We start from the raw sequence: 72,089 nt of genomic DNA, 5'->3' as shown, positions 1-72,089 counted from the left end.
CAAACTACCTATATACAAGATAACGGTGCTATCTCAGGTCTAAAGATTATATGCACTGATATGATTTATGACAAAACATTGACAAGAGTAAACTCCATGTGCTTGTCATAAGTGTCACTGGTTCGGCCTACTTATCATTTATAAGTGCCTATCAAGTTTGTTATATGGCATGAGACTCACCATTCCATCTTATTTATATCTCATATAAATAACTTGGGAACAAACATGAATACAATCTTTCTGGATAAGTCATGTCCTTATTATGAAGTATCCTCGATTGTGAACCTATTTATGATACTTTGTGCTAGAAATATTGTCACTCATATTCTTAACAACTTAAGAATAATATTTCTAACAAAATATCAATGGACCTTTTCTATTACTCATAAATATATTATGTAAACGGAAAAGTGGAAATGCCTTTTATTAATAAAATATGTACAAGATACATACTAAATGATATGCTCTAGGGCATACTACTAACACCTTCATCTCTTCTTCTCCTTTCATCTCTTCATCTTTGTATTCTACCAAGCACCCGAGCCCTCAACACTGTAAGTCAGCAACACCTTAGAGGCACGATGATAGAGGCACGATGATGCAGGCGCAGCATCACAGGTCATAGCCCTATAGCTCCGCAGGTCATGGCCCTATAGTGCCGCAGGCCATAGCAAGCCAGCTATAGCACAATAGACCTTTCTTCGGTCTCCACTCAGCCACCTTTCTTCTTTTATTTTTTTTAATTTATTTTTTGCCATTTTTATTATTACTCTTGTCATCTTGCTTGTTTGGATGATAGTGGTTTTGAGTTAATGGAAATTTTATTCATCATTTTTATGTTGATGAAAATATTTTGCTGTTATTCCTTTGATTTGGATGATTGTTTGAAATCAGTAAGTGAGATTTAGCATAGAAGGAAAAACATTGGAGATTTGAAAGAACTGAATTTTTGAACCAAATCAAACTGATTTATTTCAGTTTGAATTGGTTCAATTGATCGAATGCTTAGCCTTACTTGCTACCAAAATGATATTTTTTTTTTGTGTTCTTTTGGGCACATCATAATAATTGAATGATGAGTGAATAATTTCAAATAGTCTTATAATCCAACCAAAATTACTATTGTAACTTGGTATGGTATTGTTGCTTTAAGGTCTTTTAGGCAAAATTGCTAAATTTTTAGTTTTGGTGTCCCTAATTTTACTATTTCATTGGTCAGTTTACTGTTGGAATTTGGCAAAACTTTCTCCATAGAAAATGTTCCCTATTGTCTCAAGTTTATTATCCTTTTAGAATCACCCCAATTGGAGTTTTGTAGCTCAAGTTATAAGCAAATTACCTTTACTGTTCATGCTGTAGAATTTGGTTCTGCAAATTTGTTGATCTAACTTCATTTAGTAATTTGATCAAGTTAGGTCCATAATTTGGTCTAACTTTCTTCATATGAAATGTTCTAATATGCCTCCATCAGTTCAAGAATCACCTAAATCGGAGTTTTCTAGAGAGAGTTATAGCCATTGAAACTTTACTATTCAAATGGCAAATCTGCAGTCTGCAGATTCAGGTCACCAAATTTGCTTAGTAATTTGATTGGGTTAATGGCATAATTTGGGTTGGTGTTCTTCATGAAAGTTTTAGGTCTATATCTCATCTAACCATTGGTAAAATTTCAGGTCATTTTGACCTGTCTAGCTCGAGTTATGACCAAATGAACAAACACTGTTCATTTGGTCAGCTTGTGCAGAGGCAGCTTGCGATTTTCCGACTTCGGTCACTTTGTTCACTAGGTTTTAGTCACTTTTTGGGCAGGCTTCCTAAATGAAAATTGTGTCATTTAGTGCCTATTTTCATCCCCAATTGGTCCCATATCAATTGGACTTGTAAAATTTCATTTTTGGTCCCTCAAAGTTAACTTTTGGTCATGTTGCATACCCAATCCGAATTTGACTTTGATTCAAACACTTCTAACATACTTAATTAGATCACAAATGGTCATTTCTTTCCTTAAACTAAGTCAAAGACATCATTTACCAATTTCTTAAATTTTTTCCCAAAACCCTAAGGGTCAAGAACCCAAATTCCTCAATTTCCTCAATTCATGAATTCTAAGTGTACAAGTCTCACTTACTTACTCAATCAAGCATGAGTACCTCTTTAATTCTAAAAATTTCTATCAAACCCTAATTAATTTCATGCTGAACAACTTTCATAAAGCTTCATACATGAGTGATTTCTTGAGTTTCTATGTAATTTGCTACTTATTCAAGCTCATTTCTATGCATTTTACTCAAATTAAGTTAGAAAGAGGGACTTACTTGTTGAGTAGAATTTGTAATTCCAAATCTTTACTTCTTTTTGATCCTTCTTATTTCAAATCTCTCTATCAAAGCCAAAGAGCAAGACCTTACTTTGGTGAGTATGAAATTTGTGAAGAAATAATAGGGTTTAAGAAGCTTAAATGACCATTAATGGAGGAAATTGAAAAGAAAAAGAAAAAGAAAAGAATGAGAGCCGGCTGAATTTTTTTAGGGAAGAAGAAATGACTTTTCCATCTAATTATTTAGGTATTTTAAGTGAAATTTTATGTATTTGACTTGGTCAAAAAAGTTGGGAAATTAAAATTGATTTTTGACATCGCAATGATGTCATCCACATGATGCAATAAACCTTTTCTTTTCTTTTTCAATTTTCTTAAATTTTTCATTAGTTCTTTAATCTAATCTTGATTCAAAAATTTTTATTTTCTCCGATTTTATTGGACAGTTAGGTCAGGAGTCAGCTCTCGGGGTCAATTGACCAAATTACCCCTCGCCTGTTCATCCCGGTTTGCAAATAATTTAATATTTCTTCCGGCTCCCTGACCTAATTATTTGACTGACTTAACAATTCTTTTTCGTGATTCTCTTTTCCACTGTGTTCGTAATGGTCCTAAGGACCGCAGCGTCACATTTTATGGTTCGAAATTTGAGTTTAAAATGACTTCGCAGTCCTTCCCGAGAAGGTCACCCATCGCTGTGACTCTCGGCTCGTTTAACTTCTTATGTTCTATTTTTCTTGTTTATACTTAACTAATTGGACATTACTAATTATTTGTGTTTATAGCTTCTCTAGTTGTCTTAAGTGTGTTTCTAATCCCCTTAATTGTCCCTACGATATCGTCCAGAATGATGAAATCTACCAGGCTATGCAAACGGGGGTGTTACAATTCTCCCCCCCTTAAAATAAATTTCGTCTCGAAATTTTACCTGGTACTAATCTCTGAATAGTTGTGGGTGCTGTCTCCTCATGTCTTCTTCTCATTCCCAAGTAGCCTCCTGGCCTAAATGATGGTTCCACAGCACCTTTACCAACGGTATCTGCTTGTTCCGTAGATGCTTTACCTCATAAGCCAGAATCTCTATGGGTTCTTCTTCATATGTGAGGTCTGGATTCACTTCAATTTCCTCTACTGGTAGTACATGAGATGGGTCTGATCGATACCTCCTCAACATAGACACATGGAAGACATTATGTATCTTCTCTAACTCTGAAGGTAGTGCCAAATGATATGCCAAAGGACCCACTCTTTCCAAAACCTCATATGGCCCAATGAAGCGAGGACTTAGTTTCCCCTTTCTGTCGAATCTCATAATTCTCTTCCAAGGAGAAACTTTGAGGAAAACTTTCTCACCCATTGCATACTCAATATCTCTTCTCTTCAAATCAATGTAGGACTTCTGACGGTCTGATGCAGTCTTAAGTTGATCTCGGATCACCCTGATTTTCTCTTCAGTGTGCTGAACAATTTCGGGTCCAATCATCTTTCTTTCACCCACGTCATCCCAACACAATGGGGTTCTACATTTTCTGCCATACAAAGCTTCATATGGAGGCATTCCAATGCTTGATTGGTAGCTGTTGCTGTAAGCAAACTCAATCAAAGGCAAGTGTGTATCCCAACTGCCCTCAAACTCAATCACACAAGCCCGTAGCATGTCCTCCAAGATCTGAATTACCCTCTCGCATGGCCATGCATCTGTGGGTGGAATGCCGTACTGAAGTTCAATCTAGTTCCTAAGGCTTTCTGAAGACTACCCCAGAATCTAGAAGTGAACCTAGGATCTCTGTCTGATACGATGGATACTGGCACTCCATGCAGTCTCACAATCTCATCGATGTATAACTTGGCCAATCTTTCTAAACTGTAGTCCATTCGATCTAGCAAAAAATGAGCAGACTTAGTCAGTCTGTCAACAATGACCCATACTGCAACATAACTCTTCTGTGTCTTTGGAAGTCCCGTCACAAAATCCATTGTTATTCTTTCCCATTTCCATTTTGGTACTGGTAGTGGATGTAACAACCCGGCAGGTACTTGAAGCTCTGCCTTCACTTGCTGACAAGTTAGGCATTTGGAAACAAACTCTGCCACATCTCTTTTCATACCCATCCACCAGTAATGCGCCTTTAGCCCTCTATACATTTTTGTACGACCAGGGTGCATGGCAAAAGGAGACTCATGTGCTTCTTTCAAAATGATCTGCCTCAAATCAACATCATTAAGAACACACATTCTGCCCTAGTGTAGCAATAGACTATCATCTCTTATTGAGAATTCTGGTTTCTTGCCCTGCTGGACTTCTTCCAACAGTCTCTGATACTTCTGATCATTCTGAGCAGCCATTCTAATCTGATCAATCAACACTGGCTGTACATGCCATGCAACTGCTGTCTGCCCATCATCATTAATCTCTAAGCTGGCATGCAATGATCTTAACTCATGTACCAAAGACAAAGGAGTAACCCATAGACTTACCATGGTCTCGCGACTTAAGGCGTCAGCCACAACATTAGCTTTCCCTGGTTGATAGTCTATTAAACAATCATAGTCTTTTATCAACTCCAACCATCTCCTCTGTCTCAAATTCAGCTCTTTCTGGGTGCCCAAATACTTCAAACTCTTATGATCTGTGTAGATGTAGCATTTCTCCCCATACAAATAGTGTTTCCAGATCTTAAGAGTAAACACAATAGCTGCAAGCTCCAATCATGTGTTGGATAATTCCTCTCATGCGGTTTTAGCTGGCGTGATGCATAGGCAATGACATTTCGATCTTGCATCAATACACAGCCTAACCCATTGTGAGAAGCATCACTGTAAACTGTGTATTCTTTACCTGGGGTAGGTAAAGTCAGGACTGGAGCTTCAGTCAAACATCTCTTCAATTCATCAAAACTCTGCTGGCATTTGTCCGTCCACTGAAATTTCACATCTTTTCTAAGCAGCTTGGTCAATGGAGATGCCAACATGGAAAATCCCTTCACAAATCGACGGTAGTATCTAGCTAAACCCAGAAAACTGCGAATCTCTGTGACATTTCTGGGTGGCCTCCAATTAAGGACATCTTCAATTTTACTAGGATCTACCTTGATACCCTCTTCTGATACTACATGCCCCAAGAAAGATATTTCCTTCAGCCAAAATTCACACTTCGACAACTTGGCATATAGCTATTTCTCCCTCAAAGTCTGCAGTACAATCCGCAGATGTCTATCATGCTTTTCTGCATTCCTCGAATAGACCAATATATTATCTATAAATACCACAACAAACTGGTCGAGGTATGGTCTGAAGATAGTGTTCATCAGATCCATAAAAGCAGCCGGAGCATTAGTTAACCCGAATGGCATAACCAAAAACTCATAATGGTCATAGCGGGTTCTAAAGGCAGTTTTAAGAATACTCTGCTCTTGTACTTTCAGTTGATAATAACCTGATCTCAGGTCAATTTTGGAGAACACAGCTGCACCCCTCAACTGATTAAACAAGTCATCAATGCGGGGCAATGGATATCTGTTCTTTATTGTCACCTTATTCAACTGTTGATAATCAATACACAAGCGGAGAGTGCCATCTTTCTTCTTTACAAACAACACTAGCGCTCCCCAAGGTGACACACTGGGGCGGATAAAGCCCTTGTCAAGTAGTTCTTGCAACTACACTTTCAACTCTTTCAATTCTGCAGGTGCCATTCTATATGGCGTTATGGAGATTGGATCCACACCAGGCATAACATCAATCTCAAACTGCACCTCTCTTTCTGGAGGTAATCCTGGCAATTCATCAGGAAACACATCCAGAAAATCACATACAGTAGGGATGTCCCTTAGTGCTGGGCTCCCCACTTGGGTGTCCATCACATGTGCTAAGTATGCTTCACACCCCTTTCTGATCATTCTTCTAGCTAGTGCAGCCGAAATGATATTTGATGGCAGTAAATGCCTCTCCCCATGTATTACCACATCACCGTACAGAGGGAGACCAAAAGTGACTGTCTTTAGTCTACAGTCAATCATGGCGTGATGCCTGGCTAACCAATCCATGCCCAAGATAATATCATAATCTCTGAAGGGCATTTCAATCAAGTCTGACAGGAAAACATGTCCTTGGATCACCAAAGGACAGTCTCTATAAATTCTGTTGACCCGGACCTCTTGTCCTAACGGACTAGTTACTAGCACTTCAAAACCCATTTGCACACATGGAACAGCAAGTGAACAGACTATGCTAGCACTAACATATGAATGGGTTGAACCCGGATCAAACAATACAAATACTTCTTGATCAGAGATAGAGAATATACCGGCTACAACATCAGAAGTCTCAGCCTCTTCTCGCTGTCTCATTGAATAAACCCTGACTGAAGCACTCCCTTGTGCCGACTGACCAACTGTGCCCTGACTACCAGAAGCAGTGCCTCTACCTCTACCTCTTCTTCTGCCAACTGACTGTGAACCTCTGGAGCAGGACTCTGAATAGATCCCTCGGCAGTAGTAGGAGCTGGACCATATCTCGGAGACGGAGCACTAGTACAGTCTCTTGCTAAATGGCCCTTGCCTCCACAATTAAAACAGGCTCCAGTGGCCCAATAGCATTCCCCCCCATGAATCCTGCCACAAGTCTCACAGGTGCGGGCAGAATGTGAACCCCTGCTCGACTGCTGACCAGACCTAGGGGGTCTCTGTCTGGAAAATCTGCCCCTACCAAATCTTCCACCTCGACCCCTGCTGGGTCCATTAAATTTCTTCTTTTTCCCAGAAGTCCCACTAGAACTCGGCTGTACTGACTTTTCCCCTTTGTCTTTCTCTGATTTTTCAGCTTTCTCTGATTTTTCTTTCACTGGGGTTGCTTCTGATTCTATCCTTTCTAGCTCAAGAGCTAGAGACATGAGTTCTGAAAAATTGCTGTGCCTGAATCCCACTACTTACATCCTCAAACTGGGCTTCAAACCAGTCTCAAATCTCTTGCATCTTGCCTTGCTGGTAGAAAGGAGACTCCCAGCATAATGACTTAAGTGGGAGAACTCCCTCTCATACTCTGCCACTGATCGGTTCCCTTGTTTCAAACTCAAAAATTCTTGTAATTTCTGATCAACATATGCATCTGGGATGTATTTTTGTCTGAATTCTCTGATAAAGTCATCCCAGGTCAATACTGGTGGTTCAGCTAAGCTGTGGGGGATGGTCTTCCACCAATCATACGCATCCCCTTGCAGTAGAGACACAGAATATTCAAACTTCAGTTCATCTTGGCAGTGTAGCTTCTTAAATACTCTATGCATCCTTTCAAGCCATTGTTCTGCCTCTAAAGGGTCAACTGTACTCTTAAATTCTGTAGCCCCATACTTCAATAACTTATCATACTGTCTGGCTGGAGGCAGTGGTTGTGCCACAGATGTCTGGGGTGGAGCTTGAGCAGGCATACCCCCAACCATTTGTTGAAACATCGCAGCCATCTGCTGTACAAATTGTGCAGGAAACTGCAGCATTTGTGGGGCTGGTGCTGCTGACCCATTAACATTCGGTAAAGCAGGGGCTTCCCCTTGTGCCTCAGCTTCAACAGATTGCTCGACTGAGCGATCCCTTTCTTCCATTTCAGGCTGAAGTTAGGGTATCTCCTGAACAAATAACACAAGGAGATTTCCCTCCGTTAGTTCATATTCATGATGTAATGCACTGTATGTAACAATTATGGACATTGAGCAGTTGTACTTAACAAAGAAAAACACAAATTCACAAGTTAAAACATACTTCAAAAATTTGCTCTGATACCACTAAAACATGTCACACCTTACCCCTCTATAAGGCATAACATGATCCCGTAGAATACCTAATGAACCACCGAACTTCACCTACCGATAACTCATTAAGTACTCTACAAGGGATTTTAAATAATTTTCTTACTTTTGACAAGTGGTGAGCATTTTCTAATAGGTATTTAAAACATATGATTAAAAGTAAATCTAGTTAATATTTTTGGTCCATTTTGTTTTTTCGCAAATTTTATAAAAATTTTGATAGAGTTCTGTCTGTATTTTGAAAAACCAGTTCTTCAAATACCTGTAAAAAGCACTTCTAAAAATTTTTCTCAACAACTACTTCAATTTCACAATCAAACTCAATCCATTTCAATCAATTTCTCAAGTTCAAAATTCAATAATCCTCAAAATACTAGCAATACATTTCATTCAAACTAAATAAAATAGTTCCACTCATATTTCATTAAAGACAAAACAATTTATACACATCCTTACAAATTTATATCAAAAGAAACACAAACTAAACTTTATTACAAACTTCATACAAATTTTTGTACAAGCTGCTCAAGACCCATTTACATGTCCATTCATTTATATGCAATACATACATCAAAAGAAATATTTACAATTAGGGTATAAATTATACCCGATAGCTTCAAAGCAGGAAGATCCTCAATCCTTAGCAGCTCAGTCTGCTGCTCTTCTAGTCTCTGCATCTGCGACAGCAATAGAAGCTATCGCTGAGTACTAGGACTCAGTGGTGCACAACATACTAAAATAATCTTTATGCAAAAACTTAAATCACATTTATTCAAAATTTTGGCTGAACATGAGAATTAAGTACAAATCATGCATTATGAGATTTTAAATGCAAACCAAGTTCATTTCAAAGTATCAAAACACATTTCATAAAACCCACAGTGAAATCATGCCATTCGAAACAAATAAAATCTCAATAGCCAGAGGCTAAAGAGAAATCACATCACAAGGCTAGCTAGCTCAAATATATGGATATCCATTCACATCCTCTTCTACTGGCACACCTCAACACTTCTCCAGAGAAGGAATCAAAATTCGAAACTAATTACCCCCACTAGTCATGCTAGTGAGGTGTTCAAATATATGATCATAACACTGTGGTTTCAAAACTTATCTTAACAATTTGCTAAACATTGTCCTTTCAAATATACACAATAACTTTCAACAATTTAAGTCAAAACATCATAACTAATGTCACAAATAAATTTTCAACAATTCAAAGCAAATGTAAAATACATATTTCATTCACTTTATCACTACATTTTAAAGCATAGTGATGTTGTGCACAAACCTCAAGCGAGTCGCCCCTTAGCCTCGACTCGGTTCCTCGGGTTCCTTCCCGATATTCTTTTCAACTGAAACACACAATTTAACAATTTTCAGCACTAGAACTTAACATAAATCCAAAATAAATTTAGCCTTATTTTTACCTAGCTCTAACGTGCTAAACTCGACATTCTTGAAATTTTGTGCTTCGGGTTACTATTCACTACACTATTCAAGTCAATTTGTTGACTTTCTAAGGCTTAATAGGTATGGGAATTCCAACTTCACCCACATACCATATTTTGGTCACTAAACTTGTTAGTTTTGGTCATTTTCTCAAAACTTAAGTCTTTTAGGCAAAATTGCCAAATTTTTAGTTTTGGTGTCCCTAATTGTACTGTTTCATTGGTCAGTTTACTATTGGAATTTGGCAAAACTTTCTCCATAGAAAATGTTCCCTATTGTCTCAAGTTTATTCTCCTTTTTGAATCACCCCAATTGGAGTTTTGTAGCTCAAGTTATAAGCAAATTACATTTACTGTTCATGCTGCAGAATTTGGTTCTGCAGATTTGTTGATCCAACTTCATTTAGTAATTTGATCAAGTTAAGTCCATAATTTGGTCTAACTTTCTTCATATGAAATGTTCTACTATGCCTTAGGTTTCCATCGGTTCAAGAATCACCTAAATCACAGTTTTCTAGAGAGAGTTATAGCCATTGAAACTTTACTATTCAAATGGCAAATCTGCAGTCTACAAATTCAGGTCACCAATTTTGCTCAGTAATTTGATTGGGTTAATGGCATAATTTGGGTTCGTGTTCTTCATGAAAGTTTTAGGTCTATATCTCATCTAACCATTGGTAAAATTTTAGGTCATTTGACCTGCCTAGCTCGAGTTATGACCAAATGAACAAACACTGTTCATTTGGTCAGCTTGTGCAGAGGCAGCCTGCGATTTTTCGACTTCGGTCACTTTGTTCACTAGGTTTTAGTCACTTTTTGGGCAGGCTTCCTAAATGAAAATTGTGTCATTTAGTGCCTATTTTCATCCCCAATTGGTCCCATATCAATTGGACTTGTAAAATTTCATTTTTGGTCCCTCAAAGTTGACTTTTGGTTATGGTGCATACCCAATCCGAATTTGACTTTGATTCAAGTACTTCTAACACACTTAATTAGGTCACAAATGGTAATTTCTTTCCTTAAACTAAGTCAAAGACATCATTTACCAATTTCTTAAATTTTCTCCCAAAACCCTAAGGGTCAAGAACCCAAATTCCTCAATTTCCTCAATTCATGAATTCTAAGTGTACAAGTCTCACTTACTTACTCAATCAAGCATGAGTACCTCTTTAATTCTAACAATTTCTATCAAACCCTAATTAATTTCATGCTGACCAACTTTCATAAAAATTCATACATGAGTGATTTCTTGAGTTTCTATGTAATTTGCTACTTATTCAAGCTCATTTCTATGCATTTTACTCAAATTAAGTTAGAAAGAGGGACTTACTTGTTGAGCAGAATTTGTAATTCCAAATCTTCACTTCTTTTTGATCCTTCTTATTTCAAATCTCTCTATCAAAGCCAAAGAGCAAGACCTTACTTTGGTGAGTATGAAATTTGTGAAGAAATAATAGGGTTTAAGAAGCTTAAATGACTATTAATGGAGGAAATTCAAAAGAAAAAGAAAGAGAAAAGAATGGGAGCCGGCTGAATTTTTTTAGGGAAGAAGAAAAGACTTTTCCTTCTAATTTTTTAGGTATTTTAAGTGAAATTTTATGTATTTGACTTGGTCAAAAAAGTTGGGAAATTAAAATTGATTTTTGACATCACAATGATGTCATCCACATGATGCAATAAACCTTTTTCTTTTCTTTTTCAATTTTCTTAAATTTTTCATTAGTTCTTTAATCTAATCTTGATTCAAAAATTTTTATTTTCTCCGATTTTATTGGACAGTTAGGTCAGGAGTCAGCTCTCGGGGTCAATTGACCAAATTACCCCTCGCCGGTTCATCCCGGTTTGTAAATAATTCAATATTTCTTTTGGCTCCCTGACCTAATTATTCGACTAACTTAACAATTCTTTTTCATGATTTTCCCTTTTCCACTGTGTTCGTAATGGTCCTAAGGACCGCAGCATCACATTTTACGGTTCGAAATTTGAGTTTAAAATGACTTCGCAGTCCTTCCCGAGAAGGTCACCCATCGCTGTGACTCTCGGCTCGTTTAACTTCTTATGTTCTATTTTTCTTGTTTATACTTAACTAATTAGACATTACTAATTATTTGTGTTTATAACTTTTTTAGTTGTCTTAAGTGTGTTTCTAATCCCCTTAATTGTCCGGACCGACACCGGTCACCAGAATAGTGAAATCTACCAGGCTATGTAAACGGGGGTGTTACACCGCACTGGGAAGTTGCGGTGTAGACCGTTAACTAGCCCAGGACTGCGGGGAACCCTAGGAAATATTTTTAAGACTTAAATAAACATCTATTGAAGTATGAATGACATTGGAAATATCAAAGAAAAATTAATTAATTAGTATAAAGAAAAATGAAAAATCGAGAAATCGATAAAAATCAGTGTTACCGAAAAATTTGAAATGCAACCCGAAGAGGGGCATTTTGGTCATTTGACACCCCGAGTTGCCATTTGACCTAAATGTCCATTAAAAATAAATGATATCAAACTTTGAAAATGTCATAAAAAAATTAAATTGTGGTACATTATATTAATAGTGAAAGAAATGGCGATAAAATTGCAAATTTAGAAACTTGGATTAATTTAATACTTTAATCAAACTTAGTGCTCCACTAAATGAGGTTAATGGACATTAAAATACAACATCAGTGGATAGATTTCTCCACTAAGTAAGCTTCATCTTCTTCATTCTTCTTCCAAGCTGAATTGAGCTTTCTCCCAAAACTCCCATGGCCGTCCCACATGCATAACTCCCAAACCCTTCATTCTCACCATGAAATCAAAGGTTTCCTTCATTAAAAGTGATCACCACATCATGGGAAACATATAGGCAGCAAAAGGAAGAAGGAATTTTGAAGATTTATAAGCTTGGAAAAAGTTAGATTCAAGGTAAGTGCTCATTTCCTCTCCTTTTCTTCATTAATGTTTGTCTTGGTGTTGAGATAAGTTGATTTATTAAAGAAATTGAAAGTTTTGATGAATATGGACAAAGCTCCAAATCGGCAACCATGGGATCCAAGGTTAATGAATTATTTCTTCATGTACTTGGTGATTTGAGGTGTTGATTTAAATGCTTAAATGTATAGGAGAGATTTATCATGTATATAGTTTGAATTGTAAGTTGAAAATTGAAAATGGAAGCTTGATGTATATGTGCAACTTGGGCAGCCATATGGTGAAGATTGGAAGTGTTTAATTTTATGAAAAGTTTGTTAAATTATGGTACTAAAAGTTGCAGCATATGTATATGATTTAGTAGTGAATATATATGTAATTTGATGATGGAAGTTATATGTAATGGTTAGGAGTACCATGTGGATATATTGTTTAGAATTGGATATTGTGAAATGAAAGTGTAATTGGTGCATTGTCAATTGGTTATATTCTACCCAAAGTGACTATAATGTAAGTGATGAATGGTTGTGGTATGATACAAATGCAGAATTAGGTTTGGAAAGTGAAGTATAGTTAGTTGAATGTGTGATTGGTTGATGCTTCAAAAATGTGTTAAGGGCAATATGTGTTTTAGGCTATAAATGGAATTTTGTGACTCCAATTAGTATAAGGCTAATTGTAGGTAAAACTAGGAACAAAATGTGCCAACTTTCATGTTGGAAGCCTACCTAAATTCTATCCAGAAAGTGACATGAAAACTGAACAAATCCAGATTGATGACATTGCAAACCTGAAAATTGACCATTTGAACAGCAGTCAGTATTTTGGCCATAACTCACTCAAAACAGGTCTAAATGACCTGAAATTTATACCGTTGGAAAGCTTAGACATAAGGCTACATCTTTTGTCGAGATCAAAAAACTCAAAAATGACCATAAGCAAGTCAAAATGCTTACACAAGTTCAGGTATAAAAAGTGCCAAAATTAGAAGTGACCTAAAAATAACCTAAGTTTGCCATTTTAGTGCAACCTGTCCAGCATTGGTAAAATGACCATAACTTGGTCTAGTAAACTCCAAATGACCTAAAATTTTTGGCAAAAGTTCACTAAGATATAGACCTACAAGTTTGTAATTATTACCAGAACCCAGAATGTCACACCCTACCCCTTCATAAGGCATAACATGATCCCGTAGTATACCTAATAAATTATCAACTTCGTCTACTGATAACCCATTAAATACACTACAAGGGATTTTAAAATATATCTTACTTCTTTTTATAGTGGTGAGCACTATTGACAGGTGTTAAAAATTTTTTCAAAATTTCAGCAGAGTGCCGGCTGTATTTTGAGAAAACAGTTCTTCAAACTTAAAAAAGAAAACACTCCCAATATGTTTCTCAAATACAACTCCAAGAAACTTCATTTCATCTCACAATTCAATCTCAATAATCAATCATTTCATTTTCAAACCAACCTCATCATAAAAGAAACATTTCATTGAATACAAGACTCAAAACTTAATATTACAAAACTATTCAGGTAAATGAAACCTCAAATTTACATTTACAATAATTTACATTTAATTACATACCAAAATATTTTACAAGAGTTTTTATACAACTACTCAAATAATTTACATACATATTATTACATGCATACATCAAAACCTGTGTACATGGGTATACCTGGAGCTGATATGAACGTCTCTTCAAAGAAGCTTACTCAATTGCTCTATGCTCTTTTCACCTGCGACAGCATACAAAGCTATCGCTGAGTGGTGAACTCAGTGGTGCACAACTATAACTTAAAACATAGTTCAATATACCTTAGCAAAATTTTAGCAAATAATTTGGAAATCAGGATACTCATCAAATTCCAAAAATCAAATTATTCATTGCCAATAACATAAATCATTTGTATTTAATGACTTTGATCGCGAAATTCAATTTATCAAATCACAACCAAACATTTAAGGTAATTCTAACAAAATTAATTATACATAAATCATAATTGAAATCACAATTCTTTACTATTCAAAACTATTCTTTATCTCAAAAGCCATTCTTTATCTCAAAAATCATTCTTTATCTCACTAACTATGCAAGACTAATCCGAAAGGGCCATCTTCAGGGTGATTCTAACTCCCTATGGTTAGGGAGGTCGAATCGGATTCTAACTCCCTATGGTCGGGAAGGTCGAATCATCATGCACAGTACACACCATAATAATGAATCTTTCGAAAGGGCCATAACATAAAAAAACTTAGATCTAACCTCTAATAAGAGGAGAATCTAAGCCTGTGCATGTACCATGATAATCAAAACACAACTAACTCTATTGTCTTCTCAACAAATGAAAGAGATGGGTAATAACCTAGTCAAGCATCTATAGTGAGATATAAAATAATATCACAATCCTTTTAGTGAGTATAAATCACAATACAATTCGATTCAAAGTCAATTCCAATATCCAATAATTTTTATGCTCATCACAATTCAAATCATAAATTTGCATTTTTCCATGCAAATTGCCCATTATAATTCAAAACATGTTCTATCACAATTTTCCAAAACATAATTTATTCAATTCGTAACAATGCTTAAGACTTGTTGAAATACCATTTCATAAAGCTAAATTCATACATACAATAACAATTTCAATAATCATTGAATTAAATCCAATGCTTGTTAAACATAATACATAAGAAAAATATGTCATTTAATCATATGAAATATTCAGAAAAAAATCAGTTAAAAACTAGTTGTGCACAAACCTGATTTGAGTCGCTCCTAGGCCTTGACTCAATGTTCTTTATGTTTCTCAATATCCTTATCAATTGAAACACACAATTTAAAGTGTTTCAGTACTCAATGAATTTAAAATCCAATATCTAAATTTTCTTGGTACTATTCCCTTCAATTCATTTCATTAGTTAACTTATAATGTTGACTCTTGATGCACTCTAAGTGAGTCAATTCCAATGTTACCAATATGTCACATTTTAGAGCCCTTTAGCGTTGGTATATGTTACCAAATTCATTTTCAAGTGTATTGCATTTTATTGCAATTTATCGGATTTCGGTGTACTATATTGACCTAGCCGGACGACCTAGTTCCCTCGATTTTCAGGTTTCGGTCCAAAATACAAACTTGTAGGTCTATGTCTTATTGAATGTGGGGTAAAAGTTCAGGTCATTCTGAGTTGTGTAGACCAAGATATGGTCAATTTACCAATGCTAGACAGAATGCACTAAAATGGTAAGCTTAGGTCATTTTTAGGTCACTTTTGGTTTGGCCAGTTTTGGTACCTGAACTTGTGCAAGCTATTTGGCTTGGTTCTGGCTATTTCTGGGCTTTGGTGTGTTCATAAGAATTGTAGATATATGTCTAAACTATTGATGGTAAAAATTTCAGGTCAATTGGACTTACTTTGAGTGAGTTATGGTCAAAATACTAACTGCTGCCCAAATGGTCAATTTTCAGGCTTTCAAGTCACTAATCCGGATTTGGTTATTTTTCAAGTCACAATCTAGGCAGAATTTAGGTAAGCTTCCTTCATGAAAGTTGGCACATTTTATGCCTAGTTTCACCTCCAATTGGTCTCATACTAATTGGAGTCACACAATTAAGGTTCTAAGCCAAAACATACACTGCCTTACTACACACTTCTCATCACTTACCAAGTACATATTCAACACTTACCAAACTACTTCCTTCATACCAATTCTGGTTTGTACCTTACCATTAACACATTTAACAACACATTTAGGTCATTTTGGACAGCTTGTAACCATTCTCAATATGCACACTATAACACAGAATTTTTCAAAGTCTATTTACATCATTTAACCACATGAACATACCCCATTTACATACCCAATTCCAAACCATTATACACATATCAATGCTGCCATCAATAACAACATCTTAAACAACCATAACAAGTAAAAAAAAGCTACATATACTGAATTTCCATGGCTGCCAAAATGTACATCTCCATTAAAACATCAAACTTCAAAAATTCTTTCATAAATCAACTGCCCACAACCTTGTTTACACTTTTAATGAAACAAGAATTGAAAACACTCACTTACCACTTTTGAAGTTCTTCAAAACCTCACCAAAACTTAACTTTCTTGCTCCTAGTATGCTGCCCAAGGTATGGTGGTCAAGTTTAGTGAAGGAACCTAATGGAAAAAGTGGCTAGAACATGGTGAACTTGAGCTCTCACCATGGACGGCATGGAGTTTTCTCTCAATATTGATTTCAGCTGGTTCTCTTCCTAAGGCAGAAAATAAGTGCTGTGCCTCCCAAGTGTCCCTTTAGGTGTCCAAATGCTGAAGTTAGTAGAGCGCTATTAAACATTTTAAAGGTTATTTATTTAGTTTCCAATTTTTGCACATTTGGCCACCACACTTTCACTATTTACATAATGTATCTCCTTTTTAATTTTTCATGACATTTTCAAAATGTAATATTATTTATTTTTAATGGAAATTTAGGTCAAAAGGTAACTCAGAGTGTCAAATGACTATAATGCCCCTACTCAGGTTGCATTCCTGATTTTTCGGTAACACTGAGTTTCGTCATTTTCTCGATTTCTCGTTTTTCTTTGTACTAATTAATTAATTTTTCTTTGATATTTCTAATGATATTTATACTTCAATAGACGTTTATTTAAGTCCTAAAAATATTTTCTAGGGTTCCCTACTGTCCAGGGCTAGTCAACGGTCCACGCCGCAACTTCCCGGTGCGGTCACCCATCGCTATGATTCTCGGCTCGTTTAACTTGGTTACATTTCATTGCTATTATTTTTCCTTTGTTTTTCTTGTATTTTCTTTTCTTGTATTTCATTATTTTATGTCTTCTCACCCATATCTAAGTGTAGTTCTAGGCATCCTAATTGTCCGGAAAGACACTGTCACCGGAACAGTAGAACGCACTACCGAACATAGGGGTGTTACACAAAAACTGAGGGAACTAGGTCATCCGGCTAGGTCAAAACAGCATACCAAAATCCAATAAATTGCAATAAAATGCAATACACTTGAAAATGAAATTAGTAACATATACCAACACTAAAAGACTATAAAATGTGACATATTGGTAACATTAAAATTGACTCACTTAGAATACATCAAAAGTCAACATTATAGGTTGACTAATGAAAGTAATAGTATTAAATAAATTTAATTATTGAACCTTATTGTTAGAAACAATTTAAATGAGTACTGAAACACTTTATATTGTGTGTTTCAGTTAACAAAGACCCAGAGAAGGGGAAAGAACCATTAAGTCAAGGCCAAGAGGCTACTCATCAGAGGTTTGTGCACAACAGTTATTTCTTTTAAATTTCCAATTGAAATAAATTATGACAATTTGTATGTTATTGCTTAAATTGTGGAAAATTTATTTGAATGAAATTTGATGGATACTTATTGCTTGAAAAATATTCCAAATGGTTTGAAACCACAACTATCATATATATTTGATTAAATTCCTCGCTAGCTTATCTAGTGGGATGAATTGGCTTTGAATTCCCTCTCTGGCTAAAGTGTTGAGGTGTGTGCCAGTTGAAGATGAATAGTGTAGACCCTTATTTTGTGATGAGTATGTGCATTGAGGCCGTGGGAAACCCGATGATGAAAAATTATATGACTGTAAGATATAATTGGAGGCATGGAGCTGAATTATTAATTCCGCGGCATGATCTTGAAAAAATAAAAATAATAATAAAGTTTTGGGAAAATTAATTTAATTAAATTTAAATAAAATTTTGTTTTGTTTAAATTTAATATGGGTAGTTCTTAAATGGATCTAATTAAGTTTAATTGGGCTCTATGGGCCTAAGAAAGCCTAGTTAGGAATTTTAAATGGGACCCATTTAATTATTTTCTAAAAATTAAAATAACAAAATATCTCTCTCCTCCATGGCCCCACTCTCTTCCTCACTCCCTATTGGTGTCACCCCCTTTCCCTCTCTTTCTATTGGTTGGAACACCTCACCCATATTCCAGTCTCATCCAAATTCATCAATCCTAGTCATTTAAGTTATCTGAACCTTATCACCTTAAGACTCCAAATCCTACCACACCTCTTCCTCACTTCCTATTGGTGCCTTCCATTTTTTTCTGTCTTCCTATTGGTTGAAACACCTCACCCATATCCCAGTCTTATTCGAATTCTGCAATCGTAGTTATTTAAGTCATCTAAACTTTATCACCCTAAGACTCCAAACCCTATCACACCTCTCCCGCAAAAACCTATAAATACCCTACTAGAGAAGGGAAGAGGGGATGATGGGGAGGAAAGAGGAAGAGAAAATTCAGAGCTATAGGAAATTTGGAGATATTCAAGACTCTTTGAGTTATTCCTTATTTTTTCTTTTCTTTAAGAAGATTTTCATACAAGATTTCTGGAAGGTCAGTTTTTATTGTTTTCTTTTCAAGATCTATGCCACACAATATTTTAATTCTATGCTCATTGTCTTTAATTTATTTTATGTGTTCATATTGATCATGTAATCATGTTTAATTTGAGGGGATACATAACTCTGCACATGTTTAGTTTCTATCTCTCGTATTTTTATTATTTTCTTTATTTTCTGAATCTGTAAAAAATTTGTAAAAATTATACTCATATTCTACACGAAATAACATTAATTTTAGGCTCAAGAATCACTAAAAAAGCTTTAATATTTTGTAAGTTATGGCTGTTTGAAGTTAGGGTTCCTGTAAAATCTGATTTGCAGGATATCCGACTTGTGGAGCTCATATCTCCCTTGTTCCTTAATATTTTGGTGCAAATCTAGTGTCTAAAATTAACTTCAGAATCTTATGAATCTTTTCCAATTGGCTTTGCATTCATATCTGTTGTGGTTAATAAGTTATGAATTTTACAAAAAAATAGTATGATTCTGTCACTTAGAAAAGTTACGATTTATGTAGACCATTCGGCTAGGGTTTTGTTTGATTTATAAATTTTATGATCTTTTATGATATGTAGGCTGTCTTCTGTAATTTTTTTTATGATTTTTAGGCATATATAACTATTTTTAAAAAATCAGATTTCTTGCTACCATTAATCTGCCAGAATTTAGAAATTGTATATTTATGCATGTTCTTGTATTTTCTTAGGTTTTAATTGATATTTGATCTATTTTTCTGTGTTCTTTTAATTCAAGAAGTGTTATGAAGTGTTTGGATCATGTTAAAAGACTTAAACTATTAGGTAGTTGTAACTAATTAGGAGTCTTAACCCTTTAGGAGACTAGAGTTAGAATCCAATGTAAATTATTATTAATATTTTCTTTATTTCTTTTATTTTTTTTTAGTTTCTTTATTTTTTTTATTACAAACAAAATTGGTAAGTAGCCCTAAGGTAAGTACCAAAGAGGGCATTTGCGTGGAGCTTATATGGAGCTAAACGGGAGTAAGCCAGGGATATCATTGCCATACTAGAAGAGAAGACCCTTTTTTAAGGGTAGCTTGCTCCACTGGCAACTGCATTTACCAATAGGTAAGTAGCTCTAAACTTCTCAAATAACCATTGGCATAAAATTGTAGTAATAATAGAACTTTTATTTGGTAAATTAAAATTAACTTTGTTTTTAATTTAACTGACTTTTGCATATAATTAATTTAAATAAATACTTTGTAAATTAAAATTAATCTTATTTGTAAATTAAACTAACATTAGCATGTAAAATAAATTTAATTTAATACTTGGTAATTGTAAAATAAATTTGCATGTTAGAAATCTTTATTAGGTTGTGATTGTTTGGGACTTATGTGATATTAGAATAAATTACACATGTACATAATTAACTTAGTTCAATTATTCTTAGGGTAACTTGGTGAAAATTAATTAATTAAGTTAAATAGAAATGTAGGGTTATTTGAAATTGAATTTGTTTGTAAATTAAATTCCCAATAATAAATTAATTTTAGTCATTTGGTAAATATCATTTAAATAATTAGCAACCCCATAGATAGGAATTACTTGTGCATGAAAATTGTGTGTAAACAACAACCCTTTTGTGAATTACTTGTGTGTGTAAGATTAGAATTGCATTTTTTAGGATAAAGTTTAATAAAGGAATAATAAACAAGACTTCTAGAAACATTAGTAGAGGACTGGCACTCGAATTAACGAGGTTAGACCAGGCGTAAGGGGTGCCTAACACCTTCCCCTTACGTACCCACTATCCCGAACCTAGACATTGGGCTATGGTAATGACGGTTATGGAAACTCTGCAAGGAGTAATTTGCCATCCATGACCCTCGGAAGAAATACTGAATATGTCCCGGTTATTACCCGGGTGGCGACTCCTGTCTATCTATGCCTTCGTGGCATAAATCCTTAGTACCGTGGTAGTGTTATGGGAAGACGGTACTTACCAGTGGTTTGATTTTATTAGGATTGTATGAAGTGCATGTCTAGGAAATGCTGTCTAAGGAGGTGGTACTTAAGTGAGACCATTGTGACTCCACCATCTTTCCTGGGCATTACCTGGTGCATTTTATATAATTCTAATGGATGATATTTCGCCTCACGCCCCCACCCCCGCAGTTTGGCGACTCCGCTGGGGACTAAATGCATAGTTACTTCAACATGTTTCTATTAGTCTAATATTATTCCTTTGTTAAATTTTTTGCATTGCACTACACTATCACACGGATCACCCTTACCCTTTTAGCCTCATTAGTACTAGCCAAGGAAACCATGGTTCTACTTGAGCTATGACGAATTGGTGAATGCTAGCACCCCATGCCTGTACCTTCGAGTATATAAAAGAGCCACAGCTCCGGCCGTTGTGCTTAATGGACAAGCTCTCTCATGGGTGACCCTTTTCCTACCCAATGAAGCCCATGAGCCATAGATTTCAACCCTAGGTACCCCGTAGATTTTTGTTGTGCTGGATTTATAACCTTACTATTTAAACCATAAGGTCTAGTGGTAGTTGAGATGAACCTAGGCCTATGCATAAACCCAATGTATGTATAGGCCCAAGTCCATTTCAAAACCCATGTTAAGCAAGAGGATGCTTACTTATGGTTAAACTTTAAGGATATAAATCCTTTATTTGTGAGGGAAGGATTGTCCTGGACCACCCCCTGTTGGTGTGTCCAGTGTACCATAGCCTAGGATAGAATTTTTTTCTTACCCTGCACGTGAGAGTTGAAGGTATAAGGGGGCGAAGATTCAGTTCTGGAGATTTTTTTTTTTTTCAATTTTGATTCAGTCTTTGGTCCGATTTTAGTTCAATTTATATGGTCTGGTTTTGGGTTTAGTTTTGGTTCTATTGGTATGGTTCGGTTTTGGTTTTGTAAAAGTAAAGGCAAAAAAAAAAAAAAAGAAAAAAATGGTCCATTCATGCATTGCATTCATGTACATAGCATACTTAGGTTAACCCTTAAATCCTTTTTTTTTTTTTTAGCAAACATAGCATCAAAACACATCAAAGAAACTTCCAATCAGGTCACTTGGGTTAGAGAAGGGAAGAGACTAGTAAGGATTTCACCTGTACTACTTAAGATGGAAGAAACTATGGCATTGCTTGATGAAATATTGAATGCCAAGATGTTTGAGCTAGAAGAGAAAATTGTGGTCAACTTTAGAAAGAGGCCCCAAGGTACGCTAATTAAGTGGCATTAAAGTTATTGAGGTTCAAATTGTGTCTCACACCCCAAGGAGATTTTTCCAATTCAGCCAACCCTTATCTGAAGTTTTGGAGCATCTCAAAGCTCAAGACCTCCTATAGCTCTTAGCACCCAGACCACTACCAAATCCACTCCCACCTAGCTATGATATCAACTAATGTTGTCGGTTCTACCAAGCCCACAGTCATGACACCGACTGATGCTTTTAACTTAAGCATGATATCAAAGACCTAATTGATGCCAAAAGGACAATTGACCCAGAAAATCAACCAAAAAGCCCCATGCCTAATTAAAATTTCTACCTACACTAGGTCTCTACATGATCTTCATCACCCCAAATAACCCTAACAGAATTATTGACTTTATCCAACCCATCTAAAAGCCCAATGAACCTATTCAACCCATCCAAAAGCCCAATGAACCTCAGTCTATAATGGTTGTTGACATTTGTGATAATTCTAGCTATGATGAGGGTCCTTTGGATGTCTGGACTAATTCTGATGAGGAGATAGTTGCATTATAACTAGATGGTTCAATTCCACTAGTGTCTGATTTTCAAGTTGTTGGGATCTATAAAAACTTGATGGATCTAAAAATGGCTACTATGAAAAAAGGGATAAAGTTTTTTCTTAGCATAGACCTAGGAGAAAGTATAGATGGTCTGGTGACTTTTCTTGAGATGAAAGTGCAGATTACGAGTCGTGGTTTAGGTTGTAAGCTAACAGAAGAGGAAGAAGAGCCAAAGCCTCCTAAGTTCTTGAAAGAGGGGGCAATTACCTTGACATATGATTAGGGTTTACCACATGTGAAAGAATTAGAACAAAAAATCAGCACCATTGATCTAAAGACTACATGGAAGCCAAGAACCTAAAGTTACACACCGAAGTTTGAGTTTGTCTTTTGTAATGCTCACAGTAGTGATACTGATGTTTCCAATTCTGATGTACTTGATAAAGATTTTGAGCCAAAGATCAATAACATGACCAGTCCTTTTGCTTACTTGTTTGATGTTTATTCTGATGGGTGTATGCATGGCATTCATAATCATTTAGAATTTATTCTATTAATGCATTAAAATTGATCTCTATTAATTTGGATACACCAAATAATCCTAAAGACATTAAGTTAGCTGAAGATTTAACCCAAGAAGAAAGAGATAAATTTATAACCTTGTTAACAAAGTACCAAGAAGCACATGCCTCGAGCTTAAAATTAGATGGCCAATTCCCAAGCCAAGCTAGTGTCCCCATAGGAAAAGAATGATCAAAAGTTGACTTAGCTAGTTATCCTAATGAGGAGTAAAATTTCATGCTATGAAGGATTAATAGTAGCACATGTGGACCTAGAGGGAGAAGGAAAATGATGTGAAGACATAAAGAGGTCTCTGGAAGTGAGAGAATACTCACAATAAGCTTACAAAAGAGATAGAGCAACAATTCATAGATTAGCTACTCAACTTACTTTAGCTGGGGGGCAATTCTACAAACTCTTATGTGTGATAAAAAAAATAGGCTGAGCAAATAATGAAAGAAGTACATGCAGGAATGTGTGGTCCCCATATGAGTGGAAAGGTTCTAGTTGGGAAAAAAATATTCAAAACATATAAGGATTGGCCTGAAAAATTCCTTATGTTCTTTAAGGCTATCATAGTACTGCAAGGACATCCACGGGGGCAACCCATTCTCTTTAGTAAATGGGACTAAAGCAATGCTATCCATTAGTAAGAGGTCAAATCCTTGAGGGTGATGCTAGAAGCTAAGATCCTAAAAAATGAGTGGGCTTAGAAGATATATAAAGAACTAGCTTTGATTGATGAAAAGAGAATGTGAACCTTGTATCATATGCAGGCTTATTAGAGGAAGATAGCTAAGGCCTTTAATAAGAAGGTGAAGCCAAGAAAGATCAAAGAGGGATACATGGTTTTGAAACAAGCTTGGCCCATCCCTTTTTGATTTAAGAGGAAAGTTTACCCAAGCTAGGATGGTCCATACATAGTCAACAAGATCTTACCATTGTAAGAATATCAGACCTAGATGGGAATGAATTTCAAGAACCAGTCAATTTAGACAGGCTCAAATGGTACTTTGTGTGAGATAGGCCCGCTAGGTTGAAAACTTACAAAAGATGGTCTAGGAAAAAGTAAGGATCAAAGAAAAAAAGAAAGAAAAGAAAAGAAAAGAAAAAAATGCTAGATTGAAAACCTGCAAAAGGCAGTTTAAGCAAAAGGAGAGATGAGAGAAGATCTGGATGAAAAACCTGAAAAGGCCATTCGGCAGGTTATAAAGCTTATTTCTAACTTTGGAATGTTAGAAATTTGGCAAAACTAAATGTAAGAGGGAGTAATGGTGTACCTGAATAAATAAAGAAGTTTTTATTGCGTTAACCAGGAATAGGTTTTATTTAATTATGATTGTGAATGTTTGTGTCTTGAGGGATACATCAAAAGATTAAGTAATTGAACTGCATTGTTTTGATTTAACCTATTGCCTTATGAGCATGATAGAATAGGTGCTTGATATGAATATCCTGGTGATTATCTAATTTCAAAAAAAAAAAAAAAGAGAGAAAAAGAACAAGAAAAAAGAAAAGAAAAAACATAGCTTGCTAAGTGGAAAACCCGAAAGGGCCGCTTAGGCAAAAGTTAGAGCAAGCTCGCTGAAATGAAAACTCGAAAGAGCATTTTAGGTAAAAGTTAGAGCACAAAGAATTGAGTTCATGGAAGATAAGGGAGTCAAGGTAGAAAAGTTTTGAAATAGCTATAGAATAATGAAGCATGGGGGAGAGAAGAAAAAGAAAAATCAGAGGGAAATTGTATTGTGACCTTGAGGAAGTTTTTTTTGGTGAACAGTTCTTCTAAAAAATTTTTAGGTTATAAGAAAGCTTTTGCAAAAAGAGGCCCCCCAGAGGACTAAGTTTTTTTAGAATCTCTAGCAAAATCAGCATGCCCATGATAGGAAGTAGCATACAGGAAGCATAAAAATCAGAGAAAATTTTGAGACCCAGTCATCCTAATTTTTTTTTTTTTCAAATCATGAATTAGATATTTTTTGGTAAGTCCTTAGACGTTGTTTAGGACGCATGACATAGTTGTGTAAGGCATAGAAGAACATTCATCAACATGTCACCTGTAGGTGTGTAAGGCGTAGAATAACATGCATCACCACAGTTTCAATTGTCGAACTACGAGGGGGTTTGATTCTTCCTCAGGATAGCGAGGGGGATACGTAGGTAGTTTAGGACTGTGGTCCTAAATACGAACTCACAACATTTTATGACAGATGTTTTTTGGTAAATCCTTAGACATTGTTTAGGGCGCACGACAAAGTTGTGTAAGGCATAGAAGAACATGCATCAACATGTCACCTGTAGGTGTGTAAGGCGTAGAATAACATGCATCACCACAGTTTCAAGTGTCGAACTACGAGGGGGTCTGATTCTTCCTCAGGATAGCGAGGGGGATACGTAGGTAGTTTAGGACCGCGGTCCTAAATACGAACCCACAACATTTCATGACAAATATTTTTTGATAAGTCCTTAGACGTTGTTTAGGGCATATGGCATAGTTGTGTAAGGCGTAGAAGAACACGCATCAACATGTCTCCTGTAGGTGTGTAAGGCGTAGAAGAACATGCATCACCATAGTTTCAAGTGTCGAACTACGAGTGGGTCTGATTCTTTCTCAGGATAATGAGGGGGATACGTAGGTAGTTTAGGACTGCGGTCCTAAATACGAATCCACAACATTTCAAATCACACAGTTGCTATTGTCATGAGACTGTAGCTAGTCTCATGACACAGAGTATATCGACAGAGCAAGATGCACTCAATTTTCACATGACACAGTTATCACTGTTATGAGACCGTAGCTAGTCTCATGACGCAGAGTGTATCGACAGAGCAAGATACACTCATTTTTCACATGACACAGTTATTATTGTTGTGAGACCATAGCTAGTCTCATAACATAGAGTATGTCGACCGAGCAAGATATACTTGATCCTCATAGCCAATGTTTCATAGTTATTAGAAATTTGAGTTTCACTTTGACGAAACTTGAGCAATGCTTTCACATTGATTTCAACTTTCGCCAAAGTGGGGGGCAAACTGTAGACCCTTATTTTGTGATGAGTATGTGCATTGAGGCCGTGGGAAACCCGATGATGAAAAATTATATGACTGTAAGATATAATTGGAGGCATGGAGCTGAATTATTAATTCCGTGGCATGATCTTGAAAAAATAAAAATAATAATAAAGTTTTGGAAAAATTAATTTAATTAAATTTAAAGAAAATTTTGTTTTGTTTAAATTTAATATGGGTAGTTCTTAAATGGATCTAATTAAGTTTAATTGGGCTCTATGGGCCTAAGAAAGCCTAGTTAGGAATTTTAAATGGGACCCATTTAATTATTTTCTAAAAATTAAAATAACAAAATATCTCTCTCCTCCTTGGCCCCACTCTCTTCCTCACTCCCTATTGGTGTCACCCCCTTTCCCTCTCTTTCTATTGGTTGGAACACCTCACCCATATTCCAGTCTCATCCAAATTCATCAATCCTAGTCATTTAAGTTATCTGAACCTTATCACCTTAAGACTCCAAATCCTACCACACCTCTTCCTCACTTCCTATTGGTGCCTTCCATTTTTTTTTGTCTTCCTATTGGTTGAAACACCTCACCCATATCCCAGTCTTATTCGAATTCTGCAATCGTAGTTGTTTAAGTCATCTAAACTTTATCACCCTAAGACTCCAAACCCTATCACACCTCTCCCCCAAAAACCTATAAATACCCTACTAGAGAAGGGAAGAGGGGATGATGGGGAGGAAAGAGGAAGAGAAAATTCAGAGCTATAGGAAATTTGGAGATATTCAAGACTCTTTGAGTTATTCCTTATTTTTTCTTTTCTTTAAGAAGATTTTCATACAAGATTTTTGGAAGGTCAGTTTTTATTGTTTTCTTTTCAAGATCTATGCCACACAATATTTTAATTCTATGCTCCTTGTCTTTAATTTATTTTATGTGTTCATATTGATCATGTAATCATGTTTAATTTGAGGGGATACACAACTCTATAAATGTTTAGTTTCTGTCTCTCGTATTTTTATTATTTTCTTTATTCTTTGAATCTGTAAAAAATTTGTAAAAATTATATTCATATTCTACACGAAATTCCATTAATTTTAGGCTCAAGAATCACTAAAAAAGCTTTAATATTTTGTAAGTTATGGCTGTTTGAAGTTAGGGTTCCTGTAAAATCTGATTTGCAGGATATCCGACTTGTGGAGCCCATATCTCCCTTGTTCCTTAATATTTTGGTGCAAATCTAGTGTCTAAAATTAACTTCAGAATCTTATAAATCTTTTCCAATTGGCTTTGCATTCATATCTGTTGTGGTTAATAAGTTATGAATTTTACAAAAAAATAGTACGATTCTGTCACTTAGAAAAGTTACGATTTATGTAGACCATTCGGCTAGGGTTTTGTTTGATTTATAAATTTTATGATCTTTTATGATATGTAGGCTGTCTTCTGTAATTTTTTTTATGATTTTTAGGCATATATAACTATTTTTAAAAAATCAGATTTCTTGCTACCGTTAATCTGCCAGAATTTATAAATTGTATATTTATGCATGTTCTTGTATTTTCTTAGGTTTTAATTGATATTTGATCTATTTTTCTGTGTTCTTTTAATTCAAGAAGTGTTATGAAGTGTTTGGATCATGTTAGAAGACTTAAACTATTAGGTAGTTGTAACTAATTAGGAGTCTTAACCCTTTAGGAGACTAGAGTTAGAATCCAATGTAAATTATTATTAATATTTTCTTTATTTCTTTTATTTTTTTTTTAGTTTCTTTATTTTTTTTATTAAAAACAAAATTGGTAAGTAGCCCTAAGGTAAGTACCAAAGAGGGCATTTGCGTGGAGCTTATGGAGCTAAACGGGAGTAAGCCAGGGATATCATTGCCATACTAGAATAGAAGACCCTTTTTTAAGGGTAGCTTGCCCCACTGGCAACTGCATTTACCAACAGGTAAGTAGCTCTAAACTTCTCAAATAACCATTGGCATAAAATTGTAGTAATAATAGAACTTTTATTTGGTAAATTAAAATTAACTTTGTTTTTAATTTAACTGACTTTTGCATGTAATTAATTTAAATAAATACTTTGTAAATTAAAATTAATCTTATTTGTAAATTAAACTAACATTAGCATGTAAAATAAATTTAATTTAATACTTGGTAATTGTAAAATAAATTTGCATGTTAGAAATCTTTATTAGGTTGTGATTGTTTGGGACTTATGTGATATTAGAATAAATTACACATGTACATAATTAACTTAGTTCAATTATTCTTAGGGTAACTTGGTGAAAATTAATTAATTAAGTTAAATAGAAATGTAGGGTTATTTGAAATTGAATTTGTTTGTAAATTAAATTCCCAATAATAAATTAATTTTAGTCATTTGGTAAATATCATTTAAATAATTAGCAACCCCATAGATAGGAATTACTTGTGCATGAAAATTGTGTGTAAACAACAACCCTTTTGTGAATTACTTGTGTGTGTAAGATTAGAATTGCATTTTTTAGGATAAAGTTTAATAAAGGAATAATAAACAAGACTTCTAGAAACATTAGTAGAGGACTAGCACTCGAATTAACGAGGTTAGACCAGGCATAAGGGGTGCCTAACACCTTCCCCTTACGTGCCCACTATCCCGAACCTAGACATTGGGCTATGGTAATGACGGTTATGAAAACTCTGCAAGGAGTAAGTTGCCATCCATGACCCTCGGAAGAAACACTGAATATGTCCCGGTTATTACCCGGGTAGCGACTCCTGTCTATCTATGCCTTCGTGGCATAAATCCTTAGTACCGTGGTAGTGTTATGGGAAGACGGTACTTACCAGTGGTTTGATTTTATTAGGATTGTATGAAGTGCATGTCTAGGAAATGCTGTCTAAGGAGGTGGTACTTAAGTGAGATCATTGTGACTCCACCATCTTTCCTGGGCATTACCTGGTGCATTTTATATAATTCTAATGGGATATTTCGCCTCACGCCCCCACCCCCACAAATAGGATGAGTATTCATATAATTGTTAGCTAGCTATGTTATTCCTCATTAGCCATTGGCTTTTGGAATGAATTGGACTTTGGAATCATGATTAAGCTGTGTGTGTGATTATTGATATTCATTGAGACATTATGAAATGGAGTTCAATTCTTTATGACATTCTCTGTCTTTTAAATTTAACTATGATTTTAAGTATCCACAGTTTATATGATTTATGATTTATGGTTTTAAATTGCATTTTCTTAATGTTGTGCACCACTGAGACATTGGCTCAGTGATAGCTTTTTCATTGCTGTCATAGATAGATAGATAGACAGAGTAGCAGAGTAGGCTACTTATGCTACACTTTTGGGATTCTGCCGGGTATATTGAGCATACCACCTTTTTGTAATTTTTGTTATAATGTATGTGAACTATATGTATATATTGTACTTGGTCTTGAGCAATTGTAAACTAAAGTTATAAATTATTTTAGCTTGTAAAAAAATGTTGTAATATATTTCTCTTATCTTAGCTTTTGGAACTACTGGAAATTTATGTTGAATTGAGTTTGACAAATGTTGAGAAAATTGATTTGTGTTGAGCCATAGTGGAGTTTGGGATTGAACAAATATATTGGAAGAGCTTTTTACAGGTTTTTGAAGAACTGTTTTATTCAAAATACAGACGGCACTCTATCGAAATTTTTACAAAAATTTTTGATGCTTAGATTTGTTATTTGGTTTCATTTCAGTTAAAAAAAATTTTTTTTAACACCTGTCAAAAGTGCTCACCACTGTAAAAAAAGAAATAAGAAAAGGTTTAAAATCCCTTGTAGTGTATTTAATGGGTTATCAGCAGACGAAGTTTGTAATTCATTAGGTATACTACGGGATCATGTTATGCCTCACGGGGGGGTAAGGTGTTACATGTTTTAATGGTATCAGAGCTAGTTTTTAAATTCTATTTTGACCTGTAATTTGAATATTCTTTCTTCATAGTACAACTGCTCAATGTCATGGTTTGATACATACAATACATTACATTATAAATATGCACTAACGAGAGGAAATCTTCTAGTGTTATTTGTTAGGGAGGTATAATATTCTCTAATTGACTATGGAAGAAGGGGACCGTTCAGTCAATCAATCAATAGAGGCTGAGGTACAAGGGGAAGCCCCGGCCCTTCATAATGTGAGTGGATCAGTCGTAGCAGCCCCCTCAGTATCGCAGTTCTCTACTTAATTTGCTCAGCAGATGGCTGCGATATTCCAATAAATGGCTGGTAACATGCTTACTCAAGCCCAATTGCAGACACCAGTGGTACAACCACAGCCTTCAGCTAGGCAGTATGACAAGTTGATTAAATATGGGGCTACTAAGTTCAAGACAGTAGATCCACTAGAGGCAGAACAATGGTTGGAGAGAATGGATAGAGTGTTCAAGAAACTACACTGCACAGACGAGCTGAGATTTGAGTATTCAGTGTCATTATTGCAGGGGGATGCATATGATTGGTGAAAAACCATTCCCCATAGTTTGGTGAAACCTCCAATGCTAACCTGGGATGACTTTCTTCAAGAGTTCAGACAAAAATATGTCCCACATGCTTATGTGGGCCAGAAGCCATAGGAGTTCTTAAGTCTGAAACAAGGAAGTAGAACAGTGGCAGAATATGAAAGGGAGTTTTCCTTCCTGAGCCACTATGCAGAGAGTCTCCTTTCTACCAGTAGAGAAAGATGTAAAAGGTTTAAAACCGGCTTGAAGCCTATTCTCAGACTACAAGTGGTTGGATTTAAGCATAATAACTTCTCTGAGCTCATTTCTCAAGCACTTGAATTAGAAAGAATTGATTCAGAAGTGGCCCCAGAGAAAAAGAAAACAGAGAAGACAGAAAAAGAGAAAGAGGGGAAGTCAGTAGATCAGAGTTCTAGTGGTCCTCCTGGAAAGAGAAAGAACTTTAGGGGACAAAGCAGGGGTGGTAAAGAGTCTGGTAGGGGAAGATTTTCGAAACAGAAACCTCTTCTATCTAGTCAGCAGACTGCCAGAAGTTCCTACCCTCCCCGTCAATGTGAAACTTGTGGTAGAAATCATGGTGGGGTATGCTACAAGGCCATAAGAGCCTGTTATAACTGCGGAGGCATGGGACACTTTGTCAAAGACTGCACTAATGCCCATAGAGTTGGGCCACCTCCTACTACTGCAGAAGGGTCAGTTCAGAATTCTGTCACCAGAGGTTCACAACCACCTAGCAGAGGTAGAGGCAGGGGTAGAGGTAGTCCATCAAGCAGCCAAGGCACAGTAAATCAGTCAGAGCAAGGTAGTGCTTCAGCTAGAGTCTACACAATGAGACAGAGGGAAGAGGTTGAGACATCTGATATTGTGGCTGGTACCTTCTTAACTTTTAATCAAGATGTGTTTGTATTATTTAATCCGGGTTCTACCCATTCCTATGTGAGTGCTAGCATCATTGATTGCATTACTATTCCGTGTGAGAAAATGGACTTTGAGGTGCTAGTAACAAGTCCTCTAGGATAAGAGGTCAGGATTAATAGAATGTATAGGGATTGTCCTTTGGTGATCCAAGGACATACTTTTCTGTCTGATATCATTGAAATGCCCTTCAGAGATTATGATATCATCTTGGGCATGGATTGGTTAGCCAAACATCACGCTATGATTGACTGTAGACTGAAGACAGTCACTTTTGGTCTCCCTCAGTACAGTGATGTGGTAATACACAGGGAGAGGCAGTTATTGCCATCAAACATCATTTATTTGCCTTGGCGGAAAAATGATCAGAAAGGGGTGTGAAGCATACTTGGCACATGTGGTAGACACCCAAGTAGGGAGTCCAGCATTGAGGGACATCCCTACAGTATATGACTTTCCAGATGTGTTTCCTGATGAATTGCCAGGATTACCTCCAGAAAGAGAGGTGCAGTTTGAGATTAATGTTATGCCTGGTGTGGATCCAATCTCTATAACACCATATAGAATGGCACCAGCAGAATTGAAGGAGTTGAAGGTACAGTTGCAAGAACTACTTGAAAAGGGCTTCATCCGCCCTAGTGTGTCACCTTGGGGAGTTCCAGTATTGTTTGTTAAAAAGAAAGATGGCACTCTCTGCTTATGTATTGACTACCGGCAGTTGAATAAGGTGACAATAAAGAACAAATATCCATTGCCTCGCATTGATGATCTGTTTGATCAGTTGAAGGGTGCAGCTGTATTCTCCAAAATTGATTTGCGATCTGGTTATTATCAGTTGAAAGTGTAAGAGTAAAGCATTCCAAAAACTGCTTTCAAAACTCGATATGGCCACTATGAGTTTCTGGTAATGCCATTCGGGTTAACTAATGCTCCAGCTGCTTTTATGGATCTGATGAACACTATCTTCAGACCACATCTCGACTAGTTTGTGGTGGTGTTTATTGATGATATTTTGATATATTCGAGGAATGCAGAGGAGTATGATAGACATCTGCGGATTGTACTACAGACCTTAAGGGAGAAACAACTATATGCCAAATTGTTAAAATGTGAATTTTGGCTGAAAGAAATCTCTTTCTTGGGACATATTGTGTCAGCTGAAGGGATCAAAGTAGATTCCAGCAAGGTAGAAGCTATCCTTAATTGGAAGCCACCCAGGAATATCACAGAAATTCACAATTTTCTAGGTTTAGCTGGATATTACCGCCGATTTGTGAAAGGGTTTTCTATGTTGGCTTCTCCACTGACCAAGCTACTTCAGAAAGATGTGAAATTTCAGTGGACGGATAAATGCTAGCAGAGTTTTGATGAGTTAAAGAGGTGTTTGACTAAAGCTCCAATCCTTACTTTACCTACACCAGGTAAAGAATGCACAGTTTATAGTGATGCTTCTCACAATAGGTTAGGCTGTGTACTGATGCAAGATCGGAATGTCATTGCTTATGCATCACGCCAGCTGAAACCACATGATAGGAAATATCCGACACATGACTTGGAGCTAGCAGCTATTGTTTTTGCTTTAAAGATCTGGAGACATTACTTATATGCAGAGAAGTGTTATATCTACACAGATCACAAGAGCTTGAAGTATTTGGGCACTCAGAAAGAATTGAACTTGAGGCAGAGGAGATAGTTAGAACTGATAAAAGACTATGATTGCTTAATAGACTATCAGTTAGGGAAAACAAATGTGGTGGCTGACACCTTAAGTCGTAAGACTATGGCAAGTTTCAGAGTTTCTCCTTTGTCCATGTTACATGAGTTGAAAGCACAGCATGCCAGTTTGGAGATTAATAATGAGGGACAAACAGTAGTTGCATGACATGTACAGCCAGTGTTGATTGATCAGATTAGAATGGCTGCTCAGAATGATGAAAAATATCAGAAGCTACTAAAAGAAGTCCAGCAGGGCAAGAAACCTGAATTCTCTGTGAGAGATGATGGTTTACTACTACATCAGGGCAGAATGTGCATTCCTAATGATGTGAAATTGAGACAGATCATTATGAAGGAAGCACATGAGTCTCTTTTTGCTATGCACCCTGGTGGGACTAAAATGTACAGAGGGCTAAAAGAGCATTACTGGTGGATGGGTATGAAAAGGGATGTAGCTGATTTTGTCTCCAAATGCCTAACTTGTCAACAAGTGAAGGGAGAATATCAAGTACCAGCTGGTTTGTTACATCCATTGCCAGTACTAGAGTGGAAATGGGAATGGATAACTATGGATTTTGTGATGGGACTTTTGAGGACATAGAATAGTCATGATGCAGTATGGGTTATAGTTGATAGACTGACCAAGTCTGCTCACTTTCTGCCAGTTCGGATAGACTATAGCTTGGAAAGATTGGCCAGATTGTACATAGATGAGATTTTAAGATTGCATGGAGTGCCAGTATCGATTGTATCAGATAGAGATCCTAGGTTCACTTCTAGATTCTGGGGTAGTCTTCAGAAAGCCCTAGGAACTAGATTGAACTTCAACAGGACATTTCACCCACAGACAGATGGCCAGTCTGAGAGGGTAATTCAGATCTTGGAGGAAATGCTACGAGCTTGTGTGATTGAGTTTGAAGGTAGTTGGGATACACACTTGCCTTTGGTTGAGTTTGCTTATAACAATAGCTACCAATCAAGCATTGGGATGCCTCCATATGAAGCTTTGTATGGCAAAAAGTGCAGAACTCCCTTATGTTGGGATGAAGTAGGTGAAAGAAAGATGATTGGCCTAAAAATTGTTCAGCAAACAGAGGAAAAGATCAGATTGATAAGAGATCGACTTAAGGCTGCATCAGACCGTCAAAAGTCCTATATTGATCTGAAGAGAAGAGATATTGAATATGCAGTAGGTGATAAGGTATTCCTTAAAGTTTCTCCTTGAAAGAGGATTATGAGATTTGGCAGAAAGGGAAAACTGAGTCCTCGCATTATCAGACCATATGAGGTTCTGGAAAGAGTGGGTCCTTTGGCATATCGGTTGGCATTACCTCCAGAGCTAGAAAGGATACACAGTGTTTTCCATGTGTCCATGATAAGGAGGCACAGATCTGACCCATCTCATGTTCTATCAGTTGAAGAGATTGAGGTAAATCCAGACCTCTCATATGAGGAAGAACCCATAGAGATTATGGCATATGAGGTGAAGCAGCTGAGAAACAAACAGATACCCCTAGTTAAAGTACTGTGGAACCATCATTCAGGCCAGGAAGCTACTTGGGAACATGAAGAGGACATGAGGAGACAGCACCACGGTACATTGAGATCGATATCGTAAAATTTCGAGACGAAATTTATTTTAAGGGGAGAATTATAACACCCTATATTGATGAGTGCATTCTCTTTGTTTGGTGTGATGTCTATTTAGACAGCTAGAATACCTGGAACTACACTTAAATGTTAGTGAGGAGACATAAAATAATGAAATACTGTAGAGGAAAATACAAGAAAAACAAAGGAAAAATAAGAGTAATGAAATGTGATTAAGTTAAACGAGCCAAAAACTGTAGCGATGGGTAACAGCACTGGGAAGTTACGGCGTAGACCGTTGACTAGCCCTGGACTACGAGGAACCCTGGAAAATATTTTTAAGAATTAAATAAACATCTATTGAAGTATGAATGACATTGGAAATGTCAAAGAAAAATTAATTAATTAGTACAAAGAAAAATAAAAAATTGGGAAACTGACAAAAATCGGTGTTACCAAAAAATTTGAAATGCAACCCGAAGAGGGGCATTTTGGTCATTTGACACCCCGAGTTGCCTTTTGACCTAAATATCCATTAAAAATAAATGATATTAAACTTTGAAAATATCATAAAAAAATTAAATTGTGGTACATTATATTAATAGTGAAAGAAATGGTGACAAAATTGCAAATTTGGAAACTTGGATTAATTTAATACTTTAATCAAACTTAGTGCTCCACTAAGTGAGGTTACTGGACATTAAAATATAACATTAGTGGACAGATTTCTCCACAAAGTAAGCTCCTTCTTCTTCATTCTTCTTCCAAGCCGAATTGAGCTTTCTCCCAAAACTCCCATGGTCACCCCACATGCATAACTCCCAAACCCTTCATTCTCACCATGAAATCAAAGGTTTCCTTCATTAAAAGTGATCATCACATCATGAGAAACATATAGGCAGCAAAAGAAAGAAGGAATTTTGAAGATTTACAAGCTTGGAAAAAGTTAGATTCAAGGTAAGTGCTCATTTCCTCTCCTTTTCTTCATTAATGTTTGTCTTGGTGTTGAGATAAGTTGATTTGTTAAAGAAATTGAAAGTTTTAATGAATATGGACAAAGCTCCAAATCGGCAGCCATGGAATCTCAAGGTTAGTGAATTATTTCTTCATGTACTTAGTGATTTGAGGTATTGATTTAAGTGCTTAAATATATAGGAGTGATTTACGATGTATATAGTTTGAATTATAAGTTGAAAATTGAAAATGGAAGCTTGATGTATATGTGCAACTTGGGTAGCCTTATGGTGAAGATTAAAAGTGTTTAATTTCATGAAAAGTTTGTTAAATTATGGTACTAAAAGTGATAGCATATGTATATGATTTAGTAGTGAATATATATATAATTTGATGATGGAAGTTATATGTAATGATTAGGAGTATTGTGTGGATATATTGTTTAGAATTGGATATTGTGAAATGGAAGTGTAATTGGTGAATTTTCAATTGGTTATATTTGCTCAAAGTGACTATAATGTAAGTGATGAATGGTTGTGGTATGATACAAACGCAGAATTAGGTTTGGGAAGTGAAGTATAGTTAGCTGAATGTGTGATTGGTTGATGCTTCAAAAATGTGTTAAGGGCAGTATGTGTTTTAGGCTATAAATGGAATTGTGTGACTCCAATTGGTATGAGGCCAATTGGAGGTGAAATTAGGCACAAAATGTGCTAACTTTCATGTTGGAAGCGTACCTAAATTCTATCTAGAAAGTGACATGAAAACTGACCAAATCCGGATTGGTGACATTGCAAACTTGAAAATTGACCATTTGAATAGCAGTTAGTATTTTGGCCATAACTCACTCAAAATAGATCCAAATGACCTGAAATTTATACCGTTGGAAAGCTTAGACATAGGGCTACATCTTTTGTACAGATCACAAAACCCAGAAATGACCATAAGCAAGTCAAAATGCTTGCACAAGTTTGGGTATAAAAACTGCCAGAATTAGAAGTGACCTAAAAATGACATAAGTTTGCCATTTTAGTGCAACCTGTCCATCATTGGTAAAATGACCATAATTTGGTCTAGTAAACTCCAAATGACCTAAAATTTATGGCAAAAGTTCACTAAGACATAGACCTACAAGTTTGTAATTCTGACTAGAACCTAGAAACTGAGAGATCTAGGTCATTCGGCTAGGTCAAAATAACATACCAAAATCTGATAAATTGTAATAAAATGCAATACACTTGAAAATAAAATTGGTAACATATACCAACACTAAAAGACTATAAAATGTGACATATTGGTAACATTAGAATTGACTCACTTAGAATACATTAAAGGTCAATATTATAGGTTCACTAATGAAAGTAATAGCATTAAATAAATTTAATTATTGAACCTTATTATTAGAAACAATTTAAATGAACATTGAAACACTTTAAATTATGTGTTTCAGTTAACAAAGACTCAGAGAAGGGGAAAGAACCACTGAGTCAAGGCCAAGAGGCTACTCATCAGAGGTTTGTGCACAACAGTTATTTCTTTTGAATTTCCAATTGAAATAAATTATGACAATTTGTATGTTATTGCTTAAATTATGGAAAATTTGTTTGAATGAAATTTGATGGATACTTATTGCTTGAAAAATATTGCAAATGGTTTGAAACCACAACTATCATATATATTTGATTGAATTCCTCGCTAGCTTGTGTAGTGGGACGAATTGGCTTTGAATTCCCTCTCTGGCTGAAGTGTTGAGGTGTGTGCCAGTTGAGGATGAATAGGATGAATACTCATATAATTGCTAGCTAGCTATGTTATTCCTCATTAGCCATTGGCTTTTGGGACGAATTGGACTTTGGAATCATAATTAAGCTGTGTGTGTAATTTATTGATATTCATTGAAATATTGTGAAATGGAGTTTAATTCTTTATGACATTATCTGTCTTTTGAATTTGACTATGATTTTAAGTATTCACAATTTGTATGATTTATGGTTTATGGTTTTAAATTGCATTTTCTTAATGTTGTGCACCATTGAGACATTGGCTCAGCGATAGCTTTTTCATTGTTGTCGCAGGTAGATAGACAGACAGAGCAGCAGAGTAGGCTACTTGTGTTACACTTTTAGGATTCTGCTGGGTATATTGAGTATATCACATTTTTGTAATTTTTTTTTAATGTATATGAACTGTATGTATATATTGTACTTGGTCTTGAGCAGCTGTAAACTAAAGTTATAAATTATTGTGGCCTGTAAAAAAATATTGTAATATATTTCTCTTATCTTAGCTTTTGGAACTACTGGAAATTTATGTTGAATTGAGTTTGACAAATGTTGAGAAAATTGATTTGTGTTGAGCCATATTGGAGTTTGGGATTGAACAAATATATTGAAAGTGTTTTTTACAGGTTTTTGAAGAACTGTTTTATTCAAAATACAGATGGCACTCTGCGAAAATTTTTACAAAAATTTCTGATGCTCAGATTTGTTATTTGGTTTAACTTCAGTTGAAAAAAAAAAAAAATTTAACACCTGTCAAAAGTGCTCACCACTGTAAAAAAAGAAATAAGAAAAGGTTTAAAATCTCTTGTAGTGTATTTAATGGGTTATCAATAGACGAAGTTTGGTAATTCATTAGGTATACTATGGGATCATGTTATGCCTTACGGAGGGGTAAGGTATTACAAAATCTGTTGCCCTAAGTAAATAGGGATAAAATCTTATATCTATTTTAATTGTTCTTGATGAATAAAGTTCCTGGCTAGGATAGATAGACTTATTCAGAAAGGTGTTTCGAATTGAAAAGTCTTGTTAATTAAGAATTGGAATTAAGATGAGGAAATATGATTCTACGCAATTAGGGTTTGACATAAACCATAACCCTAGCTAGAATTGTGATTTTGTAACAAAGAGAATTTAGTGCATGGTATGTATGATCAAGGTTCATGAGTTAAATATAAATTAATTTATCACTAGTTGGGTGGTCATGATACACTATACTAGGTATCAATCATGACTTACGAGAACTAAGATTGATAAGAGAATTTCACTCTAAATATGGAATAGTTCCAATAATATTAAAGAGTTGATATTATCCTCATTGCCAATTAGTAATAAACCTAGAAAATCACACACAATAAGAATAACATGATCAAAACATAATTAATTTGATTAATTAATTAATTAAATTATTATTCTTTTTTAGTTTGCAATTGGATTGTAAAGTCCCGAGTATGACTTGAAACTAAATTCATCAATGGAAGTATTCAAGTTAATATTTACAGTGTTTAAATATAAACTTAATTAATTAATTTATAAGGCAAGAGATTTTAATTTGGTTAAAATGGCTTAAGAAGTCATAAGAGAGAAAAATTAATCGTTAATTAGTATTTTTCATAATACTAATTAATCAATGTTTTAATTCTCTTATTTATACTAATTTGACATGTAACGCCCTCACTTTAGATAGTCCGTACATTCTACTGTTCCGGTGACTAAGGTCTGTCCGGACAGCTAGAATGTCTGGAATTATATTTAGACTAGAGTGAGGAGTCATAAATAATTCAAATAAGTGTAAGAAAAATTAAGAAAAAAATTTTAGAAATGAAATACAACAAAGTTAAATGAGCCGATGTCCTAGCGATGGGTGATCAAACGAGAAGTTGCTGTCTTCATAGCTAGTAGCCCTAAACCCGAGGAAAATTCCGTGAAATAATTTTTAGGACTCCAGAGAAGAGTCATTGAGGTTTTGATGGTATTAGAATACCAAGAAAATGCTTAGATAATTATTAAGATTGGTACAGACAGTTTTGGCTCCTTAAGCCAAACGAAGGGCATTTTGGTCATTTTGCCTTCAGAGATGATTTTTGACCGACATGTCCATTTAAGTACGTGAATTATATAACTTAAAATATGAATAAATATTGATGAAAAATTTATAAAAATAACAAAAGAAAGAAGAAAAGAAAAATGAAAGTAAATGAGAATTATTACATCATACATGTGTCACCATGACGCAATAAAAACCCCATAGCCAATCACAACCCAACAAGCACTCATAAATCAATTTAAAAAGAGATAAATGAAAAATAAATCTACTATTTTCTTCATAGAACCTAGCCAAACTATAGAAAGAAAAAAAAAAAGAGAAAGAGTTCCACCATTTTTATCAAGCATTGGGCTTGATTTCCCTAAGTTATTTACCCCAAAACCCTAAGTTACCTTCACTAAAAATGATCCCTACATCTTGAGAAAGCTCAAGGCAGCAGAAATTTGAGAAGAAATTGAAGTTTTGGTTGGCTTGGATTTTGGCTATAAGAGGTTAGTGTTAGCTTCTCTCTTCTTTTCCTTTCTAATGTTGAAATCAAGGTTAAGTATGAGTGAATTACATGGGAAAAGTTGAAATCCATACATGAAAAGAAAGACCTAGATTTCGGCAGCCATGGGGAAAGGTTAGGATTTGATAAATTGTTTGAATTAAATTGCTTAGAAGTGGTTTATGATGAGTATATTTGAGTTGGATGTTAGTTAGCATGTGTTACATGAGATCACCAAATTAATAAGCTAGGGTTTGATATAAAAATTAGGAATTTAATGATATGTTGATAAATAGTTGATGTTGAGATCAATTATAGACTAATTAAGGTGCATGGAATGTAAGACCCCTCACCCGTCTACAGTGTAGCCGAGCAAAGTGTGCTACATTCGGTGTCGGAGCACCATATTTTATCTTACTTTATTCCTTTAAAAATTTTGTTCTCATTATATTTTAATATCAATTATTTTTCTATAAAGAAACCAGTGGAGTTTTCCCTGTTTCTATTACCATTTGGCGTATTTTACTATTCACCTGCTTGAAATTTCAATAATATTTTCACAATAAATCTCATCAGTTATTTTCATAATCATCTCATCACACATTCAATTCTTGCAACTCATTTGCACACATATCCATTCATACTCAACTTATGTATCAAAATTCTCAAACTTCATAATTCACATGATTTACAAGCTAATTTCATAAATTCACAATTTACATAATGTACAAATTAATTACAATACTATAATTTACATTACAATTAATAACTAATTATAAATACATAAAATAACTTTTGTGAGCCCTATCTACATGCATTGCTGAGGAGGTGATAACTTGAACACTTCTGACACTTCTGCAGATCCGGACTCCAAAATCCCAGTCTAATATCCACTAGGCTTTATCTCCAGTACCTGTGCGAAGGAAACAAATCCATCATGCTAAGCATGTCTACTTAGTGGTGTAATAATATAATAAGAAAATAATATATACAAATAAGAAAGACTGAAGCATAATTCTAAAGTATAATTTAGATCCTCGGGTATCAATTAAATTTGTTATGATATTTCTAATATCAACTATCTTATATTCTATTTTGTCCCTCTTTGGAAGTGCTGAGTTTATACAGTAATAATATTTGATATACAGATTAATTCTAGGAGTATTGTCTTTTTGGTTCCTACAATTCTGAAAATTTTATTTGTACTACTTGATTCAGTTATTTTTCCATTGCTAATCTTTTTTCTCATTTCATTCAACACTTTCTAATATTTTTAATTACTAATATTCTTAAATAATTTCAATAATTTGCATTGCTCAGGTAACCTATGACAGGCTGACTAAACTGGATAACGGGTCGTTGGCACTGGACATCGCGGTGCCTTGGGCCGTCATACCATGGGACGTGTAAGCTCAGTACGTCAACCACGTATGCAGTCAGTATGACTAAAAAGCCATGATAAGATATCAGTATGGCTAAAAGCCATGATAACAAGTAATCGGGCATAAAATCCATGAGTGCGGGCATAAAGCCTTATGCAGTACTGCTAAAACAATACCCTATTGGCATGCCAATCTATCCAATCTGACACACGTGTCTAGACAATATAAGGGCATATAATATCATTATTTTATTAAATACTCCGATCCTAATTTATAGTATTTTAACTTTTATTCATAGCAAAAGCATAAATACCCAAATTTCATTCCTACACAATTTATGCAATTTATTATACCATTTATGATAATTTCAATTCACATCAATCAATTTTCATGTACTATTTGTACATCGAAATATTTTTCCTTTCTCTCATGTGGAGAATTATACATTCATTTATTTATTACCCTATTTATGTAAATTATCATTCATATTCCAAGTAATCCATAAATATTTCATGGATTTCAAATTTAACTAAATTTTCCTTAAATCCTAGTGTCACTCAAATTAAAAAAAAAATTGAATCAACTATTTATATAACTTATCATTTGCAATTCAAGAAGTATTTTTTGCTTACATAAAATTTATGATTCCTCTTATTTTCACTCATGTACCATTAAGTGGTAATAGGTTTTTATTTTATTTCCTAGTGGAAACACTATGTCCAATTTCATTTTTATCTAATGCATATATTCATAAATTTCATTTATATAGTTCACTATTTATCAACCTCACTATCTATTTACCATTTAGCTAATTTATTACACCAATTTTACAGGTACTTAGGTTCAAGCATTTTCATTTATATGTACCTAGATTCAAGTATTTTCATTTGTATTCATAAAAGGAACCTAAGTCTCAAATATTATTTGCACATCCTTATACCTTTAATATTTCATTTATAGTCATTTATAAATCATATTTCAAATTAAATAAACAATATCCCATAAGTTTTATTTGTGATGAGAATACAAACCCCATCTACACATTTACATAATTTAAACATTCATAAAATCATTTAAGTGGGGTACCATTCACTCCATTAATTTTGGTTGTTACTATTCACTTGGCCATTCCTACACAAAAGTTGACTTTTTAATTCATAATAGATTTGTTAAGCCTAAGTTCACCAATATACCACATTTTACTTTTTATCTTTGTTGGCATTGGTTGCCAAATTCAATTCCTAGTCTCATAGGTTTTATTTCAAATTTCTAGAATTTGAGGTCCAAATTCACTATTCCATTGGATCTAGTTGCAGTAAAAATTTGATAAAACTTTCTTCATGAAAGTTGTTCCTTATTGTGTCTTCTTTAATTCCCTTTTTGAATCACTCCATTTGGAGTTTTCTAGTTCAAGATATGCTAATTTTAGCAAGGTTGGCCAGATTGGTATCTACCCAAAATTTCTGGGCAGAATGTGTTCTGGCAGTTTTGGTACCTTATATTTGGCCAGCATTTCAGATGGTTTATGGTCAAAATTTGAAATGGTTTCTTCATGAAAGTTGTCCGAAATTGTCTAAGCTTTCTATTGATATAAATTTCAGGTTAATTGGACATTTCTAGAGTGAGTTATGACTATTTAAACAAATACTGTTCATTTGGTCAATTTCCAGGACCAGCAGGTTAGTTACCCGGATTTGGTTAATTTTAAGGGCAACTTAGGTTAGTTTTCTAGGCATGGTTTCTTCACAAAAAATGTGGCTTAAGATCTTAAATTTCATCTTCAATTGGACTCACACTAACTGGAGCTGTCTAGCTATACTTATGTTCATTTAAACACACTGGACTCGTAGGTCCAGAATTCCCTGCACATGAACAACACTCCCAATACCACCTTCCCACACTACTACCATCCACAATTCACATTTCATGCACTTCAATTAGTCCATAATTGGTCTCAACATCAACAATTTATCAACATAACATTGAATTCCTAATTTTTATATCAAACCCTAGCTCCAATTCAAGATTTACACAACACATATCACATTAGGCATACTAATCAATTTCTAATTGATTTCTAGACATCAAACACCATTTCTAAACCATTCAAATCCATTAAAAACCATCAAACTACCACTCCCATAAAGCTGGCCAAAAATCCAACCCTTCATTTATGCATCATTTATATCATTTTTCATGAAATTTCACCTTCATTCAACTTAGTTTTAACTTTTAAAGAAGAAAGAAAGCAAGAGTTAGGCACTAACCACTTTGGTGATTTTCTAAGCTTGTTCACACCTCACTTTCTTTCACTTTCTCTTCTTCTAATTGCTGCCCAAGTCTTGCTCTAGTGGTAAGGGTAATTTTTAGTGAAGAGAGGATGAGGTTTTGAAGTTAATTGAAGTGGGAAATGAAGCTTGGTTGGAAGATCAATGGAGGGAGAGGGAAGAGAGGGTCACGCCTGGATGAGGAAGAAGAAACCAGAAATTGGTTTCTTAATTTGATTCATTTTTCCTTTTTTAAAGAATTTTAATTGTGTTGTCGAATGGTGATTGGTGGAGAGCATAATAATGACATCATGCTTACTTAATAAATCAAATTTACCTTCACTTCTTTTCTTTTCTTTACTACTCATTTTCAATTTAATTTTTAGCAATATTTATTGTGACACCCCTTACCCGTCTACAGTGTAGCCGAGCAATATATGTCACACAGTGTATCGGAACACCATATTTTATCTCAATTATTTTTATCCTTCTTTAATTTATTTCTGAATGGTCATGAAGTGCAATTTGTGAAATTTTAACTCATTTAAGTCATTTATTGAAATTTTAAATTCATTTAAAGTTCCAAAAATTTTATAGAAAATCTGGCAGAGCACCGGCAAAAAATGGATAAAAAAGTTCTTCAGAACCTGTGAAAAACACTTCCAATAATTTCCAATCATTCTCAAACTCTATTTGTATCATATCAATTTACAATAATTTTTTAACAATTCCTCCATTTGTCATTCATTCATTTCACATCATCATCATGCTCAAATCATAAATAAATTTACATATGTTATTTATAAACACAAAGTTACAAATACTTACAATAATACAAAATTATATTATATATGTTTCAAATATATATGATAAATAAGAGTTTAATTACAAAACTTACAAAAATCACAAAATACAAAATGGGACCTAGTATCCTACTAATGCACCGTAGTCTGTGAGGTGACACGGACACTATGTAGAACTGTGAACGGCCTTACCCAATCTGTGGTCTACTGGGTCCTCTGTCCAAATCTTCAGTACCTACGTGTTGTAAAAGCGACGCGCTAAGCATAAAACTTAGTGGTGCCAATAATACAAGAAAATATAATATGCAAATAAAAATAATAATTTCCTAGTTATTATGTTCTTAAAAAAAAAACTAACTTATTGTTTAGTTGAGGGCTAATTACATTTTATGATATTAACTCTTTCTTGCATTTTATTGATCGTTTTCTTGATGATTTTGAGCTTCTTTATTTTATTATAATCATTCTTGTTCTTTATCTTGATATTTAATTTCCTTATTTTCTTTAATAATCAATTCAATTACAATTATACTTTTCCATGCCCAAGTAACCTATACAAATTGACCGGACTAGATAAATGAGTAAACTAGCACTGGGTACCAGGTACCTCGGGCTGTCACACCATCGGTCACAATGTGTCTCCCGGTGTGCAAACAGAATGGGTAATAAGCCATAAAAGCAATAAGGCATAAAGCCAAGTTAACGTCATAATCAGTATAGCCATAGGCTATCACATCATAGAATGGCATGAAGCCATACATCATACGCAGTACTGCTATCAGAACCCAATTGGCATGCCAACCTATCCAAACCAATTACATTAGGCCTACTAGGGCATACTACAAAGTCATTTCTTGAATATTTGTACTTTATATGTAAGGTTACTATTCATTTCATTAGTCAACTAAAATGTTGAATTTTTCCTAGATAATAGGTATATTGGTTCAAATATCACCAACATACCACATTTTGCATTCCAAAGTTGTTGGCATTGGTTGCCAATTCCATTTCAAAGCTTAGTGTTAGTTATTTACAATTTTCAGATTTCAAGCACTAAGTTTACTGTTCCATTGGTCATTTGTACAGTAGAAATTTGACAAAATTGTCTTCATGGAAGTTGTTCCTTATTGTGTCTAATTACATTTATTTTTTTGAATCACTCCATTTGGAGTTTTTTAACTCAAGTTATGGCCTAAAAACCATAACTGGCTGGATTGTAATTTTCTAGATTTTTCTAGGCAGAACCAATTCTGTAGGTTTTGTGTAGTGATTGCAGGTCACTTTTTGAATATGTTATGGTCAAAATTTGGGTTAGGTTTCTTCACAAAAGTTGTAGGTTTATATCCTAGCTTTATGGTAGTAAAATTTCAGGTCAATTGGACCTTTCTACACTAAGTTATGACCAAATGAATAGACACTGTTCATTTGGTCATTTTACCCAAACAAAATGCAAGTCACCCAGATTAGGGCAATTTTTAGGTTAACTTGGTTTGGTTTTCTGGGTAGGGTTTCATACCAAAGTTGTGCCATTATGTGTTTAGTTTTATGTCCAATTGGCCTTGCACCAATTGAACCTCTACAACTCCATTTATAACTATTCAAACCTGCTGGACTCATGCTCAATCCTGCAGGTCAGCCAAGGTAGCTCACCCATAAACAAATGCCAAGCCTCAACCCATTTCATTTCCTCATCATACACATTCAAATGGTCACTAATTGACCATCACAAGGTTAACGAACCATCACATGAGCAAACCCTAATGTTGTTCAAGTGTCCACATTTTCAAGGTTCATTCATGCATCACACTTGCATTTCATTTACTCTTACATGTTCAATCACTCATCTCATACTATGGGCAGCTCATAAAAACTTTACTTCAAGTAAATTCATCAAACCCTAACCATCCCTAGGCTACCCAAATTGTAGGGATGAATATACATAAGTTTTATTTTATTTTTCTTACACTTTCCATTTATCTCATGTTAATAAACATGAATTAAACAAAAATGGAAGGAGATTGGTCACTAACCTTGTTGGAGCTGAATTTCAAGCTAACAAAACTTCCTTTTCCCTTCCTCTTTTGGCTGCCTAGAGGATGTTCAAGTTGCAAGATCAATTTTTTGTGAAGCTAGGTAGTGGTTTCAAGGTGAGATGAAGTGAGGTTTGAAGCTTTCATTAAGCTTCCATAGAGGTTGGGGTTTGGGAAGGTAAACGGCTGGTGGGGTTTAAGAAGAAGAAAAAGATGGATTTTGTTTATTTTTACCTCCTTTTACCTCTTTTTATTTGTTTTAAGTGGGCTTGGTTAAATGTGATTGGTGGAAATGGTATAATGACATCATGGTGATGTCATAATTGGCATTTTCTTTCATTTTCTTTTCCTTTCTTCTCTACTCATTTCCAATTTAATTTTTAGCAATATTTATTCATATTTCATTTCATAATAATTATTTAGTTAACTGGACAAGTCGGCAAAAAATCACCTCTAAAGGCGAAATGACCAAAATGCCCTCCATTTGGCTTAACAGACTAAAATTGTCTATACCGATTGAAAAATTTTTCTAAGCATTTTCTTAACATTCTAATGCCATAGAACCCTCAATGACTCTTCTCTGGAATCCCAAAAATTATTTTATGAATTTTCTCCTGGGTCTAGGGCTCCTAGTTGCGAGGACCGCAACTTCCCACATCACGAGGGCACCGGCTCATTTAACTTGGTTGTATTTTATTTCTAAAATTTTTCCTACATTTTTCTTATTAATATTTGAGTCAATTATAGTTCCTCACTTTAGTTTAAATATTTTTCCAGACGTTCTAGCTGTCCGGACCAACACTGGTCACCGAAAAAGTAGAATATATGGAATGGATACAGTGAGGGTGTTACATTTATTCATATTTTATGTCGTAATAATTATTTACTTAATTGGACAAGTCGGTCAAAAATCATCTCTGAAGATGAAATGACCAAAATGCCCTTCGTTTGGCTAATTGAGCCAAAATCGTCTGTACCGATCTTAAAAATTCTCCTAACCTTTTATTGGCATTCTAATGCTACCTAGGGCTCCGTAACTCTTCTCTGACATCCCAGAAATTATTTCACGAGATTCCCTTCGGGTTTAGGGTTACTTGCTGTCTTCACTGCAACTTCCCATTAGGGTCACCCATCACCGGGGCACCAACTCATTTAACTTCATTGTATTTCATTTCTAAAATTTTTTCTTAATTTTTTTTACCATTATTTGGTCTATTGATGACTCTCTACTCTAGTCTAAATACAATTCCAAACATTCTAGCTATCTGGACAGACCTTGGTTACCAGAACAGTAGAACATACGGACTATCTTAAGTGAGGGGATTTCATTTCTAAAAATTTTCCTTAATTTTTTTTTACCATTATTTGGTCTATTGATGACTCCTCACTCAAGTCTAAATACAATTCCAAATATTCTAGCTGTTCAGATAGACCTTGGTCACCAGAATAGTAGAACGTATGGAGTATCTAAAGTGAGGGTGTTACATGGAATGTGATTTGTGGATGGTAGTAGTGTGGGAAGGGTGGTATTGGAAGTGTTGTTCTTGTGCAGGGAATTCTGGACCTATGAGTCAAATGTGTTTAAATAAACATAAGTAGAGCTAGACAGCTCCAATTGGTATGAGGCCAATTAGAGATGAAATTTAAGACCTTAAGCCACATTTTTCATGAAGAAACCCTACCCAGAAAATCAACTTAAGTTGACTAAAAAATTGCCTCAATCTGGGTAACACACAAGCTGTCCCTGGAAAATAAGCAAATAAATAGTGTTTGTTCAAATGATCATAACTCAGTGTAGAAATATCCAATTGACCTGAAATTTATATCAATGGAAAGCTTAGACAATTTAGAACAAACTTCATGTAGAACATAAACTTAAATTCTGAACTTAACCTAATGGAATTGCACACCAAAATCAGGACACCAAATCTGGCAGAACCAATTCTGCCCAGAATTCTGGGTATAGGTCAATCCGGCCAGTTATAGTAAAATGGCCATAACTTGAGCTAGAAAACTTCAAATGGAGTGATTCAAAAAGGTAATTAAAGAAGACACATAAAGGAACAACTTTTAGGGAGAAAGTTTTGTCAAATTTTTACTGTAGGCAGGTCTAATAGAATAGTGAATTTGGACCTCAAATTCTGAAAATTTGAAATAAAACCTAGGAGGCTAGGAATTGTGATTGGCAATCAATGCCAACAAAAATAAAATGCAAAATGTGGTATCTTGGTGAACTTAGGCTTAACAAATCTATTATGAATTAAAAAGTCAACCTTTGAAAGGAAATAGTCAAGTAAATAGTAACCCCAATGACATAGGAAATGGTATACTAAATTAGAAAAACTATTAGGATGGTTAATATAGATAATGTGATTAATGAATTTAAATTCTTGAAGTTGAGTGACTGTAACACCCCTATTTGTATAGCCTGGTATATTTCATCTTTGTTTGACTGGCCGGTGTCAGGACAATTAAGGGAATTAGAGCCATACTTAAGACAACTTGAGAAGCCATAAACACAAATAATTAGTAATGTTTAATTAGTTAACTATAAATAAGAAAAACAGAACATAAGAGGTTAAACGAGCCGAGAGTCACAGCGATGAGTGACCTTCTCGGGAACGACTGCGAAGTCATTTTAAACTCAAATTTCGAACCGTAAAAAGTGACGCCGCAGTCCTTAGGACCCTTATGAACACAGTGGAAAAGAGAAAATCACGAAAAAGAACTGTTAAGCCAGTCAAATAATTAGGTCAGGGAGCCGGAAGAAATATGGAATTATTTACAAACTGGGTTGAACCGGCGAGGGGCAATTTGGTCAATTGACCCCGAGAGCTGACTCCTGACCTAACTGTCAAATAAAATCGGAGAAAAGAAAATTTCGGAATCGAGAATTAAATTAAAGAACTAATAGAAAAAAATAAATAGAAAAAAAAAGAAGATGGAAAAGTCAAAGGTGATGACATCATGCATGATGTCATAAAGGATTAATTAATTTATTTTATTAAATTGGGATTTTTGGTCTTCTAAAAGGGGATAATTACTAACAATTAAAAAGAAAAAAATCACTTTCTTCCTCCCCATGTCCAACCGTCCCTCTCTCTCACCATTTCTCTCAAAAATCCTCCATTGATGAATATTTGAAGCTCATAAAACCCTAAATTTTCTTCATAATTCCCATAATTCCCAACACCAAATCTTGATATTAGACCTTGGTTAAGAACTTATAAGCAAAGAAAGGAAGAAAAAGTGAAGAGATTGAAGTTGGGAAAAGCTTCATCAAAGGTAAGTCTCCCTCTCCTAACTTAAATTAATTTATACTTATGAAAATGATGTTGAGCAAGTGAAAATTTAATGAAATAAACAAAGAAATATTGTGTTGAGGGAAAAAGGGAAATTCAGCCAACTTGATGGGGGTTAGGGTTTGATGGAATTGATAGAATTGAACATGTAATTGAGGTTTGATGCATTAGAATGAGTTTAAAAGCTTTAATTAGTTGAATGGTTAAGTTGAAATTCTTAAATGTGATTAATTGCAACAAAGTAGTGAGATTAGGGTTTTGAGGCAAATTTTGGAGAAATGCATAAATGATGACTTTGGTTTATTGTGAGATGAAAAATGGTCAATAATGACCAAAAGAGATGTGTGGAAAATTGTGAGAATGGAAGTTAAATTCGTAGGTCAAATGGTCATGCTGCTGGCAGCATGACCAAACCAACTTTGAAGGACCAAAACGGAAATTTTACAAGTCCAATTGATATGCCACCAATTGGAGATGAAAATAGACATAAAATAGCACAATTTTCATTAAGGAACCATGCCAAAAACTGACTAACTTGGTGAACCAATTGACCAAAGTGAAATGAGAGCAGGCTGCCACTGCACCAAACTGACCAAATGAACAGTAACTGTTCATTTAGTCATAATTCGAGCTAGACAGGTCAAATTGACCTGTAATTTTACCAAAAATTAGATAAGATATTGATCTAAAACTTTCATGAAGAACACCAACCCAAATTATTCTATTAACCCATTCAAATTATTGAGCAAAGTTGAGTTACTGTACCTGCAAAACTGCAGGATTGCCATTTGAGCAGTAATGTTTGAATGGCTATAACTCTCTCTAGAAAACTCTGATTTAGGTGATTCTTAAATCGATGGAAACCTAAGACATAGTAGAACATTTCATATGAAGAAAGTTAGACCAAATTATGAACTTAACTTGATCAAATTACTGAACAAATTTGGATCAAAAACCTGCTAGAACCATAGTTGCAGTATGAACAGTGCACGTGAACAGTAACTGTATTTTGGCTATAACTTGAGCTACAAAACTCCGATTGGGGTGATCCAAAAATGAGAATACACTTAAGACAATAAGGAACATTTTCTATGAAGGAAGTTTTGCCAAATTCCAACAGTAGATTGACCAATGGAACAGTGCAACTTCGGAGCACCAAAACCTAAAATTGGCAATTTTGCCAAAATGACCTAAGCTTTAAGAAAATGACCAAAACCAACAAGTTTAGTGACCAAAATGTGGTATGTGGGTGAAGTTGAAATTCCCATACCTATTAAGCCTTAGAAAGTCAACTATTTGACTTGAATAGTGCAGTGAATAGTAACCCAAAACACAAAATTTAAAGAACGTCGAATTTAGCACGTTAGAGCTAGGTAATTGTGAAGCTAAATTTATTTTGGATTTATGTTAAGTTCTAGTACTGAAACATTGTAAAATTGTGTGTTTCAGTTGAAAAGAATATCGGGAAGGAACCCGAGGAACCGAGTCGAGGCTAAGGGACGACTCGCTTGAGGTTTGTGCACAATAAACTCTATTTAAGCATTTTATCCTTGAAAAATTGATTTAGTACGCACTATGAATTTATGAACTTTTGTGTTGCCACCTTGTGATCAAATTGTAACTTTGGAAATTGATTTGATTTTTGTATGCAATATTTGAATGAAACGTTTGAAATGGATTGTTGATTCTGTAACTCCCCTAAGTTCGGTAGTGCGTTCTGCTGTTCCAGTGATCAGTGTTGTCCGGACAACTAGGATGCCTAGAACTACACTTCAATATGAGTGAGGAGACATAAAATAATGAAATACAAGAAAAGAAAATACAAGAAAAACAAAGGAAAAATAATAGCAAAGAAATGTGATCAAGTTAAGCGAGCCGGGAACCCTAGCGATGGGTGACCGCACCGGGAAGTCACGGCATGGACCGTTGACTAGCCCTGGACTGCGGGGAACCCTGGAAAATATTTTTAGGACCTAAAGAGACATCAATTGAAGTATAAATATCATTAAAAATATCAAAGAAAAATTAAATAATTAGTACAAAGAAAAGTGAGAAATCGAAAAATGGACAAAAATCGGTGTTACCGAAAAATTAGGAGTACAACCCGAATAGGGGCATTTTGGTCAATTGACACTCCGAGTTAACTTTTGACCTAAATGTCCTTTAAAAATAAATAGTATTAAATTTTGAAAATGCCATGAAAAATGAAATCCCATGTGTTGTATAATTAAAAACATAAAGGGATATAATATGGGATAATGGAAAGTTTAATTATAATAATTAAAATAAAATAAAAAAAAAACCTAAGTTAGTGGAGCACTATGGAGGGGTATATAAATTCTTTAAGTGGACAAGTGCACGTCCATTTCATCTTCTTCTCCTTTAATTTTCTTCTTGGCCGAATGAAACCACCTCCCAAATTCCACCATTGATGTCCCATGTTCAAGCTCCACCCATCCACTTCCAAGCCAATTTCTTCCTAAGTTCCTTCATCAAAGTTAGTCTACACACCTTGGGTAGTAGATAGGCAACAAGAAAACCAAGTTTTGGAGAGGTTTTGAAGAATTTCCAAAGTGGTAAGTTTACATTTTTGAAGATTTCTTTGTTAAACTTTATGTTCTTGTTATGGGTGTTAGTTTTGTGAAGGAAATTTTAAAGTTTAAATAGTTATTGAGATAGCCATTTTTGGACAGCCATGGGGTCACGCATTTAATGATTTATTATGCATATAATTGATGAGAAATAATGTTGATCATGGTGATTTAATATCCTAGTGAATTATTTCACATATATATGGTGATTTATGCACTTGGATGGGAATTGGTAAATTGTAGGGCACTTTGATGTTGAAGGACAATTTTCGGTAGCTTAGGAACACTTGAGTAAATGTATGTATTCATGGAAGTGTAGGCAGAATATTGACCTAGAAGGATTGATGGATATGTATGGAGATTGATATTGTAAAGTGTATGTAAGATTTGTAATGGTTAGGTGTGTATGTAATGGTACTTAGAACTTGTAAATGTGAATTATATTTGGTGTGTTGAGGGTAATTGTAATCTGCCCAAAGTAATGTTAGTGTAAAGTAGAATATGCTTTTGGTAATGTACCAAAACAGATTGGTAGGGAAGTAAACAAATTGCAAGGTAAATGTGTGTAATTGATGTGTGTTAAGCAAAGTAACCAAGGGAAGTGTACATTTTAGCCAATAAGTTTAAATGTGTAACCTCAATTGGTATGAGACCAATTGGAGGTGAAACTAGGCACAAAATGTGCCAACTTTCATTGAGAAAACATACCAAAATTCTGCTTGCAAGGTGACCTAAGAAAATGACCAATTCGGATTAGGTGCAATTAGGACCTGAAAAATGACCGATTGGGCAGCAGGGAGTGTTTAGGCCATAACTCACTCAAAACAGGTCCAATTGACCTGAAATTTTAACCATGAATAGTTAAGACCCATACCTACAAGTCTTATGAAGACACCAAAGCCCAGAAATGATCCGAAGTAAGTCAAAAAGCTTGCACAAGTTCGGGTCCAAAAACTGGCCGAACCAGAGTTGACCAAATTGACCTAAAATTGACCTAAATTGATACCATTTGACCAACAATAGTGTAATGACCATAACTTGGTCTACTTAACTCGGATTGACCTAAAATTTTGCACCCCGGTCCATAAGACCTAGATCTACAAGTTTGTAGTTTCGACCGAGACCCAAAAACCGAGGGAACTAGATCGTCCGGCTAGGTCAAACCAGTGTCCCGGAATCCAGCAATTTGCATTAAAATGCACTAAACAAGGAAATGACTTTGGTAAAACGTACCAAACCTAAAACCCTATCGAATGTGACATATTAACGACATTAAAACCTAATTTACCTAAAACGCAACAAGGGTCGGTATATTAGGTGATTAAGCAGATAATCGCTTTCAGTGAATTACTTATCGAACATTATCGTCAGAAACAATATAATTTAGCACTGAAACACTTCAAATTGTGTTTCTCAGTTAACAAGGACTCAGCAAAAGGGAAAGAAATACTGAGTCAGGACCAGGAGACAAATATCAGAGGTTTGTGCACAGCTAGTTTTTAACTGATTTTGTTTTGAATGTTTCATATGATTAAATGACATATTTTCTTATGTATTATGTTTAACAAGCATTGGATTTAATTCAATGATTATTGAAAATTGTTATAGTATGTATGAATTTAGCTTTGTGAAATAGTATTTTCATAAGTATTAAGCATTGTTATGGATTGAATAAATTATGTTTTGGAAAATTGTGATAGAACATGTTTTGAATTGTGATGGTAATTTTCATGAAAAAATGCAAATTTATAATTTGAATTGTGATGAGCATAAAAATTATTGGATATTGGAATTGAATTTGAATCGAATTGTATTGTGATTTATGCTCACTAAATGGATTGTGATATTGTTTTATATCTCACTATAGATGCTTGACTAGGTTATTACCCGTCTCTCTCATTTGTTGAGAAGACAATGGAGTTAGTTGTGTTTTGATTACCATGGTACGTGCACAGGCTTAGATTTTCCTCTGATTTGAGGTTAGATCTAAGTTTATTTTATCGTTATGGCCCTTGCGAAAGATTCATTATTGTGATGGTATCATGCACAATGATTCGACCTCCCGACCATAGGAGTTAGAATCACATCGAATATGGCCCTTCGGATTAGTCTTGCATATTAGTGAGATAAAGATTGATTTTTGAGATCTGAGTAATGGCTTTTGAATGGTAAGAAATTGTGATTTCAATTATGGTTTATGTATAATTGATTTTGTTGAATTACTTAAATGGTTAGTCATGGTTTGATAAATTGAATTTTGTGATCAAAGTCATTTATACAAATGATTTACATTATTGGCAACGAATATTTTGAGTTTTGAAATTTGATGAGTATTCAGATTCCTAATTTATTTACTGTAAATTTTGTCAATGTATATTGTACTATGTTTTAAATTATAGTTGTGCACCACTGAGTTCACCACTCAGCGATAGCTTTGTATGCTGTCGCAGGTAAGAAGAGCATAGAGCAGTAAGTAAATTTCCTTGAAGATATATTCAGATCAGCTCCAGGTATATCATAGGTATACCCATGTACATAGGTTTTGATGTATGCATGTAATAATATGTATGTAAATTATTTGAGCGATTGTATAGAAACTCGAGTAAAATCTTTTGGTATGTAATTAAATGTAAATTATTGTAAATGTAAATTTTAGATTTAATGTACTTGAATAGTTTTGTATTATATTACTTGTATCTCGATCTTTGAAAAATCATGATTTGAGTTGAGAAAAATGTTGGAGTTGAGATTTGCAAATACATATTGAAGTGCTTTTTTTTACAGGTTTTCTGAAGAACTGTTTTATCCAAAATACAGATGGCACTCTGCCAAAATTTTTACAGAAATTCCAAATAATTTAAATGTCTTAGTTCTATCATTTCAGTTCAAAAAGGTTTTAACACCTGTAAATAGTGCTCACCACTGTAAAAGAAGTAAGAAAAGTTTTGAAAATCCCTTGTAGTGTATTTAATGGGTTATCAGTAGACGGAGTTGGTAATTCATTTGGTATACTACGGGATCATGTTATGCCTTACAGAGGGGTAGGGTGTGACAGATTCACACTTAGCATGACAGTTACTTATTATTCCTCCTCCATTTATGGGGTTGAGATCGTTTATTTTCCTCTCTCTCTGGCTTGCCAGTTGAGGTTGTAGATCGGATGAGTACTCATTAGCTAGCTAGCCACCTCCCTCATTGATTTCGATTAATGGGGTTGAGATAGCTTTGTCGTGGTGTACAACACGGCATTGATCGGAAATTTTGTGTCATGGCTTAAGTTGTGTATGACTTTGGCAACACTGTGTTTATGAAATTGTTTGACTAAACTGTGTTTAATAGATTATTTGACCAAATAATGTTATTATGAACTTTAATATTTGTGAAATGTGATTGAGAAACATTTAAATTGTGTTTGACAATGAATGATTTATTTATTGCATTTTAAATTTTTATTGTGCATCACTGAGTATTTTTATACTCAGCGATAGCTTATTTTGCTGTCGCAGATAAGAGCAAGGAGAAAGCAGCAGAGTGAGCTGCGGTTAAATCGAGGACTACTCTGATCATTTTGTACGGGTATTATTTTATATCCTTGTAGATAATCTTGATGTAAATATAGAAATGTTAATTGTATCAATGTAAGTTGAGCAGTTGTAAATAAATTGTAATGATATTATTTTGGACTTTCTTCTGTAAATTTAATATATGTACATATGAAATTCCTACTTTATGCTTTGTGAATGGAATTATTAACTATTCTGAGTTGATAAATTTGATTTGGATTGTGGAACTGTTTTGAAATGAATTTATTGGAGTTGAATTGTGATTTATTAGAGATTGGAAATTGTGAAACATATTTGGGAGTGTTTTTCTCAGGTATTTTAAGAACGGTTTTCTCCAAAAACAAACAGAACTCTGTCAAAATTTTTATAAAATTTCCGACAAAATTTAAATGGACAAAAATTTTTACTAGTCTTTAAGCTTTAAATAAATGGTTTTTAATTCTCACTAAAATGCTCACCACTTCCAAAATGTAAGAAAATCGTTTTAAAATCCCTTGTAGGGTACTTAATGAGTTATCGGTAGGTGAAGTTCGGTAGTTCATTAAGTATTCTACGGGATCATGTTATGCCTTACGGAGGGGTAAGGTGTGACAGTGACTCTAGGATTTAAGGGAAATTTAGTTAAATTTGAAATCTATGAAATATTCATGGATTACTTGAAATATAAATGATAATTATATACATAGTGTAATGAATAAATGAATATATGAATGAGACTTTAGTTCTCATTATTGGAGAAAGGATAAGGAAAAATGCTTTGAGTACAATTACACATGAAAATAATTGTTATAAATTGTGATCAATGTGAATGACATAATGAATGAATAAAATGATGAATACATAATTTAGGTAGAATTGTATTTTAGACATTTACTGTAACATCCCTCACCCGTCTACAGTGTAGCCGAGCAAGACATGTCACACTCGGTGCCGGAGCACCCTATTTTATCTTACTTTATTCCTTTAAAAATTTTGTTCTCGTTATATTTTAATATCAATTATCTTTCTATGGAGAAACCAATAGAGTTTTCCCTGTTTCTATTACCATTTGGCGTATTTTACTATTCACCTGTTTGAAATTCAATAATATTTTCAAAATAAAATCTCATAATCATCTCATATTTCAATTCTCATGTTCATTTCATCCACTTTCCTTCATACTCCATTCACATATCAAAATTCTCATATTTCCATTAATTTACATAATTTGCAAACTAATTGAATAAATTTACAATTTATATGATATACAAATTAATTATATATGAAAAAGCTAATTTATTAATTTACATCACATTTCTATTAATTACCTATTCATAATCTACATTACAATACAATATCTAGCATTTTATATAAAATGCAAAATATGATCTATATGGGCCCTATCTACATGCATTGCTGAGGAGGTGACAACCTTGAGCACTTTTGACACTTCTGCAGATCTGGACTTCAAAATCCCAGTCTAATATCTCCTAGGTTTTGCCTTCAGTATCTTCGCGAAGGAAACAATCCATCGCGCTAAGCATTTCTCCTTAGTGGTGCAATAATATAACAAGAAAATAATATATACAAATAAAGAAAGAATAGAGCATAATTTAAATATTCAGGAATCAATTTGATTTACTTTGATGTTTCTAGTATTAACTATCTTATATGCTAATTCGTTCCTCTTTGAAAGTATTGAGTTTATAGCCTTACAGTAATAATATTCAATATACATTTTATTCTAGAAATATTATATTTAAGATCTCTCTACGATTCTGCAAATTGTATTTTTGTTATGTTTTTATTGCTAATCTCTTTTTCACATTTCGTTCAATACTTTCTAATGTTTTTAATTGCTAATATGCTTAAATAATTTCAATAATTTACACTACCCAGGTAACTTATGACAGGCTGACTAAACTGGATAATGTGTCGTTGGCACTGGACACCGTGGTGCCTCGGGCCGTCATACCATGGGACGCGGAACGTCAACCACATATACAGTCAGTATGGCTAAAAAGCCATAATAACACATAATCGGGCATAAAAGCCATGAGTACGGGCGTAAACCCATGAGTGCCGGCATAAAGCCATGAGTGCAGGCATAAAGCCATGAGTGCGGGCATAAAGCCTTTCCCAGTACTGCTAAAACAATACCCTATTGGCATCCAATCTGACACACGTGTCTAGGCAATACATGGGCACACAGTACCATTAAATGCTAATATATTGCGTTTTATGACTTCATTATTTCATGACAAATTTCATAATTTATACTTTCATTTGATAATTTTTATGATCACAATTCTCATCAATGGTTCTCATGAACCATTGTACTTAAAACATTCTTCTATGTTTTAGGATCACTCAAATTCAAAAATCACAATTCACTAATCATATTATATATTATCAATCATAATGGCTTCTTTAATTTCTTTTATTATTCCTTATGTTTTTGGGGTTACTATTCACACATTACTATTCATTTACTTTGTTAACTTTTTCATACATAATATGTATATAAATTATAGATACATAATTATACCACATTCAGGGTTCTAGATTTGTTGGTATTGATTGCCAATACCATTTCAAAGCTTATTTTATGTTATTCAAAATATTTCAGATTTCATTGGTTATTGTTACAGTAGAATTTTGACAAAACTTTCTTCATGAAAGTTATTCCTTTATGTGTCTTCTTTAATTGCCTTTTTGAATCACTCCATTTGGAGTTTTTTTAGCTCAAGTTATGGCCATTTTACCATAACTAGCCGGATTGACCTGTATCCAGAATTTTTGGGCAATTTGGTTCTGCCAGATTTGGTGTCCTAACTTGGACTAGCAATTTGAATTGGTTAGGTTCAGAATTTGAGTTTGTGTTCTTCATAAAAGTTGTTTTAAATTGTCTAAGCTTTCTATTGATATAAAATTCAGGTCAATTGGATATTTCTGCTCTGAGTTATGGCCAAATGAACAAATACTGTTCATTTGATCACTTTTACCAGGTCCATAATTAGTTACCCAGATTTGGCCAATTTTTAGGTCATTCTAAGTTTGTTTTCTGGGCAAGGTTTCTTCATCAAAGTTGTGCCATTATGTGTCTAGTTTCATGTCCAATTGGCCTTGCACCAATTGAACCTACACAACTTAAGTTATAGCTACCCAAGGCAGCATACCTAACCTCAATTCCATTAGCATAAATCACTTCAATTTCTCATCAAATATAGCCAAATGGTCACTAATTGATCATTAGGACTCCAATTCCATAACACATGAACAAAACCCTAACTTCATGCCTCAAACCCTAATTTTCAAATGTCCATTTCATACAAACCATGCAAAACTAACATTCTAATCATATATACACACTAAACAACTCCAATAATCACAATTTATTTCATTCAAATTCATCAACTCCCTTAAATCATAAGTTGGCCAAAATTTCTCTTGAATTAAACATGAATAATTTCTCAATTTCTCTTGAATTTCTTTCCATTTTCCTACTTAAGTTCAAGTTTAAAGAAGAGAAAGAGAAGAAGGTAGCACTAACCTTGAATTAGCCAATTCCCAAGGTTTGAAAACTTCACTTTTTCTCTTTCTTTTTGCTACCCAAGTCTTGCTCTAGGTGTGAGGAGGAGTTTTGGTGAAGGGAACTTATGATATTATGGCGAATTTTCAAGAGTTTTTCTAGTGAGAAGATAAAACAACAATGGAGGTTGGCAAGGGAGATGGGTCTCGGCTGGAGGGAAGGAAGAAACCAGAAATTTCTTTTTGAATTTTGACTCATTTTTCCCTTTTTAATTGGTTTAAGTGTGCTTGTTGAAATTTGATTGGTGGAGACCTCACTAATGACATAATGTGATGTCATATTTCCAATTTTCTTTCATTTTCTTTTCTTTTCTTTACTACCCATTTTCAATTAAATTTTTAGCAATATTTATTCATATTTTATGTCATAATGATTATTTACTTAACTGGACAAGTTGGTCAAAAATCAATTTTCAAGGCGAAATAACCAAAATGCCCTCCGTTTGGCTTAAGGAGCCAAAACTGTCTGTAGTGATTGATAAAATTCTAGAAGCATTTTCTTGGCATTCTAATGTCATTGAAACCTCAATGACTCTTCTCTGGAGTCCCAAAAATTATTTCATAAATTTTCTCCCTAATTTAGGGCTCCTAGCTGCGAAGACCGCAACTTCCCATTAGGTTACCCATCGCTAGGGCACCGGCTCATTTAACTTGGTTGTATTTTATTTCTAAAATTTTTCCTAAATTTTGCTTATTAATATTTGAGTTATTTATGACTCCTCCCTCTAGTTTACATATATTTCCAGTCATTCTAGCTGTCCAGATAGATATTGGTCACCAAAACAGTAGAATGTATGGACTAGCTAAAGTGAGGGTGTTACATTTACACTTCTGCTGGGAATAAAAATTGATAGGTTATAAATTATGATTGGAACTTGTAATGAAATAATGAAATAATAAAAAAAATATTAATATTCAATGGTATTTATGTGCCCATGTATTGCCTAGACACGTGTGTCAGATTAGATAGATTGGCATGTCAATAGGGCATTGTTTTAGCAGTACTGCGTAAGAATTTATGTCCGCACTCATGGCTTTTATGCCCGATTACTTGTTATCATTGCTTTTAGGCATACTGATATGTTATCATGGCTTTTTAGCCATATTGACTGCATACGTGGTGTAACACCCCTATTTGCATAGCCTGGTATATTTCACTGTTCCGGTGATCGGTGTTGGTCTAAATAATTAAGGGGATTAGAGCCACATCTAAGACAACTAGATAAGCCCTAAAAACAAATAATTAGTAATTGTCAAATAGTTAAGTATAAATAAGAAAAAATAGAACACAAGAAGTTAAATGAGCTGAAAGTCACAACGATGGGTGACCTTCTCGGGAAGGACTGCGAGGTCAGTCTAAACTTAAATTTTGAACTGTAAAATGTGACGCTACGGTCCTTAAGACTATTGTAAACACAGTGGAAAAGATAAAATCACAAAAAAGAATTGTTAAGTAGGTCAAATAATTAGGTCAGGGATTCAGAAGAAATATTGAATTACTTGTAAACCGGATCGAATCGGCGAGGGGCAATTTAGTCAATTTACCCTGAGAGCTAACTCCTGACCTAACTGTGCAATAAAATCAGAGAAAAGAAAATTTCAGAATCAAGAATTAAATTAAAGAAGAATGGGAAAAAAAGAAAAAAGAAAAGAAATTGCATTAGTGACATCATGTGGTGACCTAAGCATGATCATAAAAATAATTACATTTAATTTTATTTTTGACAAAGTAAAACTTAAGATAATTATGTATAAAACAAAGAAAAGAAAAAAAAAACCATTTCATCTTCTTCATTTAGTCGGTAAACTCTTTCTCTCTCTCCATTACCAACCAACCATGGAAGCTTGCACTCAAGCTTGAAATCCCTCATTTAACTTTAATATTTCCCATAAATACTTCATAAAAGCTTGTTACCTCAACTTTAGAAGGAGATTGAAGAAGAAAGAAAGAAGGAAGAGAGAAGAACTAGGTGGAGTGAACTCCAAAGCTGAGGTAAGGAATTAAATTGACATTTTTAGTTTAAAATACATGTTATGAGTTAAATTAACTTAGATTTCAACTTTAAAATCAAAAGAAAACATGGTTGAGGGACCAAACATGAATTTCGAGCAACCTTAGTTAGTGTAACATCCCCACAATGCATATTCTGTACGTTCCATTGCTCCAGTGGCCAAATAACAATCCAGGCAAGTTAGGACGTCTGGAAATACACTTCGGTGATAGTGAACAGACATATAATGATGAAATAAATAAAAAGAAAATACAAGAAAAATCAAAGAAAAATGAAAGAGAGAAAATGAAGCTAAGTTAAACGAGCCAGCACCGCAGCGATGGGTGATCGCACTGGGAAGGCCGTTGCCAACCCCAGGATTGCAGGGAACCCTCGAAATTTAATTTTGAGGCATAAATAAAGGTTTATTGAAATGTAATTGACACTAGATATATCAAAAAAATAATAATAAATTAGTACAAAGAAAAACAAAAAATGGAGAAACAGACAAAAATCGGTGTTACCGAAAAATCGGGAATATAACCCGAAGTGGGGTATTTTGGTCATTTGACACCTAGAGTTGCCTTTTGACCTCAATGTCCATTAAAAATAAATGATATTACGCTTAGAAAATGTCATGAAAAATTAAATTGTGATACATTATAAGAATAGTGAAATAAATGGGGGATAAAATCTAATTTATGAAACTTTGAATAATTAACATTAAAATCTAAGTTAGTGCTCTACTAACTCTTAATTTGGGACACTTAAATATTCCTTTGGCACAGCAGAACCATCATCTTCCACCTTGAGAAATAACCAGCCAAGAGAAATGAAGTTCACCATGGAAATCACCATGGACGCCCCACATGCAACCTCCATGGGTGCATGATCAAGCCACCATTTCTACTTAGTTCCTTCATTAAAGCTTGCCTATTCAACTTGGGGAAGATATTGGCAACAAGAAAAACAAGATTTGGTGAAGTTTTGATAAGCTCCAAAAGTGGTAAGAGTCCAAAACCTCTCCCTTGCTTTAGTAAACCTTGTGTTTAGGTTGAGGTGAGTATTTTAGTTAAGAGAAATGAAGAAAATCTTGAGAAATGAAATGGTCCATTTTCGGTAGCCATGAATATATGTTGTAGTTGAATTTTTCTTACCTCTAATAGATAGAAACTAACGTTGAATAACTTAAATGGAGGAAGTAGTAAGTTAAAATCTAAGTATATGCATGTAGTGCTTGAATTAAGGGTGTGTAATGGAACCTTAATGCTTTGGGAAAACTGCCATGTTTGGCAGCCTATTAAACCATGAATTTGTGTGTGAACATGTAGTTATTAATGAAATATGCTAATGTTAAATTATGGGAAGCAAGTGTAAGTGATATTGAAGTATGATTATGTTGAAGTGTATGTGTAATATTGACATTGAGATATATTGAATTTTGGTGGAAGTGAATGTTGAACTTCATGGTGAATTGTTTGCATTGAGCACTTGAATATTCTGCCCAAATTGTTGCTGGAATTGTGTACAATATATATATGGAAGTGTTAATGATTGAATATTGAAGTAATGAGGAGGAGAAGGAATATCAAATTAGAAGTGTATATGCTTTGTGCAGGTTGTGTATTGAAGGCAGTACTTAAATTAGGCCATAAGTGCCAAACTATGAACCCAATTGGTATGAGGCTAATGGGGGGTGAAACTAGACACCAAATAGGCCAACTTTCATGTAGAAATGTTGCCAAAATTCTGCCTAGAAACTGACCTTAAAAATGACCAAATCCGGATTAGCAACCTTGCAACCCAGATTTTTGACCATATGAACAGTAATCCTTGGGATGACCATAACTCACTCAAAACAGGTCCAATTGACCTAAAATTTTTACCATGGTTAGTTTAGACATAGATATACAATTATTATGAAGATACCAAAGCCCAGAAATGGCCAGAACCAAGTCAATGGCTTGCACAAATTCGGATACAAAAACTGTCGAACCAAAAGTGACCTAAAATTGACCAAATTTTGCACTAAAGTTGCAATCTGTCCAGCTTTAGTAAATTGACCATATCTTGGACTATACAATTCAAAATGACCTGAAATTTTGCCCCGCGTGCAATAAGACATAGAGCTACAATTTTTCTTTTTTGACCAGAAGCTAAAAACCAAGAGAAATATGACTTTAAGCTAGACCAATCTAACACACAAAAATTAAGAATTTGACATTTTACATACAATGATGCTTGAAGCATTTTGGCAATGAATGCTAACTTGTAAAAATGGTAAATTGCACTATATTGGCAGTATATTCAGATATAAATTGTGACATATTGATGCTAGAAGCAACTTATCCATATTACCTAAAAAGGTCAACATATGCATTGACTTGTGAATTATATAATAGTTAGTAAACTTCAAAAATTAAAGAATTAAACAATTAATTTATAATGTGCCCTAGTTTGCCTAGTTGACTAGTATGGATAGGTTGGCATGCCAATAGGATTCTGACAGCTGTTCTGTAAATGGTTTCATGCCATACTGTGTTTCTACGGCTTATTATGCCACACTGTGACTTTAATAGCCTACAGCTATACATATTGTGTATTTATTCTTGGCTTATCGCCAGATTGACTATATGGCTTCTTAGCCACACTAATTGCATACCAGGAAACACTTTGTGACCGATGGTGTGACGCCCGAGGTACTAGGTATCCAGTGCCAGTATATCCGTTTATCCAGTTTGGTCAGTATATAGGCTATACGAGCAGTAATTCAAGTACTATTAAATTCAAATAGCTAAATCCAGTCTACTGACATACAGCACCACCAAAAATTCGTAAACACTTTATTTACTTTATTTTAGTGTATATTTCTTTATACTTAGCACCACTAAGCAAAATTGCTTAGTGCGTTGCTTTTGTAATGCGTAGGTATTGGAGACATAGCTGGGGAGCCCAGCAGATCTACGACCGGGTGAGACATCAGATCTGCACAGGAGTCCAGAGTCATCTGCACTGTATTGCATACATGGTAGGAGTTAGGATATCTTGTATTTTGTACTTTTATTGTATTTTTGAAATTCAGCCTTGTATTTTGTAATATTATGAAAGCCCTAAAGTTTGTAATATCTTGTACATATTAAATAACATGGAGATTTTCTGGATGTATTTAAATTATTATGGACTGTATTATGGAACTGTTTAATGACTGTAAAAGTTTATTGACTTTACTGTGAAATATTTGAGATTTTGATATTATCATATTGAACTATTTTTAATAGGTTTGGAAGGACAGTTTGTCCGAAATACAGATGACACCTTGCCAAATTTTTATTACCAATCATGAAATATTGATTTTATCAAAGTATGAAAATAGTATCAGCATGATATGAATATTACATAAAGACTTCTTAAAATCAAATTGAGTTCAAGAAATGAAATAATCACAGACTAGGTGTTCCGGCACGCCGTGTAGCATGCCTTGCTCGGCTATTTTGTAGACGGGTGAGGGGTGTTACATTTAGTGGTATCAGAGCACGGTTTAGGCGTTTTTGGACCTAGATAGATTGCATATCATGCATTGCATTGTAAGTGTTAAGATGACTCTAATGCAGATCTTTTGATTTGTTTTGTTATTTTGATCAGAATATGGACTCCACATCGCAGAGAGCGGTAGATGAGGAAGTGGAAAGTCATGCTCCATCTATGACTGAACCAGGAGACAGGAGGGAACCTGCTCCACCAGTACCAAATGCACCAGCCACATTTCAGCAAATGGCTGAGTTCTTTAGACTGATGATAGGAGTTATGCCACCACCACCACCTCCACATTAAAAATCTCATATGGAGAGACTCAGGAAGTTTGGAGCAGTGGACTTTCTGGGCAAAAGGGAAGATGATTCTGTCACAGCTGAAAACTGGTTGGACAGAATTGAAAGAGTCTTGAAACAACTTCATTGTACTCTAGAGCAGAATTGGAAGTCAGATTACTACTGTAAGATGATGCATACCAGTGGTGGGATACAGTAACTAGTGAGGTGCCACCAGAACAGATAACTTGGGATTTCTTTCTCACTGAGTTCAGAAAGAAGTATGTGGGCAGTGTATACCTGGAAGAGAAGAGAAGGGAGTTTGTTACCCTACGCCAGAAACAGCTGACAGTGGCTGAATATGAAAGAGAATTTGTCGGACTGAGCCGCTATGGGCGGGAAATAGTCCATAATGAGGCAGAGAGATGCAAGAGATTTGAGGAAAGACTCAATCATAATATTAAAGTAATGATTACAGCCTTGGGGATTACAGAGTTTGCCAAATTAGTGGAAGCTGCACTGAAGGTTGAAAAAGTTAGAATGAATGAGCGTAATGTATGGGACAGAGATAGTAAAAGAGGTTAGGGTCGACCGCACATCTTACGCCCTAGTAAGAAATTTAGAGGTTCGCCTACTCAGAGTTTTAGTAGAGCACTAAGTCAGGGTCAGTCACAGAGGCCCAAATCTCAGTTTAAACTAAGGAGAGGCCAGTCCACCCCTTCAATGGCTAGCTCTCTAGGGACAGGGTACAGGGGACGAGCCCCAACAATATATGTTGCTTGCCCACATTGCCAAAAATGGCATAAGGGTGAATGTTGGAGGATGATAGGTGCTTGTTTACGGTGTAGATCTACAGACCACCTAGTCCGAGATTGTCCTTGCAGAATTTCTACATCCACTCTAGTATCAACTGATAGGCCTGCCCCTCTAACTCCAAGGGGTAGAAGGCCGAGTAAGGCTGAGGCAACCAGTACTTCACAGAAACCTATATCAGAATCTGTGGAGAGAGCAGAAGGCAGAAAACCAGCCAGAGCCTATGCTATACGAGCACAGGAGGAATAGGATGCTCCAGATGTCATCAAGGGTACGTTCCTCCTTTATAATACTTCTATGCATGCATTAGTGGATCCTGGATCTACTCATTCATATATTTGTAACAAGCTGCCCGTAGAAAAGGGAATACCAGTAGAGGAAAGTGACCAAGACATCCTTGTCACAAATCCGCTAGGCCACAGTGTGGTAGTAAACAAAGTGTATAAGGGCTGTCCATTGAAGATTCAACGGAAAGAGTTCTCAGCAGACTTAATCGAATTGCCTTTCCATGAGTTTGATGTGATTTTGGGAATAGACTGGTTATCCCATCATCAGGCAATAGTAGATTGTAAATTGAAGAAAATCTCTCTGAAAACTGCTGAGAACGAAGAAATAATAGTAGTGGGTGAAAGGACAGATTTCTTGTCCAATGTCATCTCAGCTACAGTTGCAAGGAGATGCTTGAGAAAAGGGTGTGAAGCCTATCTGGCACACGTGGTTGACACTAGGCAGGGTAAACTTGACTTGTCTAACATACCCACAGTAAGGGATTTCTCTGAGGTATTTCCTGAGGAATTGCCTAGTTTGCCACCAGAAAGGGAAGTTGAATTTGCTATTGAGATTATGCCGGGTACAGCTCCAATTTCAATTGCTCCGTATAGGATGGCACCTGCTAAATTGAAAGAGTTAAAAATCCAGTTGCAAGAATTACTAGACAAGGGGTTCATACTGAAGGAACGGAAGCGTGAAAAACACAAGTTTATACCATTGAATTCAAAAATTTTCACCTAGGGTCACATGCATCATGCAAGATTTATTTTTTATCTATTTGATTTCAATGATAAACAACATATTAAAACTCTTTTAATATGTTTTTAGATCTGTATTTACCATTTAAGATTTTAAAATTAATCAGATTAATTTTAGAACTCTAGATTAAATCAAGAACGATTACACTAACCTCTTGATGCAATTGCAGTGCTCGCGCTTTGAAATTCGTCTTCAGGACACCAGATGTTGTCCCTCTAGCTTGTCCACACCAAGAACACCTATGGCAGCCCTTGAAGAGCTTCTAAAGCTTTTTCTATTAATTAGAAAATCAAGTTATGCCTTTTAAGAGATTAAAGATGTAAACAGGACATTAGAAATAATTTCTAGTGTTCTTAATTCAAGAGATTGATGGCTAATCTCTTTGAATTGATGAGAGATGAAGAAGAATAGAGGGAGGGCTGAAAAATGGCGTGACAAAGGAGTGTGGCTGCTGGTTGTATTTTATTTTCTCATAACAACACTTAAATAGCTAGGTTAACACATTAAACCCTTGCCACATGTCACCCTTTGATTAGCTCTAGGTTTAAGTGACCCAATCACATTGTGCCAAGTGTCAAACCTATATTTAATCTTGATTTTAATCATCTTACATGATTAAAAAACATTTGGCAAGCTTATGTGTTATGCCATGTGTCACCATCTCATGGTGCCACGTGTCACACTGCAAAATGACCAAAATGCCCCTGTGTCTTAATTTTGAGTTCTTAACCCAAAATAATTATTTTCTTCTTCTAATTAATTTATATCAAATATAAATTAATTAATTAATCTCTATTAATTAATTTCTCATTAATTAAATTCATATTTAAACACTATAAATATAAATTTAACTTATATTATACATCCAATAATCTAGATTTGGTTTCAATTCATGCAAGGGACTTTGCAATCTAATTGCAAACCAAACCTAATTAATTAATCAATTTAAACTCTTTGATGAATAAATTAAATCATATTTAATTAGGTGTTAACTTGTGTTTATGTGTGACTTACTAGGCTCATCACTAATTGGCAATGAGACAGATATCAACTCTTAATATCATCGAACTCTTTCTTACCATAAATGATTTCTCTAAATCATTTTATGAACCTCATAGACCATGGTTAACACATAGCATAGCATGCCATAGCCACCCAATTAGTAATAAGGTTTACCTTAAATGAACCTATAATCATATGTTACCATGCACTAGAATCTCTCTGTTACAATATCCCAACTCAAGCCGAGTCATCGTTTATGTCAAACTCCATTTGCTCTGAATATTATGTTCTCTTTTAATTCCAGTTCTTTTATAAAAGTTATTTATCATCATAAACTATTTTCTGAATAAATCTATCTGTCCTGGCCAGGAACTTGAAACATCAAGAACAATTAAATGAACATAGGATTTTATCTCTATTTACTTAAAGGAACAGATTCCATCTTGATCAACACGTACCTCCATATATAACTAGTAGGAGCCAATACATGCCCATATACCCATACACAGTACAAGAATGAAAGCGAGATCAAACTCAAACTACCTATATACAAGATAACTGTGCTATCTCGTGTCTAAAGATTATATGCAATCGATATGATTTATGACAAAACATTGACAAGAATAAACTCCATGTGCTTGTCATAAGTGTCACTGGTTCGGCCTACTTATCATTTATAAGTGCCTATCATGTTTGTTATATGGCATGAGACTCACCATTCCATCTTATTTATATCTCATATAAATAACTTGGGAACAAACATGAATACAATCTTTCTGGATAAGTCATGTCCTTATTATGAAGTATCCTCGATTGTGAACCTATTTATGATACTTCGTGCTAGAAATATTGTCACTCATATTCTTAACAACTTAAGAATAATATTTCTAACAAAATATCAATGGACCTTTTCTATTACACATAAATATATTATGTAAACGGAAAAGTGAAATGCCTTTTATTAATAAAAATATGTACAAGATACATACTAAATGATATGCTCTAGGGCATACTACTAACAATCTCCCACTAGCACTAGAGCCATTCATTACAATATCTTAGACCTATCTTCTCAAGATGTCGGTCTAACTGAGTCTGTGACATAGGCTTAGTGAATGGATCAGCTGGATTTTCAGCTGATGCTATTTTCTGCATGGCTACATCGCCTTGCCCAACTATTTCTCTGATAATGTGGTAGCGCCTTTCTATGTGTTTGGATTTACGTGAGACCTTGGTTCCTTAGCCTATATGATCGCTCCATTATTGTCACAAAGGTAGTGGAACCGCCGACTCAATGGAAGGAACTACCGTAAGTTCTCACACGAACTTCTTTATCCAAACACTTCCTTTGCAAAGATCTCGATGCAAGAATATACTCACTCAGTAGTGGAATCTGCAATCGTGCTCGCTTGGAACTCTTCCAACCGATTGCACCTCCATTACAAATGAACACATATCCAGAGGTAGACTTTCTATCATTGATATCCGATTGGAAATCGTAATCAAGATAACCATCCAATTGCAAGTCTCCACCTCCATAAATCAAGAATAAATCCTTAGTTCTTCTCAAGTACTTAAGGATATTCTTGACACTATCGATGTTCCAAACTGGATTGGATTGATACCGCTAGTCAAACTAACAACATATGCGATATCCGCCTAGTACACAACATTGCATACATTAAACTTCCAATAGCCAAGCATATGGAATCCTCGCCATCTTATCTCTTTCTTGGTGTCTTTGGAGACATCTCTTTAGAAAAATGGATACCATGTCTCACTGGTAACAATCCTCTCTTGGAATCAAGCATGTTAAACCTCTTTAACACCTTTTCCAAGTATAGACTTTGGGATAAACCAATTATTCTTTCGCTCTATCTCTATAGATGCGAATCCCAAGAATATAGGTTGCCTCCCTAAGTCTTTCATGGAGAATGTATTTGACAACCATACCTTTATAGTCGCCAACATACCCGTGTCATTACCCATCAACAAAGATGTCATCCACATATAAGACAAGGAAAGTGATAGCACTGTCACTAACCTTCTTATATACACATGGCTCATCCTCATTTTTGATAAAACCAAAGGATTTAATGGCTTCATCAAAACGAATGTTCCAACTCCTCGAAGCTTGTTTCAACCCATAAATGGATCGCTTTAGCTTGCATACCTTGGAACCATCTTGGGATTCAAATCCCTTAGGTTGTTCCATGAAAATGTTTTCTTCAATGTATCCATTGAGAAAAGCTGTTTTGACATCCATCTGCCAAATCTCATAATCATTGTACACAGCTATTGCTAATAAAATCCTAATTGATTTAAGCACGGCAACACGCGAGAAAGTCTCCTCATAGTCGATTCCTTGCCTTTGGCAAAACCTTTTCGCTACTAGCCTTGCCTTATAGGTCTCTACCTTTCCATCAGAACCAATTTTCTTCTTGAAAACCCATTTGTTCCCTATAGGTATAATACCTTCAGGTGGGTCAACAAGATCCCAAACTTGATTCTTATACATGGAATCAATCTCGGATTTCATAGCATCAATCCATTTTGAAGAGTCTATATCTGATATAGCTTCTTCATAGGTAAGTGGATCATCTCCATGATCTACTTCTTCATGAGTAGACAACTCTTGTTCTTCTTCATGAAGAAAACCATATCTCAGGTGGGTGAGATACCTCGGTTGTTCTACGAGGAACAAATTGTAGATGTTTCATCAACAGATATTGGTTGACTAGATGGATCTATATCCATCTGATCTGTTGGTTGGTCAGAATTCTCCAATTCTAACTCTATTTGCCTTCCTTTGCCTCCTTCTTGAACAAACTGTTGTTCAAGAAATGTGGCATCTCTACTTATCACAACCTTTTGTGAAGTAGGCAAATAAAAATAATATCCAAAACTATCTTTTGGATATCCAACAAATCTACCTTTTTCTGATCTGGTCTCCAATTTATCAGTGTTCAGCTTTTTGATATAAGCTGGACAACCCCAAATCTTAACATGCTTAAGACTTGGTTTTCTTCCATGCCATATCTCATAAGGTGTGGAAGAAATTGATTTTGATGGAATCCTATTCAGAATATACAAAGCTGATTCTAATGCAAATCCCCAAAAGGAGATTGGCATATCAGTATAGCTCATCATACTACGTACCATATCCAATAGAGTACGATTTCTCCTTTCAGATACACCATTCAGCTGTGGCATTCCTGGAGGAGTCAGCTGAGAAACAATGCCATGCTCTCTCAAGTATTCATCAAATTCAGTACTCAAATATTCACCTCCACGATCTGATCGAAGAACTTTAATATTCTTTCCTGTTTGATTTTCTACTTCAGATTTAAATTCTTTGAACTTTTCAAAAGATTCATGTTTGTATTTCATCAAATACAAATACCCAAACCTTGATTTATCATCAGTAAAGGTAATAAAATAATGAAAACCCCCTCTAGCCATTTCTTTAAATGGACCACATACATCACTATGTATTAGCTCCAAAATATTTTAAGCTCTTAGCCCCTGTCCAACAAAGGGTGATCTAGTCATTTTGCCCTGAAGGCAAGATTCACAAGTTGGAGTAGGCTCAGAGCCCAATGAGGATAGAATCCCCATTTTCTCGGTTTGCAATCCTATCTTCTGCAACATGACATAACCTTAAGTGCCAAATATATTTTGAACTTGAGTTGGTTTTCACCATGGCATTGCATTC

Source organism: Hevea brasiliensis, chromosome 1, assembly GCF_030052815.1.
Source record: "Hevea brasiliensis isolate MT/VB/25A 57/8 chromosome 1, ASM3005281v1, whole genome shotgun sequence".
Taxonomy (NCBI): Eukaryota; Viridiplantae; Streptophyta; class Magnoliopsida; order Malpighiales; family Euphorbiaceae; genus Hevea; species Hevea brasiliensis.
This window is presented reverse-complemented; position numbering follows the sequence as displayed.